This window comes from Ranitomeya variabilis, chromosome 2, assembly GCF_051348905.1.
Source record: "Ranitomeya variabilis isolate aRanVar5 chromosome 2, aRanVar5.hap1, whole genome shotgun sequence".
In the NCBI taxonomy this organism is placed as follows: domain Eukaryota; kingdom Metazoa; phylum Chordata; class Amphibia; order Anura; family Dendrobatidae; genus Ranitomeya; species Ranitomeya variabilis.
The window spans coordinates 841,272,672-841,344,760 of record NC_135233.1 but is presented as its reverse complement, the minus strand read 5'-3'; the positions used below and the strand labels follow the sequence as shown (position 1 = coordinate 841,344,760).

Genomic DNA, 72,089 nt, shown 5'->3' with positions numbered 1-72,089 from the left:
CAGCGCGGCCTTCTATTATGGAATCTTCTTTATCACACTTGTTTATGACCTCATAACAGTTGTCATGGTTACTGCAGGGGCTATTACTGATGCAGGACCCAAGTATTAACCCTTTCATCATTGGTAATTCACTTCATTATAGAGGCAAATAACTGCACTTGTTACCAAGCAGGCGCCTATCATTATGTTTTTCAGAAGTGTTTTGCTCTTTTTAAATCCACAGATTGGATTTATAGCTAGCACTTTACACAGAAAAAATATGGGGGAAATTACTTGTAAAATAATATTATAGGGAATTACATTTCAAGCATATTGTACATTCTACTTAGTTACATAGTTATATAGGTTGAAAAAATACCTAGGACCATCAAGTTCATACATTTTATATTGCTAGATTATTTATAACTCACAATGTCATGTTTTGTTAAAAAAAGCATCCAGACCTTTTTAAAATGTTGTTATAGTAACTGCCATTACTAGCTATTGTGGTCGACATTCCAGTCTGATTGCTCTTACTGTAAAGAACCCTTTCCTATTTAGCTGCCAAAATTGTCTTTCCTCCATGTGTAACGAACAGGCTCGGACTAGCCCACAGGGTAACAGGGGAATCCCCCGGTGGGCCCCTGTGTAGATCTGGGCCCCCGACCCCACTGTATGGGCAATACTCGGCATGATTCACTCTGTACAGAAAAAAAGCAGCATCTCAACACTCATTAACGACGCTACCCAGTTTATTATTATATAGAGATATAGGTACATTTGTGAACGAAGGTAGTATAATATTTGCATGCAGGTCCAGAAAAATCCAGAAACATAGGAGGCAGCACACCATTTTGTAGTGAAAAGGCGCTATTTAATCAGCCCAGAAAGCGACGTTTCGGTCCCAACAGGAACCTTTCTCAAGCAGTGAACATGTGAAAGTGCCAGGTATATAAAGAGTATACATGATTATAATCATTTGCATTAATCATCATTGTAAGAGCATGTATTTACATTATAATTGACATGCCAAACCGCTCATGCTGAAGGATGTTGCAGGCAGCAGATCGCTCTCCATGGCGTCTCCAGACTCTGTCACATTTGTCACATGTGCTCAGTGTGAACCTGCTTTCATCTGTGAAGAGCACAGAGCGCCAGTGGCGAATTTGCCAATCCTGGTGTTCTGTGGCAAATGCCAAGCATCCTGCACGGTGTTGGGCTGTGAGCACAAGCCCCATCTGTAGACGTCGGGCACTCAGACCATCCTCATGGACTTGGTTTCTAACCATTAGTGCAGACACATGCACATTTGTGGCCTGCTGGAGCTCATTTTGCAGGGCTCTGGCAGTGCTCCTCCTGTTCCTCCTTGCACAAAGGCTGAGGTAGCAGTCCTGCTGCAGGGTTGTTGCCCTCCTACTGCCCCCTCCACATCTCCTGGTGTACTGGCATGTCTCCTGGTAGCACCTCCAGCCTTTGGACACTACTGTTATGATCCTAGTGGCTGAGGATCACAAAACGGACTAGCTAAGTTTATGAACATAGACACGAGCTCTAGGGAGGTGGTAACTGAACTGACCGCAAACCTGATCCTAACCAACACACTAAAGGTAGCTGGTGAACGTGCCTAAAATCCTGGACGTCTCGACGCAGCCTGAGAAACTATCTACTCCTGGAGGGAAAGTAAGACCTCACTTGCCTCAAGAGAAATCACCCCAAAGATATAGGAAGCCCCCAACAAATAATAACGGTGAGGTAAGGGGAAAACACAAACGTAGAAATGAAAACAGATTCAGCAAATGAGGCCCGCTAATACTAGATAGCAGAAGACAGATAGTGAACTGTGCGGTCAGTAAAAAACCCTATGCAAAATATCCACGCTGAGAATACAAGAACCCCCACACCAACTAATGGTGTGAGGGGAGAAACTCAGCCCCCTAGAGCTACCAGCAAGCAAGGAAATCACATATTAGCAAGCTGGATAAGAAAACAAAAATAAACCAAGAAACATATGACCACTGATGGTCAAAAAATGAATCAAGCAAAACTTAGCTTCTCTTGAAGAGACTGATAACAGACTGTAGGAGAGCTCCAAAATAGCACTGAAGACATTGACAGCAGGCAACAACTGAGAGTCCAGGTGAACTAAATAGGAAACCAGCTAACAGATAACGAGACAGCTGATAAGCCTCAGACCTGCAGAATGACACAAAGAACCACCAGAGGGAGCCCAAAGACAGCACTACACAGTACCAGTTGTGACCACAAGAGGGAGCCCAAAAACAGAGTTCACAACAGACTACGCTGACAGACACAGCAGACTTGCCACAGCTCGCATTGATGTGCCATCCTGGATGAGCTGTACTACCTGAGCCACTTGTGTGGGTTGTAGAGTCCGTCTCATGCTACCATGAGTGTGAAAGCACAACCAACATTCAAAAGTGACCAAAACATCAGCCAGAAAGCATTGGTACTAAGATATGGTCTGTGGTCCCCACCTGCAGGACCACTCGTTTATTGAGTGTGTCTTGATAATTGCCAATAATTTCCACCTGTTGTCTATTCCATTTGCTCAACAGCATGTGAAATAGATTGTCAAACAATGTTGCTTCCTAAGTGGACAGTTTGATCTCACAGAAGTTTGATTTACTCTGAGTTATATTCTGTTGTTTAAGTGTTACCTTTATTTTTTGAGCAGTATATATATATATATATATATATATATATATATATATATATATATATATATACAGTATATGTATGTATATATATGTATATACACATACAGGTCCTTCTCAAAAAATTAGCATATAGTGTTAAATTTCATTATTTACCATAATGTAATGATTACAATTAAACTTTCATATATTATAGATTCATTATCCACCAACTGAAATTTGTCACGTCTTTTATTGTTTTAATACTGATGATTTTGGCATACAACTCCTGATAACCCAAAAAACCTGTCTCAATAAATTAGCATATTTCACCCGGCCAATCAAATAAAAGTGTTTTTTAATAACAAACAAAAAAACCATCAAATAATAATGTTCAGTTATGCACTCAATACTTGGTCGGGAATCCTTTGGCAGAAATGACTGCTTCAATGCGGCGTGGCATGGAGGCAATCAGCCTGTGACACTGCTGAGATGTTATGGAGGCCCAGGATGCTTCAATAGCGGCCTTAAGCTCATCCAGAGTGTTGGGTCTTGCGTCTCTCAACTTTCTCTTCACAATATCCCACAGATTCTCTATGGGGTTCAGGTCAGGAGAGTTGGCAGGCCAATTGAGCACAGTAATACCATGGTCAGTAAACCATTTACCAGTGGTTTTGGCACTGTGAGCAGGTGCCAGGTCGTGCTGAAAAATGAAATCTTCATCTCCATAAAGCATTTCAGCCGATGGAAGCATGAAGTGCTCCAAAATCTCCTGATAGCTAGCTGCATTGACCCTGCCCTTGATGAAACACAGTGGACCAACACCAGCAGCTGACATGGCACCCCACACCATCACTGACTGTGGGTACTTGACACTGGACTTCAGGCATTTTGGCATTTCCTTCTCCCCAGTCTTCCTCCAGACTCTGGCACCTTGATTTCCGAATGACATGCAAAATTTGCTTTCATCAGAAAAAAGTACTTGGGACCACTTAGCAACAGTACAGTGCTGCTTCTCTGTAGCCCAGGTCAGGCGCTTCTGCCGCTGTTTATGGTTCAAAAGTGGCTTTACCTGGGGAATGCCGCACCTGTAGCCCATTTCCTGCACACGCCTGTGCACGGTGGCTCTGGATGTTTCCTGTTGTGATTTTGCTTTTTGCTCCCTCTAGTGGTCATTAGTGATTATACTCTGGAGCGTCTGTCTTTTCTTATATCCTCACCTGGGCCGTTAGTTCAGGGGCGTTGCTATATAAGCTCCCTGGACCTTCAGTTCAATGCCTGGCATCGTTGAAATCAGAGCTAATCTGTTGTGCTCTTGTCCTCTGATCCTGGTTCCTGTTTTTCAAGCTAAGTCTGCTTCTTTGCTTTTTGCTTTTGTTTTGTTTGGTATTTTTGTCCAGTTTGTTCCTATCTTTATCCTGACCTTTGCTGGAAGCTCTAGGGGGCTGGTGTTCTCCCCCCGGACCGTTAGACGGTTCGGGGGTTCTTGAATCTCCAGCGTGGATTTTTATAGGGTTTTTGTTGACCAGATAAGTTATCTTGCTTTATTCTGCTATTAGTAAGCTGGCCTCTCTTTGCTGAACCTGGTTCATTTCTGTGTTTGTCATTTCCTCTTACCTCACCGTTATTATTTGTGGGGGGCTTGTATCTTGCTTTGGGGTCCCTTTCTCTGGAGGCAAGAGAGGTCTTTGTTTTCTTCTCCTAGGGGTAGTTAGATTCTCCGGCTGGCGCGAGTCATCTAGCGATCACCGTAGGCATGATCCCCGGCTACTTCTAGTGTTGGCGTTAGGAGTAGCTATTTGGTCAACCCAGTTACCACAGCCCTATGAGCTGGATTTTTGTATCTTGCAGACTTACACGTTCCTCTGAGACCCTGTCCACTGGGGTCATAACAGTATGCCAGGCCAGTATTAAATGTTTAATGCATTGCAGAAGTGGGATTATAAGAAAGAAAATTTTGAGTTTTTTTTTCCCTCTCTCATTTTTTTTTTTTTTTTTCTTTTCCCCTTTACCTCAGAGTGGCTTAAGCTTGCTGCAGACATGAATGTCCAGACCTTGATTACAAGTGTGGACCAGCTTGCCGCTCGTGTGCAGGGTATACAAGATTATGTTACCAGAAATCCTAGGTCTGAACCCAAGATTCCGATTCCTGAACTGTTTTCAGGAGACCGATTTAAGTTTAGGAATTTCAGGAATAATTGTAAATTATTTTTGTCCCTGAAACCTTGTTCGTCTGGAGACTCTGCTCAACAAGTAAAAATTGTTATTTCATTCTTACGGGGTGACCCTCAGGATTGGGCTTTTTCGTTGGCGCCAGGAGATCCGGCATTGGCTGATATTGATGCGTTTTTTCTGGCGCTCGGTTTACTTTATGAGGAACCCAATCTTGAGATTCAGGCAGAGAAAGCCTTGCTGGCTATGTCTCAGGGCCAGGACGAGGCAGAGGTGTATTGCCAAAAATTTCGGAAATGGTCCGTGCTGACACATTGGAACGAGTGTGCACTGGCCGCTAATTTTAGAAATGGCCTTTCTGAGGCCATTAAGAATGTTATGGTGGGTTTTCCCATTCCCACAGGTCTGAATGATACCATGTCCCTGGCTATTCAAATTGACCGGCGGTTGCGGGAGCGCAAAACCGCAAATTCCCTCATGTTGTTGTCTGAACAGACACCTGATGTGATGCAATGTGATAGAAAAACCGCAAATTCCCTCATGGTGTTGTCTGAACGGACACCTGATTTGATGCAATGTGATAGAATCCTGACTAGAAATGAGCGGAAAATTCATAGACGCCGGAATGGCTTGTGCTACTACTGTGGTGATTCTACACATGTTATCTCAGCATGCTCTAAACGTATATCTAAGGTTGTTAGTACTGTCACCGTTGGTAATTTGCATCCTAAGTTTATTCTGTCTGTAACTTTGATTTGCTCACTGTCATCTTATCCTGTCATGGCGTTTGTAGATTCAGGTGCTGCCCTGAGTCTTATGGATCTCTCATTTGCTAAGCGCTGTGGTTTTATTCTTGAACCATTAGAAAATCCTATCCCTCTTAGGGGTATTGATGCTACGCCATTGGCAGAAAATAAGCCGCAGTATTGGACACAGGTTACCATGTGCATGACTCCTGAACACCGCGAGGTGATACGTTTTCTCGTTCTACATAAAATGCATGATTTGGTTGTTTTGGGGCTGCCATGGTTACAGACCCATAATCCAGTCCTTGACTGGAAGGCTATGTCAGTGTCTAGTTGGGGCTGTCGTGGTATTCATGAGGATTCCCTGCCTGTGTCTATTGCTTTTTCTACGCCTTCGGAAGTTCCGGAGTACTTGTCTGATTATCAGGATGTCTTTAGCGAGTCCAGGTCCAGTGCATTGCCTCCTCATAGGGAATGTGACTGTGCTATAGATTTGATTCCAGGCAGTAAGTTTCCTAAGGGAAGACTGTTTAATCTGTCGATACCTGAACATACCGCTATGCGTTCATATATCAAGGAGTCTCTGGAGAAAGGACACATCCGTCCGTCTTCTTCCCCTCTTGGTGCGGGATTCTTTTTTGTGGCTAAAAAGGACGGATCTTTGAGGCCTTGTATTGACTATCGGCTTTTAAATAAGATCACTGTCAAATTTCAGTATCCTTTGCCGCTGTTGTCAGATTTGTTTGCCCGGATTAAAGGTGCCAAGTGGTTCACCAAGATAGACCTTCGTGGTGCGTACAACCTTGTGCGCATTAGGCAGGGCGATGAATGGAAAACCGCATTCAATACGCCCGAAGGTCATTTTGAGTACTTGGTGATGCCATTTGGGCTCTCTAATGCACCTTCAGTTTTTCAGTCCTTCATGCATGACATTTTCCGGAAGTATCTGGATAAATTTTTGATTGTTTATCTGGATGATATTCTGGTTTTTTCTGATGATTGGGACTCGCATGTGGAGCAGGTCAGGATGGTTTTTGAGATTCTGCGTGAAAATTCTTTGTTTGTAAAAGGCTCAAAGTGTCTCTTTGGTGTACAGAAGGTTCCCTTTTTGGGGTTCATTTTTTCCCCTTCTGCTGTGGAGATGGATCCAGTCAAGGTCCGAGCTATTCATGATTGGACTCAACCCTCGTCAGTTAAGAGTCTTCAGAAGTTCTTGGGTTTTGCTAACTTCTACCGTCGTTTTATCGCAAATTTCTCTAGCGTTGTTAAACCGCTGACGGATATGACCAAGAAAGGCTCTGATGTAGCTAACTGGGCTCCTGCTGCCGTGGAGGCTTTCCAGGAGTTGAAACGCCGGTTTACTTCGGCGCCTGTTTTGTGCCAGCCTGACGTCTCATTTCCCTTTCAGGTTGAGGTGGATGCGTCGGAGATTGGGGCAGGGGCCGTTTTGTCGCAGAGAGGCCCTGGTTGCTCTGTTATGAGACCTTGCGCCTTTTTCTCTAGGAAGTTTTCGCCTGCGGAGCGAAATTATGATGTGGGCAATCGGGAGTTGTTGGCCATGAAATGGGCATTTGAGGAGTGGCGTCATTGGCTCGAGGGTGCTAAGCATCGTGTGGTGGTCTTGACTGATCACAAAAATCTGATGTATCTCGAGTCTGCTAAACGCCTGAATCCTAGACAGGCCCGCTGGTCATTGTTTTTCTCCCGTTTTGACTTTGTTGTCTCGTATTTACCAGGTTCAAAGAATGTGAAGGCCGATGCTCTTTCCAGGAGCTTTGTGCCTGATGCTCCTGGAGTCGCTGAACCTGTTGGTATTCTTAAGGATGGTATTATCTTGTCAGCTATTTCTCCAGATCTGCGACGTGTGTTGCAGAGATTTCAGGCTGATAGGCCTGATTCTTGTCCACCTGACAGACTGTTTGTGCCTGATAAGTGGACCAGCAGAGTCATTTCCGAGGTTCATTCCTCGGTGTTGGCAGGTCACCCAGGAATTTTTGGCACCAGAGATCTGGTGGCCAGATCCTTTTGGTGGCCTTCCTTGTCTAGGGATGTGCGGTCATTTGTACAGTCCTGTGAGACTTGTGCTCGAGCTAAGCCTTGCTGTTCTCGTGCCAGCGGGTTGCTCTTGCCCTTGCCTGTCCCTAAGAGACCTTGGACACATATCTCCATGGATTTCATTTCTGATCTTCCGGTGTCTCAGGGCATGTCTGTTATCTGGGTGATATGTGATCGCTTCTCCAAGATGGTCCATTTGGTTCCTTTGCCTAAACTGCCTTCCTCTTCCGATCTGGTTCCTGTGTTTTTCCAGAACGTGGTTCGTTTGCACGGCATCCCTGAGAATATTGTGTCAGACAGAGGATCCCAGTTCGTTTCCAGATTCTGGCGATCCTTTTGTAGTAGGATGGGCATTGACTTGTCGTTTTCGTCTGCTTTCCATCCTCAGACTAATGGACAGACGGAGCGAACTAATCAGACTTTGGAGGCTTATTTGAGGTGTTTTGTCTCTGCTGATCAGGACGATTGGGTGACCTTCTTGCCGTTAGCTGAGTTTGCCCTTAATAATCGGGCTAGTTCCGCCACCTTGGTTTCGCCGTTTTTCTGCAACTCTGGTTTCCACCCTCGTTTTTCTTCGGGTCATGTGGAACCTTCTGACTGCCCTGGGGTGGATTCTGTGGTGGATAGGTTGCAGCGGATCTGGAATCTTGTGGTGGACAACTTGAAGTTGTCACAGGAGAGGGCTCAGCGCTTTGCCAACCGCCGCCGCGGTGTGGGTCCCCGACTACGTGTTGGGGATTTGGTGTGGCTTTCTTCCCGCTTTGTTCCTATGAAGGTTTCCTCTCCCAAATTTAAACCTCGTTTTATTGGTCCTTACAAGATATTGGAAATTCTTAATCCTGTGTCCTTTCGCCTGGATCTTCCTGTGTCGTTTGCTATCCACAACGTGTTTCATAGGTCCTTGTTGCGGCGGTACGTTGTGCCTGTGGTTCCTTCTGCTGAGCCTCCTGCTCCGGTGTTGGTTGAGGGCGAGTTGGAGTACGTGGTGGAGAAGATCTTGGATTCTCGTCTCTCCAGGCGGAGGCTTCAGTACCTGGTCAAGTGGAAGGGCTATGGTCAGGAAGATAATTCCTGGGTGGTCGCCTCTGATGTTCATGCGGCCGATTTAGTTCGTGCCTTTCACGCCGCTCATCCTGATCGCCCTGGTGGTCGTGGTGAGGGTTCGGTGACCCCTCACTAAGGGGGGGGTACTGTTGTGATTTTGCTTTTTGCTCCCTCTAGTGGTCATTAGTGATTATACTCTGGAGCGTCTGTCTTTTCTTATATCCTCACCTGGGCCGTTAGTTCAGGGGCGTTGCTATATAAGCTCCCTGGACCTTCAGTTCAATGCCTGGCATCGTTGAAATCAGAGCTAATCTGTTGTGCTCTTGTCCTCTGATCCTGGTTCCTGTTTTTCAAGCTAAGTCTGCTTCTTTGCTTTTTGCTTTTGTTTTGTTTGGTATTTTTGTCCAGTTTGTTCCTATCTTTATCCTGACCTTTGCTGGAAGCTCTAGGGGGCTGGTGTTCTCCCCCCGGACCATTAGACGGTTCGGGGGTTCTTGAATCTCCAGCGTGGATTTTTATAGGGTTTTTGTTGACCAGATAAGTTATCTTGCTTTATTCTGCTATTAGTAAGCTGGCCTCTCTTTGCTGAACCTGGTTTATTTCTGTGTTTGTCATTTCCTCTTACCTCACCGTTATTATTTGTGGGGGGCTTGTATCTTGCTTTGGGGTCCCTTTCTCTGGAGGCAAGAGAGGTCTTTGTTTTCTTCTCCTAGGGGTAGTTAGATTCTCCGGCTGGCGCGAGTCATCTAGCGATCACCGTAGGCATGATCCCCGGCTACTTCTAGTGTTGGCGTTAGGAGTAGCTATTTGGTCAACCCAGTTACCACAGCCCTATGAGCTGGATTTTTGTATCTTGCAGACTTACACGTTCCTCTGAGACCCTGTCCACTGGGGTCATAACAGTTTCCACACCAGACTCAGTCCACTGCTTCCTCAGGTTCCCCAAGGTCTGGAATCGGTCCTTCTCCACAATCTTCCTCAGGGTCCTTTCACCTCTTCTCGTTGTACAGCGTTTTCTGCCACATTGTTTCCTTCCAACAGACTTACCATTGAGGTGCCTTGATACAGCACTCTGGGAACAGCCTATTTGTTGAGAAATTTCTTTCTGGGTCTTACCCTCTTGCTTGAGGGTGTCAATGATGGCCTTCTTGACATCTGTCAGGTCGCTAGTCTTACCCATGATGGGGGTTTTGAGTAATGAACCAGGCAGGGAGTTTTTAAAAGCCTCAGGTATCTTTTGCATGTGTTTAGAGTTAATTAGTTGATTCAGAAGATTAGGGTAATAGGTCGTTTAGAGAACCTTTTCTTGATATGCTAATTTATTGAGACAGGTTTTTTGGGTTATCAGGAGTTGTATGCCAAAATCATCAGTATTAAAACAATAAAAGACGTGACAAATTTCAGTTGGTGGATAATGAATCTATAATATATGAAAGTTTAACCCCTTTCTGTCATTAGACGTACTATTCCGTCCATGTGGGGTGGGCCCTACTTCCCAAGGACGGAATAGTACGTCCAGCACGATCGGCCGCGCTCACGGGGGGAGCGTGGCCGATCGCGGCCGGGTGTCAGCTGACTATCGCAGCTGACATCCGGCACTATGTGCCAGGAGCGGTCTCGGACCGCCCCCGGCACATTAACCCCCGGCACACCGCGATCAAACATGATCACGGTGTACCGGCGGTATAGGGAAGCATCGCGCAGGGAGGGGGCTCCCTGCGTGCTTCCCTGAGACCCCCGGAGCAACGCGATGTGATCGCGTTGCTCTGAGGGTCTCCTACCTCCCTCCTCGCCGCAGGTCCCGGATCCAAGATGGCCGCGGCATCCGGGTCCTGCAGGGAGGGAGGTGGCTTACCAAGTGCCTGCTCAGTGCAAGCGCTAGGTAAGCTTGCTGCACTCTAAGTGAGATCGCCGATTTGACAGAGTGCTGTGCACACTGTCAAATCACCGATCTGTAATGTCCCCCCCTGGGACAAAGTAAAAAAGTAAAAAAAAAAATGTCCACATGTGTAAAAAAAAAATAAAAAAAAAAATCCTAAATAAATAAATAAAATAAAAAAATTATTCCCATAAATACATTTCTTTATCTAAATAAAAAAAATCAAACAATAAAAGTACACATATTTAGTATCGCCGCGTCCATAACGACCCCACCTATAAAACTATATCACTAGTTAACCCCTTCAGTGAACACCGTAAAAAAAAAAAAAAAAAACGAGGCAAAAAACAACGCTTTATTCTCATACCGCCAAACAAAAAGTGGAATAACACGCGATCAAAAAGACGGATATAAATAACCATGGTACCGCTGAAAACGTCATCTTGTCCCGCAGAAAACGAGCCACCATACACCATCATCAGCGAAAAAATAAAAAAGTTATAGTCCTCAGAATAAAGCGATGCCAAAATAATTATTTTTTCTATAAATTAGCTTTTATCGTATAAAAGCGCCAAAACATAAAAAAAAGATATAAATGAGATATCGCTGTAATCGTACTGACCCGAAGAATAAAACTGCTTTATCAATTTTACCAAACGCGGAACGGTATAAAAGCCTCCCCCAAAAGAAATTCATGAATAGCTGGTTTTTGGTCATTCTGCCTCACAAAAATCGGAATAAAAAGCGATCAAAAAAATCTCCCTTGCCCGAACATGTTACCAATAAAAACGTCAACTCGTCCCACAAAAAACAAGACCTCACATGACTCTGTGGACTCAAATATGGAAAAATTATAGCTCTCAAAATGTGGTAACGCAAAAAATATTTTTTGCAATAAAAAGCGTCTTTCAGTGTGTGACGGCTGCCAATCATAAAAATCCGCTAAATAACCCGCTGTAAAAGTAAATCAAAACCCCCTTCATCACCCCCTTAGTTAGGGAAAAATTAAAAAAATTTAAAAAATGTATTTATTTCCATTTTCCCATTAGGGTTAGGGCTAGGGTTGGGGCTAAAGTTAGGGTTAGGGTTTGGATTACATTTACGGTTGGGAATAGGGTTGGGATTAGTGTTAGGGGTGTGTCTGGGTTAGAGATGTGGTTAGGGTTACCGTTGGGATTAGGGTTAGGGGTGTGTTTGGATTAGGGTTTCAGTTATAATTGGGTGGTTTCCACTGTTGAGGCACATCAGGGGCTCTCCAAAGGTGACATGGCGTCCGATTTCAATTCCAGCCAATTCTGCGTTGAAAAAGTAAAACAGTGCTTCTTCCCTTCCAAGCTCTCCCGTGCGCCCAAACAGGGGTTTACCCAACATATGGGGTATCAGCGTACTCGGAACACATTGGAGAACAACTTTTGGGGTCCAATTTCTCCTGTTACCCTTGGGAAAATACAAAACTCGGGGCTAAAAAATAAGTTTTGTGGAAAAAAAATATTTTTTATTTGCACGGCTCTCCGTTATAAACTGTAGTGAAACACTTGGGGGTTCAAAGCTCTCACAACACATCTAGATGAGTTCCTTAGGGGGTCTACTTTCCAAAATGGTGTCACTTGTGGGGGGTTTCTACTGTTTAGGTACATTAGGGGCTCTGCAAACGCAATGTGACGCCTGCAGACCATTCCATCTAAGTCTGCATTCCAAATGGCGCTCCTTCCCTTCCGAGCCCTCCCATGCGCCCAAACGGTGGTTCCCTCCCACATATGGGGTATCAGCGTACTCAAGACAAATTGGACAACAACTTTTGGGGTCCAATTTCTCCTGTTACCATTGGGAAAATACAAAACTGGGGGCTAAAAAATAATTTTGGGGGGAAATTTTTTTTTTTTTTTATCTTCACGGCTCTGCCTTATAAACTGTAGTGAAACACTTGGGGGTTCAAAGTTCTCACAACACAACTAGATAAGTTCCTTGGGGGGTCTAGTTTCCAATATTGGGTCACTTGTGGGGGGTTTCTACTGTTTAGGTACATTAGGGGCTCTGCAAATGCAATGTGACGCCTGCAGACCAATCCATCTAAGTCTGCATTGCAAATGATGATCCTTCCCTTCCGAGCTCTGCCATGCGCTCAAACGGTGGTTCCCCCCCAGATATCAGGTATCAACGTACTCAGGACAAATTGGACAACAATATATAGGGTCCAATTTCTCCTGTTAACCTTGGAAAAATACAAAACTGGGGGCTAAAATATAATTTTTGTGGAAAAAAAATATTTTTTATTTGCACGGCTCTCCGTTATAAACTGTAGTGAAACACTTGGGGGTTCAAAGCTCTCACAACACATCTAGATGAGTTCCTTAGGGGGTCTACTTTCCAAAATGGTGTCACTTGTGGGGGGTTTCTACTGTTTAGGTACATTAGGGGCTCTGCAAACGCAATGTGACGCCTGCAGACCATTCCATCTAAGTCTGCATTCCAAATGGCGCTCCTTCCCTTCCGAGCCCTCCCATGCGCCCAAACGGTGGTTCCCCCCCACATACGGGGTATCAGCGTACTCAAGACAAATTGGACAACAACTTTTGGGGTCCAATTTCTCCTGTTACCTTTGGGAAAATACAAAACTGGGGGCTAAAAAATAATTTTTGTGGGAAAAAATTTTTGTTTTATTTTTACGGCTCTGCATTATAAACTTCTGTGAAGCACTTGGTGGGTCAAAGTGCTCACCACACCTCTAGATAAGTTCTTTAGGGGGTCTATTTTCCAAAATGTTGTCATTTGTGGGGGGTTTCAATGTTTAGGCACATCAGTGGCTCTCCAAACGCAACATGGCGTCCCATCTCAATTCCTGTCAATTTTGCAGTGAAAAGTCAAACGGCGCTCCTTCCCTTCCGAACTCTCCCATGCGCCCAAACAGTGGTTTACCCCCACATATGGGGTATCAGCGTACTCAGGACAAATTGTACAACAACTTTTGGGGTCCAATTTCTTCTCTTACCCTTTGGAAAATAAAAAATTGGGGGCGAAAAGATCATTTTTGTGAAAAAATATGATTTTTTATTTTTACGGTTCTGCATTATAAACTTCTGTGAAGCACTTGGTGGGTCAAAGTGCTCACCACACATCTAGATAAGTTCCTTAGGGGGTCTACTTTCCAAAATGGTGTCACTTGTGGGAGGTTTCAATGTTTAGGCACATCAGGGGCTCTCCAAACGCAACATGGCGTCCCATGTCAATTCCTGTCAATTTTGCAGTGAAAAGTCAAACGGCGCTCCTTCCCTTCCAAGCTCTCCCATGCGCCCAAACAGTGGTTTACCCCCACATATGGGGTATCAGCGTACTCAGGACAAATTGTACAACAACGTTTGAGGTCCAATTTCTTCTCTTACCCTTGGGAAAATAAAAAATTGGGGACGAAAAGATCATTTTTGTGAAAAAATATGATTTTTTATTTTTACGGTTCTGCATTATAAACTTCTGTGAAGCACTTGGTGGGTCAAAGTGCTCACAACACATCTAGATAAGTTCCTTAGGGGGTCTATTTTCCAAAATGTTGTCATTTGTGGGGGGTTTCAATGTTTAGGCACATCAGTGGCTCTCCAAACGCAACATAGCGTCCCATCTCAATTCCTGTCAATTTTGCAGTGAAAAGTAAAACGGCGCTCCTTCCCTTCCGAACTTTCCCATGCGCCCAAACAGTGGTTTACCCCCACATATGGGGTATCAGCGTACTCAGGACAAATTGTACAACAACTTTTGGGGTCCAATTTCTTCTCTTACCCTTTGGAAAATAAAAAATTGGGGGCGAAAAGATCATTTTTGTGAAAAAATATGATTTTTTATTTTTACGGTTCTGCATTATAAACTTCTGTGAAGCACTTGGTGGGTCAAAGTGCTCACCACACATCTAGATAAGTTCCTTAGGGGGTCTACTTTCCAAAATGGTGTCACTTGTGGGGGGTTTCAATGTTTAGGCACATCAGTGGCTCTCCAAACGCAACATGGCGTCCCATCTCAATTCCAGTCAATTTTGCATTGAAAAGTCAAATGGCGCTCCTTCGCTTTCGAGCTCTGTCATGCGCCCAAACAGTGGTTTACCCCTACATATGGGGTATCGGCGTACTCAGGACAAATTGTATAACATCTTTTGGGGTCCATTTTCTCCTGTTACCCTTGGTAAAATAAAACAAATTGGAGCTGAAGTAAATTTTGTGTGAAAAAAAGTTAAATGTTCATTTTTATTTAAACATTCCAAAAATTCCTGTGAAACACCTGAAGGGTTAATAAACTTTTTGAATGTGGTTTTGAGCACCTTGAGGGGTGCAGTTTTTAGAATGGTGTCACACTTGGGTATTTTCTATCATATAGACCCCTCAAAATGACTTCAAATGAGATGTGGTCCCTAAAAAAAAATGGTGTTGTAAAAATGAGAAATTGCTGGTCAACTTTTAACCCTTATAACTCCCTAACAAAAAAAAATTTTGGTTCCAAAATGGTGCTGATGTAAAGTAGACATGTGGGAAATGTTACTTATTAAGTATTTTGTGTGACATATCACTGTGATTTAATTGCATAAAAATTCAAATTTGGAAAATTGCGAAATTTTCAAAATTTTTGCCAAATTTCCATTTTTTTCACAAATAAACGCAGGTAATATCAAAGAAATTTTACCACTATCATGAAGTACAATATGTCACGAGAAAACAATGTCAGAATCACCAGGATCCGTTGTAGCGTTCCAGAGTTATAACCTCATAAAGGGACAGTGGTCAGAATTGTAAAAATTGGCCCGGTCCATAACGTGCAAACCACCCTTGGGGGTGAAGGGGTTAATTGTAATCATTACATTATGGTAAATAATGAAATTTAACACTATATGCTAATTTTTTGAGAAGGACCTGTATATATAGCACAGCTTCTCTAATACATTACAATGTTAAAAATAGACAGCATATAGATGACAATGCACATAGATTTTACAGATTCATAGACTTGTATGAATAATTTTGATCAATGACTTGGATCAAAAACAGAAAAGACTCTAGTATTTTGTTGCTTTCACTTGGTCTGCGAAAAAACAAGACCAGCCCCGTAGACTATAATGGAATGGGTACAGGTTCTATCTATGAAAAACATGCATCTGAATGAGGCCTAAAAGAGGAGTGGATTTTCAGCTGGCCCCAGATAGAGATAATCAATGACATAAGAAAGTTTCAGCTGTTCTTATCGGCCTCTAAATATTTTTTTTTTGCAAATTATATAAGTTCTGAAAGACAATTTGGAATTTTTCACAGGGCTATTATTTTTTTTCTATGATACATTAGGTAACTTATGTTAGACATGAAAAAGGTATTTGTTTATGTTCTCTATGTTATGTTTATGAAAGGAGAAATTTGGAGTCTTCTACCCCATGCACTCTGAGGGTGCTCTCCTAGCTGACTCTCCTTCTGGCACTTTCTGACAATATGTTGATGTAATAGCTATTTGTAAGACATCTACTCACTATGTTTTTAGGACTATGATACCATGACCATTCATTATCTCATAGTGTGTCAGATAGAAACAACATATGTATTTAACTTCCATCCACAATAGCTTATTTACTCTGTATAAAGTAGTATGTTAACATGATCATTATTACTTTTGTGGCTCTGGATCATCAGATTGTTTTGATACCGTGACAGCAGAAATTTTTGTGGGGGCAGCCCCCCCCTGCTTCTTGTAGAGATTATTCAGTGACCTACCTTTTTAAAATTCCACACCGCCATCATTGTGCGAGTTGGCTTGTAGGCAGGACTTGTATAAAATGGTGCCGGATGTGGCGCATGCGCAGATCGAGATTTTGGCTCAGTGTAAAATTTGCTGAGCCAAAATCTTGATCGCCTCTGGAGCCATTTTATTGAAGTCCTGAACACAGGACGCCGACTCACACTGCGTATGCGCTGTCTGCACAATGGAAGGCGCAGAATTTTAAAAAGCAGGCAGGTCACTGAATAATCAGTGACTTGTACAAGAACCAGAAGAGGCTGGTGGGGGAGGAAGAACCAGGAGAAGATCCTGCTCCCATATCTCGCTCTCCAAATCTCCAAAGCACATAATCTTATGAAAACTTCACAAGATGAGTATTCATCAGCCACTAAGCGGATCCCTTTACATCAGGTATCAGATTGATCAGCATCACAGCGTCATTATGACCATGCCTTTAGCTTATAAGACAAAATCCTGCTGACAGGTTCTCTTTAAAGGGGATATAACAACTGTTTGACATTTAACCCCTTTCCAACATCGGGCGTAAGCACGCCGATGTCGGGCTCCCCCTGTTTGGTGCGGGCTCCGGCGCTGAGCCCACATCTTTCTGGGCACTTGACAGCTGATATATACAGCTGACATGTGCCCGCAGCAGCCGCATATGGAATTGTGATCCACCCGTGGCTGTTAACTAGTTAAATGCCACTGTCAATTTCTGAAAGTGGCATTTAATTTGCACTTACCAGAAGCCAATGGGTCGGCATGACAACCAGAGGTCTCTAGCAGACCTCTATGGTTGTCATTGCCAGACTGCTATGAGTGTCGACCACCGATCAGAGCTCATAGCAAGTTAGCATTTCTGCTACACACAGGCGATCTGATCATCGCCTGTGTGTAGCAGATGAGATCAAAGTTGTGCAGCTTCTAGTTTCCCATGGAAAAAGTAAAAAAATGATTTTTAAAAATGTTAAAAAAATACAAAAGTTCAAATGACCCCTCTTTCACCCCATTAAAAATAAAACAATAACAAAAATCAAATATACACATATTTGGTAACGAAGTGTTCAGAAACGCTGATCTATCAATATAAAAAAAGAATAAATCCGATTTCTAAACAACGTAACGAGAAAAAAATTCAAAATTTCAGAATTACGTTTTTTTTATCGCCGCTACATTGCAATAGAATGTAATAACGGGAATTCAAAAGATCACATCTTCACCAAAATGGTATTAATAAAAACAGCAGCTCGACAAGCAGAAAATAAGCCCTCAGCCCCAGATCAAGATAAATGGAGACGCTACAGTTCTCAGAAAATTGAGCCATTTTTTTCCTTTTTTGCCAAACTTTGAATTTTTTTTCACCGTTTAAATAAAAAAAAAAACCTAGACATGTAGACATGTTTGGTGTCTATGAACTCATAATAACCTGGAGAATCATAATGGCAGGTCAGTTTTAGCATTTAGTGAACATGTTAAAAAAAACCAAAATAAACACATCTGTGGAATTGCACTATTTTTGCAATTTTGTTGCACTTGGAATTTTTTTCCCATTTTCCAGTACTCGATATGATAAAGTCAATGATGTTGTTCAAAAGTACAACTTGTGCCGCAAAAAACAAGCCCTCACATGGTCATATTGTGTTAAAAAATAAAAAAACTTATGGCTCTGGGAAGAAGGGAAGCAAAAAATGAAAACACAACCCCCCCCCCAAAAAAAACTCTGGTAGTGAAGGGGTTAACAGCTGAAACCAAATAGAAATAAATTCATTTTTTTTTATTTGTTTTTATTTTCTGAATGTATATTCTAATTTCTTTATATGTTCATAGGAACTGTAATCTTGCCCAAGCTTCTGTTAACAGCAGACACACAAACCACTGGAAAAAAATAGACTGTGAATAACTCATTGACTTCTATGAAAGAATGTACTAGGCATGCTCTGTAATCTGTGCAAAGGTCATAATGCAGGGAGGGGAAGGTGAGCTGTAGCCATCACCTATTGTGATCAGAATAACCCTGTATTATCTATGTATATGCGCGACCAAGTCAGGCTTCAGGGCTTTCTTAGGCCACTGGCTACTATTTCATATCATTTACATCTCATCAAACTTCCTAAATTCCACAGGCTTGATGGAACAGCTACAGCGGCATACCTATAGTAGATGTTCCAGCAGAGGCTGAATATAAACGGATTATGGAGCAGAACACTCACCAATCCAAATCGCTGTGTAGTGGCCACCACTAGGTACCGCAGATCAGCTGCTATTAACATGGTGGGATGAAAAGAGTTTATTTGCAGCACTTGGCAGCAGCCACTAACCAGCTTGATGAACTAGTGGTGTTCTGTTTCATATATTGTTTACATCAGGCTACTGAGAGAGCTGATAACATATGAACGATGAGGGTGTCGGACCAACACGGTTCTGATGGTAATAACTAGTGATGAGCGAATACACTCGTTACTCGAGATTTCCTGAGCACGCTCGGGGGTCCTCCGAGTATTTTTTAGTGCTCGGAGATTTAGTTTTTCTTGCCGCAGCTGAATTATTTACATCTGTCAGCCAGCATAAGTACATGTGGGGATTCCCTAGCAACCAGGCAACCCCCACATGTACTTATGCTGGCTAACAGATGTAAATCATTCAGCTGCGGCAAGGAAAACTAAATCTCTGAGCACTAAAAAATACTCGGAGGTCACCCAAGCGTGCTCGAGAAATCTTGAGTAACGAGTATATTCGCTCATCACTAGTAATAACCTATCCCAGTAATAGGTCATCATGAGTATCATAGAAGTGGAAACCCCATTTACCTTAATTGTTACATTAATTGGGAAAATGACTGAGTGTTGTATAATTTAAAAAATGTTTGACGTGTTTCCTTATATCCTGCTATTTTTTCAGTTGAAAGTGCTGAGTTACAATGTTCTGGTTCTGAAGCTGGACCATCATATGAATCATTGCAGAGTGTGTTTAATACGAACTCATTTCGTCCAACCCTCAATTATAGCCGCCCAACTAGTGTGAACATCTCCTTCACAATCTATGCAGTGCTTGGAGTGGTAAGAATTCTTGTATGTACGTTGTAGTATTTTAAAGAAACCTGCCACCAATATATTATTTATTAGAAAGATGTTAAAAGGTAGGACGTAAAAAAAGATGCATGGTGAAGGTCAGAGAATGGTCAGAGATAATGAGGCACAACAGCTACACACTGATGACACAAATGGTAAAAAAAATGATGCACAGGTACAAAGGTACAAATTTGAAAAAATATACCGTATATATGTCAGTAAAAATGCCCAATAACTGGTGAGTAGATACTAAAAAAGCCAGGGGGAACCAACACATAAATATTAAGAGGTGGTAGGATATCCTAAATAAAGTTTGTGTAGAGCATAATTTACCTTAGATCTGTGGTGCCGCTACCCCAACGCGCTTTTTGGCTGCAGTGCCTTCCCCAGAAGAAGGCACTGCAGAACAAAAATCCAAGGTTAGGCAACTAAAGAGCTATAAAAATGCAAGGCACCGAGATACAAACCATACAGTAGCTGAATGTACGTCTGACAGTGGTCTGGGAGAAACCACTCAGTTTAAGTAGTCCGGCAGCAAGTGTCTCCCAGTCTCAGATTGGATGGCCCAGCTGTCAATCAACACACTGACATCTCAGCATGCCTCTGCACCAAACTGGATCACTGAGCTGTCAATCAAAGTACTGACATCTTCAGCATGCCCCTGTACCAGATTGGATGGCTGAGTTGTCAATAACTGCATCCCAGACACACTGAGGGGTGGTACAGTGACAACACTGATCACCAGTGACATTATACACAGAAGCTCTGTATATAGTGTCAGTGTGCAGGCAATGCAGTGATCACCAGTTACATTATACACAGGAGCTCTGTATATAGTGTATGACATCTCATCCACATGAAGCAAGAAGGAGAATGGCGAATGCGATGAGAAAGGAGGCACCAGATCAAGACCAGAAAAGCCCATCAGACGGGACCACACCTTATGTGGGTATAATAAAAAGTAATTTTTGTGCTATGCAGAGCGGAAACAACCACCTCTTGTTTCTTCTTTTTCAACCTACTATTTCTATATTTCTTCACTTTAGAATGAAAAATCTCAGATCCTAACTACCTTTCTTTGGCTACGGCTGGTAAGTTGCTATAATCATTCTAATGTTTTATGAGATTAGTAATCTGGTGGTCCCGTTTACAAAACACAGTAGTAATTGGAAGCTCCCACTCATGGAAATGCACAAGGGAGGTAAACCCACTTTAGGATGTTTGGAGGAGCACGTGTTTGGTTTCAATCTAAAAAATATATATTGATATGTAAGGGGTTACAAGGACTGTTGTGTGACCTAAACCCGTTCCGGTTAAGTATTAATGTTGTACATAGTATTATTCATATTTGTGTGACTTGTATTTGTACATATGTATAGTATTCTAGCTGCTGCTGCACAATGTATATTGTTGCATTATGGGGAAAGTACAGTTCTCACGTCCGTCCACTAGATGGGGGCACAATAGTACACTGGCACACAGGGGTGTAAATAGTTAATTATAGGAGGGGTTTGCTTTGGGTAATTCGGGATAACTTCCTGAGTAAGTGAGTTGGGGCCAGAGCGCCCATAGAGCCCAATAAACACCAGGTGCTACTTCAGGACAAACCTCGGACACGCGGCAGCTGACCCCCAGGGGACAAGAAGCTGGAAAGGCCCAGTAGGAGAGTACAGCTGATACAAGCTGGCACGGCAGGAACACAGGAACCACGGATGCTGACGGGTATACAGATAGGCACTGGCAAGTACAGGCTAGTCCGGCTGGTCTACAGACAGGCACTGGCAGGTGCAGACTGGTTGTCAGGACTCTGAACATTTTTTATTACCTTTTTGTGCATTACTGCCCTTTTCCAAGATGGCGTCTTTGGTCTCATGTGCACTGTGTCTTCCTGCTGCAAAACTCCACCCCAGCCTTCAGTCTGTGCTAGAGTATTCTGCCTTGCATCCAGCTCCTGACCTCTGGTGACTCCCTGGCTATATACCTGCTCCTGTGAACCTGTGGGGTTATCCTGCTACTCTGCTCTGAGTTCCTGCTGCATACACCAGTTCCAGTAATCCTCCTTCATCTGCTGCTCGTGTTTGCTTCGATCTGCATTTGCTGGACATGTAAGCTGTTTCTGCTCTGCAAGAAACTGAGACTATTACCCAGACCTCCCTGGTTGAGCTAATATATTATTTGAACTGCCTTATAAGCATATCTATCTGTGTTATGGACTAAGCAAGGACTTATTCGTGTCAAGTATCCTCAAGAATAATTGTGCTTCATAGACTTTCTGCGTGATTGCATTTTCCTCTGAAGTTTCCTATAGACTGCTGAGCTGCATTTGATATTTGCACCAAGTGTTGTGGACTTGAGTTTCTCTCTGCACCTGTTTGAATCACCGTGTGATAATATAGACGTTACCACTTATAAAACTGTGTCCTGCAGTTGTCTTGTTCGACGCAAAGAGTCTCCTGAGTTATCCCCTATAGGTATTACAGGATACTCTAGCCTAAAAAAATAAAGGAGACTGCTGGAACAATGACTGCAGAAAGCAGACTAGAGCAGGTGTTTTCCATAATTAGATCACTGCAGAAAGATGTGGAAGGTCTGCAAAAGAAGTTTGGAAGCTTTGAACTCAATCAACAAGTGTTTGGACAGACTTTGCAGGACTTAAGCACCCGCATGGCAGCCCAGGAAAACAAACTTGCTGGCATAGAGTCCCAGTATGGACGGGCTTTTCAGGACATAAGTACGCAAATAGCTTCACAAGCAACTTTTCCCTCTGGGCAACCGCCACCAGCTAGCCCACCTAAGTTGCCCCCATTCAGATTTAATGGTGATCGAGACAAAATTCGTGGCTTTGTGAATCAGTGTATGCTATATTTTGATGTGCATGCTGACCGTTTTCCTAATGATAGATCCAAAGTATTGTGTGTAATAATGCTGCTGACTGCACGAGCGCTCGCCTGGGCGAATCCGATGATTGAGTCTCGTGACCCACGGTTAAATAGCTTGGATGATTTCTTGGCCGATATGGCATTAATGTTTGATGACCCTAATCGCCGTGCAACCGCTGAATCTGCTTTATTGTCTTTACGCCAGGCAAAACGTTCTGTTATTGAGTATGCTACTGAATTCAGGAGAATAGTGGTAGATACCAATTGGGACAGTTATGCAAAATTGCCTATTTTTAAAAGGGGTCTGTCTAGTATTGTAAAAGATGAACTAGCTAGCTCTGAGTCACCACAAGAGCTAGAGACATTTATACAGCATTGTGTGCGCATTGACATTCGCCTTACTGAACGTAGGCAGGAGAAGTTTGCTGCATATAACCATATTTCTAACTTTTCCCCTCCTTCCAAAGAGCCTGCAGGTAAAACATCTCGGGAGGTGGAGGAGGTGCCCATGCAAATTGATTCCGTTGTTTCTACTTCGGCCAGTCTGACCACTTCTTGATCAATTGTCCTAAGTGTCCTAGATGGCCTAGCAAGGTGCTAGCAGCAGTAAGGGAGTATGACAACAGTGATGATGAATCTGACATCTCTGAATGTAGCCTGCCTTTAAACGCTGTATTCGATTCACTTTCTATGACTTCACCCCCCAAGGAGCTTAAGGAAAAGAACTCTCACTGTTCTCTCCCTATTAAGATCCTGTGTTCAGGACAGTGGATTTCCAGTGCAGCTATGATTGACTCTGGTGCAGGTGGCAATTTCATGGATATCGCATTTGCCAAGGAACATGGTATTGAAATTCAGCAAAGAGCCTCTCCAATTACCATGGAAACAGTGGATGGGTCACCTTTAATCTCTGGGGCTGTGGATCAGGAGACCGTACCCCTTGAAATTTTGTTGGAGCCTAATCATCAGGAGCAACTTTCTTTCTTGCTAATTTCTTCTCCTAATTTTCCTGTGATTTTAGGCATTCCTTGGTTGTGTTCTCAGAACCCAATTATCAACTGGGAGACCAAGGAGATTACCTTGCCAACAAGGAGCAACTCAGCGTTAACAGAAGCTGTCCCTGAGTCCACGGCTACGGAACCACATGTACAGGTATTTTCTTTACCTCCAGCATATAAAGAGTTCTCTGACATCTGTGACAAGAAGAATGCAGATCAGCTTCCTCCACACAGGCATTATGACTGTCCCATTGAGCTGCTTCCTGGGGCAGCTATTCCTTTTGGTAACGTATACCCTTTGGCGGCACCTGAGCTTCAAGCCTTAAAGGAGTATATTGATGAAAATCTGGCCAAAGGCTTCATACATCCTTCTTCCTCACCAGCAGGGGCACCTATCTTTTTTGTAAAGAAGAAGGATTGGACCCTGAGACCCTGTGTTGACTATCGGGAACTCAATAAGGTAACTGTACGAAACGTTACCCTTTGCCTCTGATTCCCGAATTACTGGAAAGAGTCCACCATGTTAAGGTGTTCTCTAAACTGGATCTTCGTGGGGCTTATAATTTGGTGCGTATTCGTCCAGGGGATGAGTGGAAGACAGCATTCAGATGCTGGTATGGACACTTTGAATCTCTTGTTATGCCCTTCGGGCTGTGTAACGCCCCTGCAACATTTCAACATTATGCTAATGACATTTTCAGAGATTTGTTGGACCAGTTTGTAGTGATCTATTTGGACGATATACTAATCTTTTCTGACTCTCTACAGGAACATGAAGAACATGTCAAAACTGTTTTAAGACGTCTGAAAGAGAACCATCTGTATATTAAGCCGGAGAAATGTGAGTTCCATCGTTCTGAGATACAGTTCTTAGGTTATATCATCTCTCTCCCCAGGGGCTGAACATGGAATCTGGTAAGATTCAGGCTATCCTTGACTGGCCGGTACCCAAGAACGTTAAGGCGGTCCAACGTTTTATTGGTTTTGCAAATTTCTACAGACGCTTCATTCGAAATTTTTCTGATATTGTCCGTCCCATTACTTCCTTGACAAAGAAGGAAAAGCCCTTTAAGTGGTCATCACAGGCTCAAGAAGCTTTTGATCGGCTTAAGATCTGTTTCACCTCAGCACCGCTGTTGATACACCCAGATCCAACACTTTCTTTCATTGTGGAGGTGGACGCTTCTGATAATGCTTTGGGGGCTATTCTCTCCCAAAGAACTGGAGAGAAGGGTCTGCTACATCCTTGTGCTTTCTTTTCCCGTAGACTAACCTCAGCAGAGAAGAATTACGACGTGGGAGACAAGGAATTGCTGGCTATTATTGCAGCTTTCAAAGAATGGAGGCATCATCTGCAAGGAGCTGCACAACAGATCATAGTGCTAACTGACCATCGCAATTTAGAGTTCCTTAGATCCGCTAGATGTCTTTCTCCTCGTCAGGCTCGTTGGAACTTATTTTTAAATCAATTTAACTTTGTTATCTTGTACCGTCCAGGTTCTCGTAATGGGAAGGCTGATGCTTTATCCCGAATCCATGCTGCGGATTCCGTACCTGGAGCCCCGTCCAAGACCATTCTATCTGATGCCAATTTCATCTGAGTTATCCACGATCAGGACTTGTGGAAGGAGTGCAGGGAGGCCTATGACGGTGATGTATTTCTGGCTAACCCACCTGTGGATATTAATCTTGTCTTTAAGGGTGGCATGTGGTTCAGAGATCGACGTATCTTCGTCCCTGAGGTCGTCCGTCTGCAGATCCTCAAGTTGGTACATGACTCCAAGTTGGCTGGTCACAGGGGGGTACAGAAGACACAAGAGTTCCTGAGCCGATTCTTCTGGTGGCCAACTTGCCTGAAGGATACCAAGGACTATGTTCTCTCTTGCGAGGTATGTGCTCTTTACAAGACTCCTCATGTGGCACCTAAGGGTCTTCTACAACCATTACCTGTTCCGTCCCGCCCTTGGGGGTCTATATCAATGGACTTTATTGTGGAGCTGCCTACATCGGGGGGCATGAATACAATCATGGTGGTAGTTGATCGCCTGACTAAAGCTGCTCATTTTGTTCCGTGCACCGGCCTCCCCTCAGCTAAAGATACAGTGAACTTGGTTATACAGAATGTCTTTCTGTTGCATGGGGTTCCGGGTGAGATCATCTCTGACCGTGGAGTGCAGTTCGCTTCAAGATTCTGGAAGGGGTTTTGCTCTGCACTCAATATTAATGTCTGTCTCTCTTCTGCTTACCATCCCCAGACAAATGGTCAGACTGAGCGTACCAACCAGATGCTGGAACAATATCTAAGATGCTATGTCAGCCATCTCTAGGATGATTGGTTGGAGTTGCTGCCCTTAGCTGAATTTTCATATAACAATTCTCAGAGCGCCTCCACTAAATTTACACCTTTCTTTGCCAATCTGGGTTATCATCCGTGTATCTTACCTAGGTCTCCAATGATTTCTCCGGTTCCGGCAGTGGAGGAAAGGCTGACTGCGATGAGGCAAAATCTGGAGGTTCTGAAGGAATCCCTGACGACAGCTCAAGAACGTTATAAGAGATCAGCTGATAGATTCCGTAAACCTGCACCCATGTTCAAGGTAGGAGATTCCGTGTGGTTAGTAACTAAGAATCTGAAGTTAAACGTTCCTTCACAAAAACTTGGACAGAAATTCATTGGCCCTTTCAAGATCAACGGTATTGTGAGCTCTGTGGCCTGCCGGCTGAAGCTGCCTAGGACTATGAAGGTACACCCAGTTTTTCATGTATCTTTACTAAAGCCTGTATCTCCTAATACCTTCCAGGGACGTGTTGTGCCACCTCCGCAGTCTGTGGTGATTGATGGGCAAGAACAATTTGTGGTGGAGGAAATTGTTGATTCCAGGATTCGCAGGAATCGGCTCCAATATCTCATAAGATGGCAGGGATATCCCCCTGAGGAAGACTCTTGGGAACCTGTGGAAAACATCAATGCCCAACAGAAGGTTTCTCGTTTTCATCAGAGATTCCCTGAGAAACCAGGTCCAGGATCGTCCTGAGGCCGCTTCTAAGGAGGGAGTAATGTCAGGACTCTGAACATTTTTTATTACCTTTTTGTGCATTACTGCCCTTTTCCAAGATGGAGTCTTTGGTCTCATGTGCAATGTGTCTTCCTGCTATAAAACTCCACCCCAGCCTTCAGTCTGTGCTAGAGTATTCTGCCTTGCATCCAGCTCCTGACCTCTGGTGACTCCCTGGCTATATACCTGCTCCTGTGAACCTGTGGGGTTATCCTGCTACTCTGCTCTGAGTTCCTGCTGCATACACCAGTTCCAGTAATCCTCCTTCATCTGCTGCTCATGTTTGCTTCCATCTGCATTTGCTGGACATGTAAGCTGTTTCTGCTCTGCAAGAACCTGAGACTATTACCAAGACCTCCCTGGTTGAGCTAATATATTATTTGAACTGCCTTATAAGCATATCTATCTGTGTTGTGGACTAAGCAAGGACTTATTTGTGTCAAGTATCCTCAAGAATAATTGTGCTTCATAGACTTTCTGTGTGATTGCATTTTCCTCTGAAGTTTCCTATAGACTGCTGAGCTGCATTTGATATTTGCACCAAGTGTTGTGGACTTGAGTTTCTCTCTGCACCTGTTTGAATAACCGTGTGATAATATAGACTTTACCACTTATAAAACTGTGTCCTGTAGTTGTCTTGTTCCATGCAAAGAGTCTCCTGAGTTATCCCCTATAATTATTACACTGGTTTGGCTGGTATACAGATATGCACTGGCAGGTGTGGACTGGTTCATGGCTGAAATACAGAGAGACAAGGCAAGTATGTGCACACAGGCACTGGACAGTAAGACTGACTGGCAGGTACTGGGGACCTGACAAATAGCAAGCATGCAAGGGCTAACACTACACATTGCCCTGGCACCTCAATTCAGGTGGAGGTGCCTTAAATAATAAATGTCTCCCAGTCATTGGCTGGGGACATTATAGGACGGAGTGCGCAGCAACCTTAAAAGCTATGTGCACACGTTGTAGATCACATGCGTTTCTGCCACTTTTTTTTTCGCCTCAAGCGCAGCGAAAACGCATACACAACACAGCCCATTGAATTCAATAGGATTCCGCAATGCTGTGCTAATGCTGCGTATTTTTCCGCGGCAAAAAATACGCAGCATGCTCATTCTTTGTGCGGAATAGCGGCGATTCCGCACATATAGGAATGCATTGATCCGCTTACTTCCCGCATGGGGCTATGCCCACCATGCGGGAAGTAAGTGGATCATCTGCGGATGGTACCCAGGGTGGAGGAAAGGAGACTCTCCTCCAGGCCCTGGGAACCATATACCTGTAAAAAGAAAAAAAGAATTAAAATAATAGTTATATTCTCACCTTCCGGCAGCCCCCACAGCCTTCCTGCTCCTTGCGACCCTCCCGTTCCCAGTGATGCTTTGCAACAATGACCTGTGATCACGTAGCGATCTCGCGTGATGCTACGTCATGTGGGGTCATTGTCGCAAAGCATCACAGGGAATGGGAGCATCGTGAGGAGCGGGAAGGCTGAGAGGGCCACCGGAAGGTGAGAATATCACAATTTTTTATTTTTTTAATTATTTGTAACATTATATCTTTTTACTATTGATGCTGCATAGGCAGCATCAATAGTAAAAAGTTGGTCACACTTGTCAAACACTAAGTTTGACAAGTGTGACCAAACTGTCAATCATTTTTCCAAGCGATGCTACAGATCGCTTGGAAAACGCTAGCATTCTGCAAGCTAATTACCCTTGCAAAACGCTAGTGTTTAGCAGGAATACGCATGCCAATTCTGCATACGTTATACCCGCGGCAGGGAGTTGCAGAATTGCCGTGGAAATTTCAGCTGCAATTTTGCAACGTGTGCACATAGCCTCAGAGGGAGGGAGCGTCAGTGCTCACACCCTAAGCACAGTGTCTGAGGATCTGCACGCCATGCACAGATCTCGGACAGCAGTAGGAACAGGAGAAGTGCGGGACGAGCGCTGTGGCGGTGATTGAGTCGGCATCCCGGCCAGGGGAGGAGAGAAGCCTGCAGGGAGGCCGGCGGTATACGGTTTTAAATACTTTTCATATTATTGTGTTTTACTAATGAAATGTCACCTAGGGTACGGCAAATTTTTTGTCGCAGCTATATAACACAGCCTGCATTTCTTTTTAGAACTATTAAACATCAGCAAGCATAGGGCTAATTTTGAGAAAACAAAAAACAGACCCTCTTTTTCCTCCCATACATCCTCATTAATTTGTCTCTCATGTGAGGGACATTCTCATACATGCATATCATTTTGGGATTTCTTCTTATTAAAAAAGGGAAATAAAAAAAAAATATTTTACTGTTTTAACATTTAATATTTTTTTCTCATTTTGTCCAGTTTTGGCAGCATGAGTTTTTGACCTGGACCCCAGCAAAATGTGGATCAGTTGAGAAAATTTCACTGCCAGTAGAGGACATCTGGACACCTGACATAATTGTCTATGAGTTGTATGTATTGTCAGTTGTGTATTTAATTGTGCTTGTATGTGTACATTCTGCTGCTAATACCAGTATGTATAGCAGGATACCCATTGATATTAAACATGGTAAGTAACATGGCAAAAACTTAGATAAATAGCACTAGAAAGAAGGGAAAAACACCAAAGGAGTATATTTAACTCAATAAAAACATTTGTGATTTTGAACAAAATGTAAATATATAAAACTGAACTAGTACAGAGGCTGCTGTGCTCAAAGCAGGACTTAGGCTACTTTCACACTTCCGTCTTAATAAAGACGTTGCAATGCGTCGTTCTGTGCAAGAAACGCATCCTGCAAAGTTGCCCGCAGGATTCGTTTTTTGCACATAGACTTGTATTACCGATGCATCGCGACGTATGGACACACGTTCCATACGTCGTGCACTGGATGCGTCGGTAATTGGCGGACCGTCATCACAAAAAAAGTTCAATGTAACTTTTTTGTGCGACGGGTCCGCCATTTCTGACCGTGCATGAGCGGCCGGAAATCCGCCCCCTCCTCCCCAGAACTCATAATGGGCAGAGGATGTGCCTGAAAACTTCATCCGCTGCCCACGTTGTGCAATATTTGCACAACCTCCGTCGGTACGTTGGGCTGACAGTTTGCGACGGCCCCTGTATCGACGGAAGTGTGAAAGTAGCCTTACATAGCAGTTTTACCAGTGGTACCATGTCCCCAATGGTAGATAAACAGGTGGCCCTACTATTCTTAAATACTATGGGATACAGTTTTCCCCTTATAAAATACATGTACTGATCACTGGTTCACTTATACATGTAAATCATAACCAATACATAAAGACATAAATGCACACACATTTACACAGAAAACCAGTGATTTTTTTTTTTTTTAAAAGAGCAGAAATGAGGGGAGATGGGGACTAATTTTCACAATTCCCTTCCTGACAGCAGAGGTTGTCATCCTAAGTTGAAATAGTATAGCACCCTCGCTCCTCATGGACTGCCCCTATTTAGCCCGACGACTACTCTGACTGACCAGGCATCCTCCATATGTGATCAGATAATATGTTATGAACATATATAAATATATACAATATAGATACTATTGGGCAGAGGGGTTCTTTATACAGTATAATTATATCATCAATATTTTTCAACAATCTGATCAGAAAAAACCCTAACAAAGTCCAATAAGAAACATATATAATGTCCTTGTCAAACAAAGAAATGCCCTTCAGATCAAAAATGTCAGTCAAGTGGATCCCAGCACAACACAAACAAATTATAATTCCAATTTTATCACATTCACTCAAAATATGGGATTCCCTAAAATATTCCTCAAACTTAATTTCCCCCTTCCTACCTCTCGCCCCACTATGGGGCAATTCGCAGTTCCCTCTGGAAATTAGTCTTTCTGGAGCATTCGTCTTTCGGTTGCTGCAGGGTTTACGAGAGTCCACCATCTATTTAACGTTGATGGTATTATTCCATTCCCAGCCCTCCAAGAAAAGTACAAACTCCCTCCTACAGAAATATTCTGCTATTTACAATTGAAAAGCTTTATTACCGCACTTCTAAAAAGCGATTCCACGCCTTACACGTTCACTCCTTTGGAACAAAGGTGTTGTCAGAATCCACACGCCCCCAGGTACCATCTCACTCCTCTACTCACATATCAAGTACACCTCACACAGGTGTAATTTAACTTATACCTCTCGCTGGGAGTCTGATATCTGCTCTGCCCTTACTGACCCACAATGGTCTCAGATTTGGTCCTCTCCAACCTGCGGAATTCTAAATACGTTAATGCTAGAGACAAACTATAAGGTGTTAACTAGATGGTACTTAACCCCAGCTAGAGTTGCCAAGGCAGTTCCTGGGTACTCTCCCAAGTGTTTTAGAGGTTGTGATTCTGAAGGGGATATGTACCATATTTGGCGGTTGGCCCTGTGGTACGCAGATTTTGGACTAGGGTATATCACCTTACTCTCACAATCACAAACACTAACCTTAAAAAATATCCTTGGGAAGCCTTACTAAACAAAAGTATCCCTACCATCCCTAAACACACCCAAATTCTCATCTCATTTACAGTGGGTACGGAAAGTATTTATAACCCATTAAAATTTCCACTCTCTGTTTCCTTGCAGCCATTTGGTAAATTCAAAAAAGTTCATTTTTTTCACAGTAATGTACACTGTGCACCCCATCTTGACTGAAAAAAAACCTGAATTTTAGAAATTTTTGCAAATTTAATAAAACAGAAAAACGGAAATATTACATGGTCATAAGTATTCAGACCCTTTGCTCAGATACTCTTATTTAAGTCACATGCTGTCCATTTCCTTGTCATCCTCCTTGAGATGGTTCTACTCCTTCATTGGAGTCTGGCTGTGTTTAATTAAACTGATAGGACTTGATTTGGAAAGGCACACAGCTGTCTATATAAGACCTCACAGCTCACAGTGCATGTCAGACCAAATGAGAATCATGAGGTCAAAGGAACTGGCCAAGGAGCTCAGAGACAGAATTGTGGCAAGGCACAGATCTGGCCATGGTTACAACAGAATTTCTGCAGTACTCAAATTTATTCAAAAAGAAAAACTAAACTATCACATGGTCATAAGTATTCAGATCTTTGCTCAGTATTGAGTAGAAGCACCCTTTTGAGCTAGTACAGCCATGATTCGTCTTGGGAATGATGCAACAAGTTTTTCACACCTGGATTTGGGGATCCTCTGCCATTCTTTCTTGCAGATCCTCTCCAGTTCCGTCAGGTTGGATGGTGAACATTGATGGACAGCCATTTTCAGGTCTCTCCAGAGATGCTCAATTGGGTTTAGGTCAGGGTTCTGGCTGGGCCATTCAAGAATTGTCACAGAGTTGTTCTGAAGCCATGCCTTTGTTATTTTATCTGTGTGCTTAGGGTCATTAACAGATTCCCTTTAATTACTCTTTCTATGCTGTCAGAAACATGCAGCTCCATTTCACCTGGTTCTGATCTGGTCATTACCTCTATAAATAAAAACTGGTCAGACCTTCTTGTCCCTCCCGGTGAAAGATTCAACTTCCTGTATTGTGTGCTAAAGCTAAGTCGTTGGAACAGAGATGTTGTAGTAGTATTCTGTGGTTTGCTGTAGTACGTGTGTATTTATGTCCTGGTCCCTGTTCCCATTTATTTTATTCTTCCCTGTCCCTATCTTCCTCCCTATTGTTGGTTAGAACTTTTGTATGTTAGCTGTTTTCTGTGCCTTTGTGTTTTGTTTACCGATATTTTTCTGACTATAAGACACTTTTTTCCTCTAAAATTTTGGAGGAAAGTGGGGTTGCATGTTATAGTCCAGATATACCTTATCTTATAGTCTGGCTGTGGACGGGTTGGTGGCCTGGCAGCGGAGGAGCAGCGGGTCACAGGAGGCAGGAGCAGCTGCCACAGCTAACATGTGTTCCTGCTGCTAAAGGAGATTAATATTCACTGCTGCCCACACCCATAGTCCCTCCCACTACTATGCACTGAAGCCGGTAGGTGAGAGCAACAATGGCCGTGTACAGCAGTGAATATTCATTCTGTTTAATAGCAAGCACAGTGTTAGCCGCTGGCTCCTGCTGCTGCTGGGCGATCACGTGTGCCCGCTATTAGACAGAAAGAATATTCACTGCTCTAAATGTCCATGTGGAATATTAAAGTAGGTGGCTGGTGGCTAGGATGATTTCTTCTGGTAGAGGACCTATTGCTGCTTGTTTATTCAATAGGTCAGATGTATCCTAAATGTAACTGACGATTGGTCTTCCTGGATTTTCAAATTTGTGGATTTTGGGAACCATGAAGACTCTCTGGTATCAGGTCATCGAGTGTTATGGATTTGTCAGGGAGATAAGAGACCAACTTGATCAGTTCCTTGTAATAGTTCTGTATAGGGTCAGACCCCAGTTTTGTGTAGTAACGTGTGTCCATCAGTTGTCTTTGTGTTTCCTTCATGTAATTTGATGTGTTCATGACTATTGCACCACCAGTGTCTGCAGGTTTAATGATGATTTATGTTTGTTGGTTTTCAGAGACTATATGGCCCTTTTCTCCTGGGCACTCATGTTGGATGGTGGTCTCCTGTTTGTGTCTAGTATAGTGGATTTTAGCATATCTAAGAAGCATCATTGTCAGAAGCTCCCTGTCCTCTCCAACAACAACATGAACCTTTGCCTGCAAGCAGAAACAATGTAAAACCTGTCCATTTATTATGACAACAGACAAGATAAAGATTCCCAACTCACATCAGCACTATAAGATCCCAAGTACTTTCAGCTGCATCACAACTAATACAGTGTACTTAATTACCATATTTTTCAGATTATAAGACACGCTTTTTTCCTTCAAATTTGGGAAGAAAATGGGGGTGGGTCTTATAATCCAAAATGAGATTACTGGAGGGCGGCAGCGGCATCACAGGAGGCAGGGTCGCTGCTTCAGGAAGCCGGCAGCTGCACCTTCTGAGATCCCAGGCCCCGCAGCATCAACCCAATCCTCACGGCCTCCTGAAACAGCGACACTGCCTCCTGTGACCCCACTCGACCGCCGCCCCCCCAAGGTAAGCTAATGTTAAAAGGGAATATAAGACGCACAACCATTTTATTGAAAATAAAAAAAGGTTTTCTTGTTTTCCATCCCAAAATTTGGGGTGCGTCTTATGGTTCGGTGCAGCTTATAATCAGCAAAATATGTTATATGCATCAAATGTCCAACTTGAGGTCTGTATGTAGGGGAGACAGGACAAAAACTTAGAACAAGCATGAATTCTCATTGCCACGCAATGAAAGAAAAAATAAATGATCTACCTGTGGCCAAACATAGCCCTGAACACAGCATGGACATGAAATAACTAATATTGAAAGCAAGGGTAAATGTTTTTTCTTGCAGAGAGTGACTTGTCAAGCCTGACATGCTAACGTGAGGAGTTTTTAAGTCTTCCAATGATCCTCTGGGAAATACGCAAATTATCTCTTCAAAGAGGACGAGGACTAGAACTCTAGTGCCACCAATAGGAAGTAGCAATCCAAAAAGTCAATATCGACCCTCTAATTTGCATATTTCCCAGAGGAGCATTGCAAGGCTTAAAAGTTTCCTCAGCTTTACATGTCAGGCTTGACAAGTCATTCTTCGCAAGGAGAAACGTTAACCCTTGGATCCAAGTCAGATGCCTCTCACCCAGCCAAACCAGATCTCACACTTTGCACTGACGAGGGGCAGTAGCCCGAAACACTGTGTCTGCAAATTGAGGTTTTGATTTTGACTTTTATCCCAAGTCATGTACCAAGGCTTGCTAGAGGGTTGATATTGACTTTTAGGATTGCTACTTCCTATAGGTGGCACTAGAGTTCTAGACCTCTTCCTCTCTGAAGAGACAGTTTGGTATTGAAAGGCAACTTCGCATCCCAGAGAGTTAGAAGAATCTGCGAATACAAACTTATGATGACTTTTGACACATTCAGAGAATCAATGAATGTGTCGCATGAATTTATGTCTTCTCACATCAATTAAGGAATGTGCTCCTCAAACCTAGTGGGGGCCATCACAGCTCTGGACCAGACCTCAATCAGAGGACAATAAAACTTTCACACTCCTTAACGATGAACTCCTCAAATATTTATTATCACAACTGTTTGTCCCCTTCCCACATTGATAGTTCTGCTTCACGCCACTTGTCTTGTTTACTGCATTGTTCCATTGCTCTCTTCAGAGTCTGTGACTCTTCACATTTTGTGCTATACTATGCCTGATGAAGAGATTTCAGTAATCTAGAAAGCCTGCTATTTGTTATCATCTTTTCAGTTAGTCATTAAAAGGCATCAGTCAGTGAGGACTCTCAAAGTTTAATATTTTCCTGATTTATTTAGCACTGTGCCCTTTTCAGGAATGTGTCTTATAGTAAGATATAGTGTTTCCTTGACAAATTGGGCAGTGTCCCCAAGCCACTTGGTGCTCAGGGAGGTTCGGGCTCAGGTGCCATGATGGGTAGTAGACAACACTGTTTGATCCAATACCACAAGGGGGCACAATCATGCAGAAGCCCTCTTAACTGATGTGGAGCTATAATAGACCATATTTGAGGGACTACCTATTTGGGTGATATGCTGCTGCAATTTGTCAGAGGGTCTGAAGTGATGCTGTCACAAGTGTGTGTGGGAGATAGTGCTGGAATTAAGCATGTCTCGTCTAGAAAGCTGAAAACGGGAAAAAAGCAGCACCAATTATACATATATATATAAAAAGCAAAAGTAAGTGCAAAGTTAACCTAAATAGTAAAAACAAAAAAATGGAAGCAGAATTCCAAAAATAGTGCAAATTATAGGACTTTAATGACCCCTGTGATATGAGAAAGATTCATACTATGAGCTGAAACCATCATATAATCTAGAAAGCTGATTGCCATAGTTTTGTAGAGCAGCCATGAAGATCCATGGCAAAGATCAGGTTGTGAGGAGCTGCTGCTGAATTTATAGCCCCAGCATCGCTGAAGACAGTGTGAAGTATTGAATTTGAGATACCAGAGGAACCACTAATGATAACTTGCAGTTTGGGTATTCGTATGTTTTACCATGAAGTGACTTTCACCAGGAGAAATGTTATGGTATTGTCCCATTGTGGCTGTTCTTTCTATATATAGCCAATTTCTGAAGTAAAGACCATTTCTATGTTTTATGCAGAACCCTGGGTTCTTACAAGCCTCCCGGCTTATACAGAAAGCTAAAATGGCAAAACACTTTTTGATGAATACAGTCTACAGTTTCTTAAAGTACGGTACTATTTTTGGGAAAAAGATCAGCCAGCTGAAAAAGCTATGTGCGGATTTGATAAATAAGAATGTTTTATATAGAGCTGAAAAATGTTCATACAAGGCAGTAGATAACGAAAATGTAGCGGCACTGATGGGAAGGACGGAAAATAATGGAAATATGTATTGTAAGTAAAACTTCATTGTTTTTATATTATGTTTATATGTACTTGTCCTTTTCTGCAGCATAGATGAGGATAAGTCACAGCGTACTCCCTTTGTATATGTTAATCACACTGGACGTGTGCGATATGACAAAATGCTTCGAGTGGTCAGCTCATGCAACCTAGGCATCTTCAACTTCCCATTTGATGTTCAAAACTGCTCTTTGACTTTTGGTTCATACATGCACACAGGTTTGTATTACAGGATCATATATTCAAATAAGACTTAATGCACAAACCTATGAATGTGGGAAACGGCCCAGGTAATACATACATGGGAAAACGAAAATGTAGCACAAAGTTTAAAAAATAGATAAAAAAGAAAGAACACATCAAGTTAAATAATGTACGGTAGGATAGGTCACCAAATTGACTTTCCTCGGGGGGTGTTAAAAGGGTTACCAGTGCATACCATATTGAGGGTCTATCTACAGGAGAGGTCATAAATATCAGATTGAGGGTAGGGTGAGGAGAAGGGTCAGACACCCTGCACCACCACTAATCAGCTGTTGTTAGTTCCAGGGGACATTGGGTGAATGGTGCTGAAATCACAACTCCATTCAATGTGTAACAGCTACAACTGAGAATGGCAGACCAGCTTCTATTCTTCAGACCCTGGAGCTAAAGCAGTTGATTGTGGGGTTGTCAGAATCCCACTTCCACTAGTTATGGTCAGAGCAATATGACAATCAATCTTATTGTCTCACCACAGGCAACCCCCTTTATGTGGCAACTGGGGGTCCCGCGTTTTACCTATTCTGTTACATTACAACCTGTGCTTAAAAATTTTTGTAATCCCATTTGTGTGTGATGCATCAACCATAAATAGTCTAATTTGGTGAAGTGAGAAAAATATAGGCATAAATCAAATTTATGTGATCAAATAACAATTGGCATGTGCATATGTATTCATCACTTTTGCGTTGAAGCCCCTAAAATTTTCTGGTGCAAGCAATTACCTTTATAAGTAACATGACAGGAAGTCCACCTTTGTGCAATCTATAAGTGTCATGTGGTCTGTCAGCAGGGCCATCGCCAACACCTCCACACAATGGGGCCAGTGAGTTAGGGGAGCCCGGCACCGGCCTCCTCAAATACTCACCTCTCCCCATTCCCTGCAGCTCTGGTATCTTCAGCGTCTTCTGACTCTCTGGGAGGTCTCAAGGCAGACGGCGCAATGATGTCACTACAGAGTGCCCTCTGTTGAGCAGTGCAGAGTGCCTTAAGACGCTAAGAACGGAGCTGCGTGGAACAAGGAGAGGTGAATATTTGATTATCTATTTTCTTATGTATAGAGCACTATATAGGGCCCATTATACTGTATGGAGCACTATATGGGGCAATTATTCTGTATGAAGCAATACTGTATATAGAGCCATTGTACTGTATGGAGCATTATATAGGGCCCATTTGTTATGACCTGGTGGTTAAGAGGCCACACTGATATGACCTGGTGGCTAAAACGCAACATGGGATGAGCTCTGAGGAGGTGGTATCTCTACTGACCGCAGTTCCTAATCCTAACAACAACACTAGTAATAGCCGTGGGATGTTCCTGACTCTCCCTAGACACCTCGTCACAGCCTAAGAGCTAACTACCCCTAAAGTAGGAAATAGAAAGCTATCTTGCCTCAGAGAAAACCCCCAAAGGAAAGACAGCCCCCCACAAATATTGACTGTGAGTGGAGAGGGAAATGATGTACACAGAAATAAAATCAGATTTCAGCAAAGGAGGCCAATACTAAACTTGATAGAGAGAAAAGGATACTGTGCGGTCAGTATTAAAAACTACAAAATCCACACAGAGTTTACAAAAATGAACTCCACACCGACTCACGGTGTGGAGGGGCAAATCTGCTTTCCCAGAGCTTCCAGCTAGCCTGAATATGACATAGTGACAAGCTGGACAAAAAGAGACATATTTGCAGAGCAATAGAGTCCAAACAAATGGACAAACAAAAACTAGCAAAAACTTATCTTTTGCTGACAAGGACAGGCCATATGAGAAATCCAAGGAGAGAACCAAATCCAACCAAGAACATTGACAGCTGGCATGAACTAAAGCCCAGAGCAGGTTTAAATAACAAACCCAGGCAAGGCGATCAGTGGAGGCAGCTGCTACAGCTACCTAAAGGAGCAGCAGTTCCACTCGAAACCACCAGAGGGAGCCCAAGGGCAGAACTCACAAAAATACCATTAGCAACCACAGGAGGGAGCTCCAGAACGGAATTCACAACACCCATTATACTGCATGGAACATTATGTGGGACCATTATATACTATATGGAGCAATATAAGGTGTCAATTATACTGTATGGAGCATTATATGGGACCCATTATATTGTATGGAGCATTATATGGGACCCATTTGTCATGGTTCCCAATGGCAAGGGAACGTAAAAAACACATAAGTAACGAACGAGCTCTCGGGTGATGGAAACTCGAGTTGACCGTGAGCTAAATCTACCACACAACTAACAGTAGCCAGGGAGCATACCTACGGCTTCCTATATGCCACGCGCCAGCCGGAGGACTAACTACACCTGGTAGAGGAAGAAACAGACCTGGCTTACCTCTAGGGAAATACCCCAAAAGATGATAGCAGCCCCCCACATGTAATAACGGTGAATTAAGAGGAAAAGACATACACAGTATGAAAGTAGATTTAGCAAAGAGAGGTCCACTTACTAGATAGCAGAAGGATACAAAAGAGGACTTCACGGTCAACTGAAAACCCTTTCAAAAACCATCCTGAAATTACTTTAAGACTCCTGTGTCAACTCATGACACAGGAGTGGCAATTTCAGCCCGCAAGAGCTTCCAGCTACAGAGAATTACAAAAACTGCAAACTGGACAAAAGGTACAAAACAAAAGGACAAAGTCCACTTAGCTGATCAGCAGACTAGTAGCAGGAACATGCAACCGAAGGCTCTGGTTACAATGATGACCGGCAAGGAAATGACTGGAGAGCAAGGCTAAATAGGAAACTCCCAAACACTGATGGAAGCAGGTGAACAGAAGAAGCAAAGTGCAAACAAGTCACCAGTACCACCAGCAACCACCAGGGGAGACCAAAAAGCGGATACACAACAGTACCCTCCCCTTAAGGAGGGGGCACCGAACCCTCACAAGAACCGCCAGGGCGATCTGGATGAGCCCTATGAAAGGCACGAACCAAATCCGAGGCATGAACATCAGAGGCAGTTACCCAAGAATTATCTTCCTGACCATAGCCTTTCCATTTAACCAGATATTGAAGTCTCCGTCTGGAAATACGGGAGTCCAAGATCTTCTCCACAACGTACTCCAATTCACCCTCCACCAGCACAGGAGGAGGAGGTTCAGTAGAAGGAACCACCGGTACCTCATATCTCCGCAACAACGACCGATGGAACACATTATGGATAGCGAAAGATGCCGGGAGGTCCAAACGAAAGGAAACAGGGTTAAGAATCTCCAAAATCCTATAAGGACCGATGAACCGAGGCTTAAATTTGGGAGAAGAAACTCTCATAGGGACAAAACGGGAAGACAACCACACCAAGTCCCCAACGCGAAGGTGGGGACCAACACGACGACGACGGTTAGCAAACTGCTGAGTCCTCTCCTGGGACAATTCCAAATTATCCACCACTTGTCCCCAAATCCGATGCAACCGATCCACCACCGCATCCACTCCAGGACAATCCGAAGATTCAACCTGACCAGATGAAAAACGCGGATGAAACCCTGAATTGCAAAAGAAAGGAGAAACCAAAGTGGCAGAACTAGCCCGATTATTAAGAGCAAACTCCGCCAACGGCAGAAAGGCAACCCAATCATCCTGATCCGCAGACACAAAACACCTCAAATAAGTCTCCAAAGTTTGATTAGTTCGCTCCGTCTGGCCATTGGTCTGAGGATGGAATGCAGACGAAAAGGACAAATCAATGCCCAACCTGGCACAGACTGCCCGCCAAAATCTAGACACGAACTGGGTACCCCTGTCAGAAACGATGTTTTCCGGAATACCATGCAAGCGAACCACATTTTGAAAAAACAGAGGGACCAACTCAGATGAGGAAGGCAACTTAGGCAATGGCACCAAATGAACCATTTTAGAAAAACGGTCACACACCACCCAGATGACAGACATCTTCTGAGAAACAGGGAGATCCGAGATAAAGTCTGTTGTGATCCGCTTTTTGGGCTCCCCTGGTGGTGGCTGGTGGTACTGGAGACTTGTGTGTGCTTTTCTGCCTCGGCTCACCTGCTTCCATCAGTTTTGGGAGTTCCCTATTTAGCCTTGCTCTCCAGTCACTTCCTTGCCGGTCATCATTGTAAACTGAGTCATTCAGTTGCATGTTCCTGCTACTAGTCTGCTGATCAGCTAAGTGGACTCTTGTCCTTATTGTTTTGTATTTCTTGTCCAGTTTACAGTTTTGTCATTTCCTGTTACTGGAAGCTCTTGTGGACTGAAATTGCCACTCCTGTGTCATGAGTTGACACAGGAGTCTTAAAGTAATTTCAGGATGGGTTTTTGAAAGGGTTTTTCAGCTGACCGTGAAGTCCTCTTTTGTATCCTTCCTCTATCTAGTAAGTGGACCTCGCTTTGCTAAATCTACCTTCATACTGTGTATGTCTTTTCCTCTGAACTCACCGTTAATATATGTGGAGGCTACTATCATCTTTGGGGAATTTCTCTAGAGGTAAGCCAGGTCTGTTCCTTCCTCTTCCAGGCGTAGTTAGTTCTCCGGCTGGCGCGTGGCATTTAAGCAGCCGTAGGAATGCTCCCTGGCTACTGTTAGTTGTGTGGTAGATTTAGGTCACGGTTAGCTTGAGTTTCCATCACCCGAGAGCTAGTCTGTTATTTTTGTGTTTCTGATGTTCCCATGCCATTGGGGAATCATGACAGTATGACCGGCCACTGTTAAAGTAATTGGCAGAAGAAAGGAGAGTAAAGAAGTCTGTAGATTTTTTTTTTTTTTTTTCCTTTTCATGTTTGCCACTTAGTTGGCTCAGTTGTATTTCTGCTCTATTTACAGCCTTGCTTTTCTCTCCTTCTAATCCTTGAATGGCTCTGATCTCTCCGGTTTAAGGATGGACCCTCAGAGTTTGGCTGCAGGTTTAAATAATCTTGCTACGAAGGTTCAGAATTTACAAGATTATGTTATACGTACTCCTATTTCTGAACCTAAGATTCCTACACCAGAGGTATTTTCCGGAGATAGATCTCGGTTTCTGAATTTCAAATGTAATTGTAAATTATTCCTTTCACTCAGACCTCACTCCTCTGGAGATCCTGTTCAGCAGGTTAAGATTGTGATTTCTTTGCTGCGAGGTGACCCTCAAAATTGGGCATTTTCATTGACACCTTCTTAATCAGCAGGAAGAGTATGACCCATAACATAAAACATAACTTTTACTAATATAGTTAAAATAGACAATATTTAAACAATTAAACGTGCTCACGCCGAAAACTGTGCAGGATAAAAACTGGTTCGATCTCACCGATTTGTAGACGTGGTATACCCACACGGATGAAAGCAGGTCCCACGGGGGGGTCCAGTGTAGCACAAAAGATACTGGGGTAGGGGACAGGTTCCCTGATCCCCTGTCGTGCCCCAGCAAATAACTCCTGTCCTGACAAGGACAGGCCCAAGTAAGCCCTGCTATGGACACCCCCCACCAATAACTAGTAACCAACGCCTCCCAACGCGTTTCTTCTCCGGTCACGGAAATTCATCAGGGGAGTTTGAGAGAAATAGATGAATGAGGTATGCTCAAATGTCCATCATGGTCCAGGTATCAGCAGTGGCTGTATACCATTAAGATAAGTGTATAGATGTAGCCACTCGCCAGGCGTTGGTTACTAGTTATTGGTGGGGGGTGTCCATAGCAGGGCTTACTTGGGCCTGTCCTTGTCAGGACAGGAGTTATTTGCTGGGGCACGACAGGGGATCAGGGAACCTGTCCCCTACCCCAGTATCTTTTGTGCTACACTGGACCCCCCCGTGGGACCTGCTTTCATCCGTGTGGGTATACCACGTCTACAAATCGGTGAGATCGAACCAGTTTTTATCCTGCACAGTTTTCGGCGTGAGCACATTTAATTGTTTAAATATTGTCTATTTTAACTATATTAGTAAAAGTTATGTTTTATGTTATGGGTCATACTCTTCCTGCTGATTAAGATATACTTACCCTAAGAGTTGTGCAACAGTCTGGTATATCCAAACTGCAGCTGCTAATTTCATTTTCATTGACACCAGGGGATCCTGCGTTGCTCAATGTGGATGCGTTTTTTCTGGCTTTAGGGTTGCTGTATGAGGAACCTAATTTGGAGATTCAAGCTGAAAAAGCTTTAATAGCCCTGTCTCAAGGGCAAGATGAAGCTGAGATATACTGCCAAAAATTTCGTAAATGGTCTGTGCTTACTCAGTGGAATGAGTGTGCCCTAGCGGCAAATTTCAGAGAGGGCCTTTCTGATGCCGTTAAGGATGTCATGGTGGGGTTTCCTACGCCCACAGGTCTGAATGAGTCCATGACAATGGCGATTCAGATTGATCGGCGTTTGCGGGAGCGCAAACCCGTGCACCATTTGGCGGTATCTTCTGAAGGGACGCCAGAGAAAATGCAATGTGACAGAATTCTGTCAAGAAGCGAGCGGCAGAATTATAGGCGCAAAAATGGCTTGTGCTTCTACTGTGGTGATTCCGCGAATGTTATATCAGCATGCTCTAAACGTACTAGAAAGGTTGACAAGTCTGTTTCTATTGGCACTTTACAGTCTAAATTTCTTCTGTCTGTAACTCTGATTTGTTCATTATCAGTTATTACCGTGGATGCCTATGTGGACTCTGGCGCCGCTCTGAGTCTCATGGATTGGTCCTTCGGCAGGCGCTGTGGGTTTGATTTGGAGCCTCTGGAAGTTCCTATACCTCTGAAGGGTATTGATTCTACACCTCTGGCTTGTAATAGACCACAGTTCTGGACGCAAGTGACTATGCGTATGACTCCAGACCATCAGGAGAAGATTCGCTTCCTCGTGCTGCATAATTTACATGATGTTTTAGTGCTTGGATTACCATGGTTACAATCTCATAACCCAGTACTGGACTGGAAAACTATGTCTGTGTTAAGCTGGGGATGTCGGGGGGCTCATGGGGACATACCTTTGGTTCCTATCTCGTCATCTATTCCCTCTGAGATTCCGGTATTTTTGTCGGATTTTGGGGATATTTTTGAAGAGCCTAAAATTGGTTCTCTCCCTCCCCACAGAGAGTGTGATTGCGCCATAGATCTGATTCCAGGCAGTAAATTTCCAAAGGGTCGTTTGTTTAACCTATCTGTACCTGAGCATGCTGCCATGCGAGAGTATGTTAAGGAGTCCCTGGAAAAGGGACATATTCGTCCTTCTTCATCACCTTTAGGAGCTGGGTTTTTCTTTGTCTCTAAAAAGGATGGCTCGCTGAGGCCTTGTATTGATTATCGACTCCTGAATAAAATTACTGTCAAATATCAGTATCCGTTGCCGCTGCTTACTGATTTGTTTGCTCGCATAAGGGGGGCTAAGTGGTTCTCCAAGATTGATCTCCGTGGGGCGTATAATTTGGTGCGAATTAAGCAAGGGGATGAGTGGAAAACCGCATTTAATACGCCTGAGGGCCACTTTGAGTATTTAGTAATGCCTTTCGGCCTTTCTAATGCACCTTCAGTTTTTCAGTCCTTTATGCATGATATTTTCCGTGAATATCTGGATAAATTTATGATTGTGTATTTGGACGATATTTTGATTTTTTCTGAGGACTGGGAGTCTCATGTTCAGCAGGTCAGGAGGGTTTTTCAGGTCTTGCGGGAGAATTCTCTGTGTGTAAAGGGTTCTAAGTGTGTTTTTGGGGTTCAGAAAATTTCCTTTTTGGGGTACATTTTTTCCCCTTCTTCTGTTGAGATGGACCCTGTCAAGGTTCGGGCTATTTGTGACTGGACGCAGCCTACTTCTCTAAAGGGTCTTCAGAAGTTCTTGGGCTTTGCTAATTTTTATCGTCGATTTATAACTGGTTTTTCTGGTGTTGCTAAGCCTCTTACGGATTTGACTAAGAAGGGTGCTGATGTTGCCAATTGGTCCTCTGCCGCTGTGGAGGCCTTTCGGGAACTTAAGCGCCGCTTTTCGTCTGCCCCTGTGTTGCGCCAGCCCGATGTCTCTCTCCCCTTTCAGGTTGAGGTCGATGCTTCCGAGATCGGAGCGGGGGCGGTTTTGTCGCAGAAAAGTTCCGATTGCTCAGTGATGAAACCTTGTGCGTTCTTTTCTCGAAAATTTTCTGCCGCCGAAAGAAATTATGATGTCGGTAATCGGGAGCTTTTGGCCATGAAGTGGGCATTTGAGGAGTGGCGTCATTGGCTTGAGGGTGCTAGACATCAGGTGGTGGTTTTGACTGATCACAAGAATCTGATTTATCTTGAGTCTGCCAGGCGCCTGAATCCTAGACAGGCGCGCTGGTCGTTGTTTTTCTCTCGGTTTAATTTTGTGGTCTCATATCTACCAGGTTCTAAGAATGTGAAGGCGGATGCCCTTTCTAGGAGTTTTGAGCCTGATTCCCCTGGTGATTCGGAACCTACAGGTATCCTTAAGGATGGGGTGATATTATCCGCTATTTCCCCAGATCTGCGACGTGCTTTGCAAGAGTTTCAGGCGGATAGACCTGATCGCTGTCCACCTGGTAGACTGTTTGTTCCTGATGATTGGACCAGTAGAGTCATCTCGGAGGTTCATTCTTCTACGCTGGCGGGTCATCCTGGAATTTTTGGTACCAGGGATTTGGTGGCTAGATCCTTCTGGTGGCCATCTCTGTCTCGAGATGTGCGTGTTTTTGTGCAGTCTTGTGATGTGTGTGCTCGGGCCAAGCCTTGTTGTTCTAGGGCTAGCGGGTTGTTGTTGCCCTTGCCTATTCCGAAGAGGCCTTGGACGCACATCTCGATGGACTTTATTTCTGATCTTCCTGTCTCTCAGAGGATGTCTGTTATCTGGGTGGTGTGTGACCGTTTTTCTAAGATGGTTCATTTGGTGCCATTGCCTAAGTTGCCTTCCTCGTCTGAGTTGGTTCCTTTGTTTTTTCAAAATGTGGTTCGCTTGCATGCATGGTATTCCTGAAAATATCGTTTCTGATAGGGGTACCCAGTTCGTTTCTAGATTTTGGCGGGCATTCTGTGCCAGGTTGGGCATTGATTTGTCTTTTTCGTCTGCCTTCCATCCTCAGACTAATGGCCAGACGGAGCGAACTAATCAAACTTTGGAGACGTATTTGAGGTGTTTTGTGTCTGCGGATCAGGATGATTGGGTTGCCTTTTTGCCGTTGGCGGAGTTTGCTCTTAATAATCGGGCTAGTTCGGCCACTTTGGTTTCCCCTTTCTTTTGCAATTCGGGGTTTCATCCCCGTTTTTCTTCTGGTCAGGTGGAGTCTTCGGATTGTCCTGGAGTAGATGCTGTGGTGAATCGGTTGTATCGGATTTGGGAACAAGTGGTGGACAATTTGAATTTGTCCCAGGAGAGGACTCAGCGGTTTGCTAACGGCCAGCGTCGGGTTGGTCCTCGCCTTCGTGTTGGGGACTTCGTGTTGGTGTGGTTGTCTTCCCGTTTTGTCCCAATGAGGGTTTCTTCTCCTAAATTTAAGCCTCGGTTCATCGGTCCCTATAGGATTTTGGAGATTATTAACCCTGTTTCCTTTCGTTTGGACCTTCCGGCATCTTTCGCTATCCATAATGTGTTCCATCGGTCATTGTTGCGGAGATACGAGGTGCCGGTGGTTCCTTCTGCTGAGCCTCCTGCTCCTGTGCTGGTTGAGGGTGAATTGGAGTACGTTATAGAGAAGATCTTGGACTCCCGTATTTCCAGGCGGAGACTCCAGTATCTGGTTAAATGGAAGGGCTATGGTCAGGAAGATAATTCTTGGGTAACTGCCTCTGATGTTCATGCCTCGGATTTGGTTCGTGCCTTTCATAGGGCTCATCCAGGTCGCCCTGGCGGTACTTGTGAGGGTTCGGTGCCCCCTCCTTAAGGGGGGGGTACTGTTGTGATCCGCTTTTTGGGCTCCCCTGGTGGTGGCTGGTGGTACTGGAGACTTGTGTGTGCTTTTCTGCCTCGGCTCACCTGCTTCCATCAGTTTTGGGAGTTCCCTATTTAGCCTTGCTCTCCAGTCACTTCCTGGCCGGTCATCATTGTAACCTGAGTCATTCAATTGCATGTTCCTGCTACTAGTCTGCTGATCAGCTAAGTGGACTCTTGTCCTTATTGTTTTGTATTTCTTGTCCAGTTTACAGTTTTGTCATTTCCTGTTACTGGAAGCTCTTGTGGACTGAAATTGCCACTCCTGTGTCATGAGTTGACACAGGAGTCTTAAAGTAATTTCAGGATGGGTTTTTGAAAGGGTTTTTCAGCTGACCGTGAAGTCCTCTTTTGTATCCTTCCTCTATCTAGTAAGTGGACCTCGCTTTGCTAAATCTACCTTCATACTGTGTATGTCTTTTCCTCTGAACTCACCGTTAATATATGTGGAGGCTACTATCATCTTTGGGGAATTTCTCTAGAGGTAAGCCAGGTCTGTTCCTTCCTCTTCTAGGCGTAGTTAGTTCTCCGGCTGGCGCGTGGCATTTAGGCAGCCGTAGGAATGCTCCCTGGCTACTGTTAGTTGTGTGGTAGATTTAGGTCACGGTTAGCTTGAGTTTCCATCACCCGAGAGCTAGTCTGTTATTTTTGTGTTTCTGATGTTCCCATGCCATTGGGGAATCATGACAAAAGTCCATAGAGATGTGCGTCCAAGGCCTCTTCGGAATAGGCAAGGGCAACAACAACCCACTAGCCCTAGAACAACAAGGCTTGGCCCGAGCACACACATCGCAAGACTGCACAAAAACACGCACATCTCGAGACAGGGAAGGCCACCAGAAGGATCTAGCCACCAAATCTCTGGTGCCAAAAATTCCCGGATGACCTGCCAGAGTAGAAGAATGAACTTCCGAGATGACTCTAGTGGTCCACTCGTCAGGAACAAACAGTCTACCAGACGGACAACGATCAGGTCTATCCGCCTGAAATTCTTGCAAAGCACGTCGCAAATCTGGAGAGACAGCAGACAAAACCACTCCATCCTTAAGGACACCAGCAGGTTCAGAATTCCCAGGAGAGTCAGGCTCAAAACTCCTAGAAAGAGCATCTGCTTTCACATTCCTAGAACCCGGTAAGTACGAGACCACAAAATTAAACCGGGAAAAGAACAACGACCAACGTGCCTGTCTAGGATTCAGGCGCCTGGCAGACTCCAAATAAATTAAATTCTTGTGATCAGTCAAAACTACCACCTGATGTCTGGCACCCTCAAGCCAATGACGCCACTCCTCAAATGCCCACTTCATGGCCAAAAGCTCCCGATTACCAACATCATAGTTTCGCTCGGCGGCCGAAAATTTTTGCGAAAAGAACGCACAAGGTCTCATCACTGAGCAGTCGGAACTTTTCTGCGACAAAACCGCCCCCGCTCCGATCTCGGAAGCATCGACCTCAACCTGAAAGGGAAGAGAAACATCAGGCTGGCGCAACACAGGGGCAGACAAAAAGCGGCGCTTAAGCTCCCGAAAGGCCTCCACGGCAGCAGGGGACCAATTGGCAACATCAGCACCCTTTTTAGTCAAATCCGTCAGAGGTTTAGCAACGCCAGAAAAACCAGCTATAAATCGACGATAAAAATTAGCAAAGCCCAAGAATTTCTGGAGACTCTTCAGAGAAGTAGGCTGCGTCCAGTCGTAAATAGCCCGAACCTTGACAGGGTCCATCTCAATAGAAGAAGGGGAAAAAATATACCCCAAAAATGAAATTTTTTGAACCCCAAAAACACACTTTGAACCCTTTACACACAAAGAATTCTCCCGCAAAACCTGAAAAACCCTCCTGACCTGCTGAACATGAGACTCCCAGTCATCAGAAAAAATCAAAATATCATCCAAGTACACAATCATAAATTTATCCAAATATTCCCGGAAAATATCATGCATTAAGGACTGAAAGACAGAAGGTGCATTAGAAAGGCCGAAAGGCATTACCAAATACTCAAAATGGCCCTCAGGCGTATTAAATGCGGTCTTCCACTCATCCCCCTGCTTAATTCGCACCAAATTATACGCCCCACGAAGATCAATCTTAGAGAACCACTTAGCCCCCCTTATGCGAGCAAACAAATCAGTCAGCAAAGGCAACGGATACTGATATTTGACTGTAATTTTATTCAGGAGACGATAATCAATACAAGGCCTCAGAGAGCCATCCTTTTTAGAGACAAAGAAAAAACCGGCTCCTAAAGGTGATGAAGAAGGACGAATATGTCCCTTTTCCAGGGACTCCTTAATATACTCGCGCATAGCAGCATGTTCAGGTACAGATAGGTTAAACAAACGACCCTTTGGAAATTTACTGCCAGGAATCAGATCTATGGCGCAATCACAATCCCTGTGAGGAGGGAGTGAACCAATCTTAGGCTCTTCAAAAATATCACGATAATCAGACAAAAATGCCGGAATCTCAGATGGAATAGATGACGAAATGGACACCATAGGAGTGTCCCCATGAGCCCCCCGACATCCCCAGCTTAACACAGACATAGCCTTCCAGTCAAGGACTGGGTTATGAGACTGTAACCATGGTAATCTAAGCACCAAAACATCATGTAAATTGTACAACACAAGGAAGCGAATCACCTCCTGATGGTCTGGAGTCATACGCATAGTCACTTGCGTCCAGAACTGTGGTTTATTACAAGCCAAAGGTGTAGAATCAATACCCTTCAGAGGTATAGGGACTTCCAGAGGCTCTAAATCAAACCCACAGCACCTGGCAAAGGACCAGTCCATAAGACTCAGAGCGGCGCCCGAGTCCACATAGGCATCCACGGTAATAACTGATAATGAACAAATCAAGGTTACAGACAAAATAAATTTGGACTGTAAAGTGCCAATTGAAATGGACTTGTCAACCTTCCTAGTACGCTTAGAGCATGCCGATATAACATGAGCAGAATCACCACAATAGAAGCATAACCCATTTTTACGCCTATAATTCTGCCGCTCGCTTCTGGACATAACTCTGTCACATTGCATTTTCTCTGGCGTCTCTTCAGAAGATACCGCCAAATGGTGCACGGGTTTGCGCTCCCGCAAACGCCGATCAATCTGAATTGCCATTGTCATGGACTCATTCAGACCTGTAGGCACAGGGAACCCAACCATAACATCTTTAACGGCATCAGAAAGGCCCTCTCTGAAATTTGCCGCTAAGGCGCACTCATTCCACTGAGTAAGCACAGACCACCTACGAAATTTTTGGCAGTATATCTCCGCTTCATCTTGCCCTTGAGATAGGGCTATCAAAGCTTTTTCAGCTTGAATCTCCAAATTAGGTTCCTCATAAAGCAACCCTAAAGCCAGGAAAAACGCATCCACATTGAGCAACGCAGGATCCCCTGGTGCCAATGAAAATGCCCAATTTTGAGGGTCACCTCGCAGCAAAGAGATTACAATCTTAACCTGCTGGACAGGATCTCCTGAGGAGTGAGGTCTGTTATGGTTACCCCAATGACCATGGGAAAAAAATACAAAACGGACTAGCTCTCGGGTGATGGAAACTAAGGTCGACCGTGACCTGAACCTGACCCAACACTTACAGTAGCCGGGGGATGTACCTACGATGCCCTAGACACCACGCGCCAGCCGGAGATCTAACTACCCCTATAAGAGGAATATACAGGCCTACCTTACCTCCAGTGAGGAACCCCAAAAGATGATAGTAGGCCCCCACAGATATTGACGGTGAGTTCAGAGGAAATGACATACGTAGGATGAACAGCAGATTTAGCACAGTGAGGTCCGCTTACTAGATAGCAGAAGGACAGGAAAGAGTTACTTCACGGTCGACCTAAAAATCACTATTCAAAAACACCATCCAGAAATTACTTTAAACTCCAGTGACAACTCATGCCACTGGAGTAGTAATTTTCTGTCCACAAGAGCTTCCAGCACTGAAGAGTCACATTGCAGATAGCTGGACAAAAATAGCAAAACAAGAAACAAAATACAACTTAGCTGAACTGGAACTTGAGGCAGGTGAATGCAACAGAATGCTACTAGCACATTGTTGGCCGGCATGTGACTAACAGCCAAGCAGCCTTAAATAGGAAACTCCCCAAGAGGGTGGCGACAGGTAATCAGAGATGGAGGAAGGCACATAAGAGACACTACCATAACAGACCACCGGGGGAGCCCACAAACCGAATTCACAACAGTACCCCCCCCTTAAGGAGGGGGCACCGAACCCTCACCAGAACCACCAGGGCGACCTGGATGAGCACTATGAAATGCACGAACCAAATCGGGAGCATGAACATCGGATGCTGTCACCCAAGAATTATCCTCCTGGCCATAACCTTTCCACTTAACCAGATACTGAAGTTTCCGTCTGGAAACACGGGAGTCCAAGATCTTTTCCACCACATACTCCAATTCACCCTCAACCAACACAGGAGCAGGTGGATCAGCAGAAGGAACAACCGGTACCTCATACCTCCGCAATAATGACCGATGGAAAACATTATGGATATTAAAAGATGCTGGGAGGTCCAAACGAAAGGACACAGGATTAAGAACCTCCAGAATCCTATAAGGGCCGATAAACCGAGGCTTAAACTTAGGAGACGAGACCTTCATAGGAACAAATCGAGAAGACAGCCACACCAGGTCCCCAACACAAAGACGAGGACCAATACGCCGATGACGATTAGTGAACTGTTGAGTCTTCTCCTGGGACAACTTCAGATTGTCCACAACCTGTCCCCAAATCTGATGCATCCTATCAACCACAGCATCCACTCCAGGACAATCCGAAGACTCCAATTGACCGGACGAAAACCGAGGGTGAAACCCTGAATTACAAAAAAATGGAGAAACCAAAGTGGCAGAACTAGCCCGATTGTTAAGGGCAAACTCTGCCAATGGCAAAAAGTCAAGCCAATCATCCTGATCAGCGGACACAAAACACCTCAAGTAAGTCTCCAAGGTCTGATTAGTACGCTCAGTCTGGCCATTAGTCTGAGGATGGAATGCAGACGAAAAAGACAAATCGATACCCATCCTGGCACAGAACGTCCGCCAAAATCTAGACACAAACTGAGTACCCCTGTCAGACACTATATTCTCAGGAATACCATGCAAACGCACCACATTCTGAAAAAATAGAGGAACCAACTCAGAGGAGGAGGGCAATTTGGGTAAAGGTACCAAATGAACCATCTTGGAAAAACGGTCACAAATCACCCAGATGACAGACATCCTACGAGAAACCGGAAGGTCAGAAATAAAGTCCATAGAGATGTGCGTCCAAGGCCTCTTAGGAATAGGCAAGGGCAACAACAACCCACTGGCCCTAGAACAGCAGGGCTTGGCCCGAGCACAAACATCACAAGACTGCACAAACATGCGCACATCTCGAGACAAAGAAGGCCACCAGAAGGACCTAGACACCAAATCCCTGGTGCCAAAAATTCCAGGATGACCTGTCAACGCGGAAGAATGAACCTCCGAGATAACTCTACTGGTCCAATCATCAGGGACAAACAGTCTACCAGGCGGACAGCGATCAGGCCTATCCACCTGAAACTCCTGCAAAGAACGCCGCAGGTCTGGGGAGACAGCTGACAATATCACCCCATCCTTCAGGATGCCGGTAGGTTCGGAATCACCAGGCGAGTCAGGCTCAAAACTCCTAGAGAGGGCATCCGCCTTCACATTCTTGGACCCAGGCAGATATGACACCACAAAGTTAAATCGGGAGAAAAACAACGACCAGCGCGCCTGTCTAGGATTCAGACGCCTGGCCGACTCAAGATAAATTAGATTCTTGTGGTCAGTGAGGACCACCACCTGGTGTCTAGCACCCTCAAGCCAATGACGCCACTCCTCAAACGCCCACTTCATGGCCAGAAGTTCCCGATTTCCCACATCATAATTTCGCTCAGCGGGCGAAAACTTTCGGGAGAAAAACGCACATGGTCTCATTACTGAGCAGTCAGGATCTTTCTGCGACAAAACTGCACCTGCTCCGATCTCCGAAGCATCCACCTCAACCTGGAACGGAAGTAACACATCAGGTTGGCGCAACACAGGAGCGGAAGAAAAGCGGCGCTTAAGCTCTTGAAAGGCCTCCACAGCCGCAGAGGACCAATTAGCAACATCAGCACCCTTTTTGGTCAAATCAGTCAAAGGTTTAGCAATGGCAGAAAAACCCGCTATAAATCGGCGATAGAAATTAGCAAAACCCAAGAACTTTTGCAGACTCTTCAAAGAAGTAGGTTGCATCCAATCACAAATAGCCTGGACCTTGACAGGGTCCATCTCCATAGATGAAGGGGAAAAAATATATCCCAAAAAGGAAATTCTCTGAACTCCAAAACTACACTTTGAGCCCTTTACAAAAAGAGAATTAGCTCGCAAAACCTGAAAAACTCTCCTGACCTGTTGAACGTGAGATTCCCAGTCCTCCGAAAAAACAAGAATATCATCCAAATACACAATCATAAACTTATCCAGATATTCACGGAAAATATCGTGCATAAAGGACTGAAAAACGGAAGGAGCATTTGCGAGACCGAAAGGCATTACCAAATACTCAAAATGGCCTTCAGGCGTATTAAATGCGGTCTTCCACTCATCCCCCTGCTTAATCCGCACCAAATTATACGCACCACGTAGATCGATCTTAGTGAACCACTTAGCCCCCTTTATACGAGCAAACAGATCAGTCAGTAAAGGTAACGGGTACTGGTATTTAACTGTAATCTTATTCAAAAGTCGATAGTCGATACAAGGTCTCAATGAACCATCCTTTTTACCTACAAAGAAAAATCCTGCCCCTAGTGGAGACAACGAGGGGCGAATATGACCCTTTTCCAAGGATTCTCTGATATACTCCCGCATAGCAGTATGTTCAGGTACAGACAAATTAAACAAGCGACCCTTAGGAAACTTACTACCGGGGATCAATTCAATAGCGCAGTCACACTCTCTGTGGGGAGGGAGAGAATCAACTTTAGGCTCTTGAAAGACATCATAAAAATCTGACAGAAATGCTGGGATCTCAGAGGGAGTAGATGAAGAAATAGGAACCAAAGGTGCATCCCCATGAATACCCCGACATCCCCAGCTCAACACAGACATAGATTTCCAGTCCAAGACGGGATTATGAATCTGTAACCATGGTAATCCAAGCACTAAGACATCATGTAGGTTATATAATACAAGGAAACGAATAATCTCCTGATGGTCTGGGGTAAGACGCATAGTCACTTGTGTCCAATATTGTGGTTTATTGCTAGCCAAAGGTGTAGAATCAATACCCTTCAGGGGAATAGAAACTTCCAACGGCTCCAAATCAAACCCACAACGCTTGGCAAAGGACCAATCCATGAGACTCAGAGCGGCGCCAGAATCCACATAAGCATTCACAGTCACAGATGATAAGGTACAAATCAATGTCACGGACAAAAGAAATTTTGACTGCAAGGTACCTGTAGAAAAAGATTTATCAACCTTTTTATCAACCTTATTTATACGTTTAGAGCATGCTGATATAACATGAGCTGGATCTCCACAGTAGAAGCACAATCCATTTTTGCGCCTGTAATTTTGACGTTCGCCTCTAGACAAAACACGATCGCATTGCATATGCTCCAATGCCTTTTCAGAGGTCACCGCCAAATGGTGCACAGGTCTTTGCTCAGAAGACACCGCCATATGGTGCACAGGTTTTTGCTCAGAAGATACCACCATATGGTGCACAGATTCTTCCTCAGAAGACCCCGCCATATGGTGCACAGATTTGCGCTCCCGCAAACGCCGATCAATCTGGATGGCCAATTTCATGGCATCATTCAGACCTGTAGGCACAGGGAACCCCACCATGACATCCTTCACGGCATCAGAGAGACCTTCTCTGAAATTAGCTGCTAAAGCGCACTCATTCCATTTAGTAAGCACCGACCATTTACGGAATTTCTGGCAGTATATCTCAGCTTCATCTTGCCCTTGGGAAAGAGCTATCAAGGCTTTCTCAGCCAAAATCTCCAAATTAGGTTCTTCATAAAGCAACCCCAAAGCCTGAAAAAACGCATCTACATTTAACAACGCAGGATCCCCTGGCGATAATGCAAATGCCCAACTTTGTGGGTCGCCGCGCAGTAGAGAGATAACAATTTTAACTTGTTGAGTCTGATCACCAGCAGAGTGAGATCTCAGAGACAAAAACAATTTGCAATTTTCTCTGAAACTCAAAAACCGGGATCTGTCTCCGGTAAAGTATTCAGGCAGAGGAATCTTAGGTTCAGACATTGGAGCACGTATAACAAAATCTTGTAGGTTCTGTACTTTTGTCGCAAGGTTATTCAAACCCGCAACTAAACTCTGTGGATCCATGTTTCAAATGGGTGTAACCCAAGCATTCAGAGGTTAAGAGGAGAGGAGAAAAAAAAAAGGCTGAAGACTGCAGTTTAAGCAAGGAATACAAATGATCAAACTAAGGTGCACTTTCAAACACAGAAAAAAAACAAAAAAACCTTTTCTTCTCCTTCCTACTTTAGTGCATATTTTAACACATAGATTTTTTACAGGCCGGCCAAACTGTTATGGTTACCCCAATGACCATGGGAAAAAAATACAAAACGGACTAGCTCTCGGGTGATGGAAACTAAGGTCGACCGTGACCTGAACCTGACCCAACACTTACAGTAGCCGGGGGATGTACCTACGATGCCCTAGACACCACGCGCCAGCCGGAGATCTAACTACCCCTATAAGAGGAATATACAGGCCTACCTTACCTCCAGTGAGGAACCCCAAAAGATGATAGTAGGCCCCCACAGATATTGACGGTGAGTTCAGAGGAAATGACATACGTAGGATGAACAGCAGATTTAGCACAGTGAGGTCCGCTTACTAGATAGCAGAAGGACAGGAAAGAGTTACTTCACGGTCGACCTAAAAATCACTATTCAAAAACACCATCCAGAAATTACTTTAAACTCCAGTGACAACTCATGCCACTGGAGTAGTAATTTTCTGTCCACAAGAGCTTCCAGCACTGAAGAGTCACATTGCAGATAGCTGGACAAAAATAGCAAAACAAGAAACAAAATACAACTTAGCTGAACTGGAACTTGAGGCAGGTGAATGCAACAGAATGCTACTAGCACATTGTTGGCCGGCATGTGACTAACAGCCAAGCAGCCTTAAATAGGAAACTCCCCAAGAGGGTGGCGACAGGTAATCAGAGATGGAGGAAGGCACATAAGAGACACTACCATAACAGACCACCGGGGGAGCCCACAAACCGAATTCACAACAGAGGTCTGAGAGAAAGGAATAATTTACAATTATATTTGAAATTCAAAAACCGAGGTCTATCTCCGGAAAACACCTCTGGTGTAGGGATTTTAGGTTCAGAAATAGGAGCATGTATAACAAAATCTTGTAAATTTTGAACCTTCGTAGCAAGATTATTTAAACCTGCAGCCAAACTCTGGACATCCATGTTAAACATCTAAGGTCAGAACCATTCAAGGGTTAAGAGGAGGTAAGAAGCAGCTACACAGCAATTAAGGGCTAGGCAGCAAAACTCTGAGGGAAAGAAAAAAAAAAAAATTCCCTTCAACACTTCTTTTTCTCCTGCTTCAGCCCAAACAATTAACACTTTGTGGGCCGGTCATACTGTCATGGTTCCCAATGGCAAGGGAACGTAAAAAACACATAAGTAACGAACGAGCTCTCGGGTGATGGAAACTCGAGTTGACCGTGAGCTAAATCTACCACACAACTAACAGTAGCCAGGGAGCATACCTACGGCTTCCTATATGCCACGCGCCAGCCGGAGGACTAACTACGCCTGGTAGAGGAAGAAACAGACCTGGCTTACCTCTAGGGAAATACCCCAAAAGATGATAGCAGCCCCCCACATGTAATAACGGTGAATTAAGAGGAAAAGACATACACAGTATGAAAGTAGATTTAGCAAAGAGAGGTCCACTTACTAGATAGCAGAAGGATACAAAAGAGGACTTCACGGTCAACTGAAAACCCTTTCAAAAACCATCCTGAAATTACTTTAAGACTCCTGTGTCAACTCATGACACAGGAGTGGCAATTTCAGCCCGCAAGAGCTTCCAGCTACAGAGAATTACAAAAACTGCAAACTGGACAAAAGGTACAAAACAAAAGGACAAAGTCCACTTAGCTGATCAGCAGACTAGTAGCAGGAACATGCAACCGAAGGCTCTGGTTACAATGATGACCGGCAAGGAAATGACTGGAGAGCAAGGCTAAATAGGAAACTCCCAAACACTGATGGAAGCAGGTGAACAGAAGAAGCAAAGTGCAAACAAGTCACCAGTACCACCAGCAACCACCAGGGGAGCCCAAAAAGCGGATACACAACACCCATTATACTGATGGAGTATTATATGTGTAACGCCAGTGGGTTTGTACCTTGTTTCTCCGGCGTTACTGATATTAGATGGGTCAATAGTTATGCACACTGAAGTTTTCAGTTATGTTGTCCTATTTTTTGTTTTCTTCATGATAAAAAGAAAACCAAGTGTTCACAGTTGTAGGCATGTTCTTCACATGAACTGATGCAAACCCTAAAAAAAAAGTTGGAAGACAATAGTCTGGGATGGTGTATAGCAATTTAACTACCGTGTGATCCAAAAAGCCATGGGAAATCACAACTCAATCATAAATGTGTAAAGGTGGAGAAGATGTCTGAACACCATCTATGAAGACTTCTGACTGTATAAAGTTAATGTGACCTGTGGTTTTATGTGTTTTACCCTTATGTAGGCTGCAATTTTCCTGTGTACAGGTGTGCATATGGTTAGTAAGGAGGAGTGAGTGGGCAGTAGGAGTTAGTTCCTGTTTTTATAGTTAGTCTAAGTAGAGCTACAGAGAAGAAAGGACACCCTCAGTCAGTTTTGGCGATAATTGGATGTGTGCGAAAAGCAGACCTGCAAGGCACCACGTTTCAGCATTCAAGTAACAGTGGCGGCAGTTCTCCATATCACAGGCAAGTTGGGGCACCTACTGAAAAGAGAATTTTTAAGCAAGTCTCAGTATTAGCCAGACCTGAAGGTCTTTGTGAAGAAATTCAGTTTCAGCCAGGTTGGGGCACGTCCGTTAGGTTTGGTAGCTGGGAGAGCTCCTTTACATAATCCACAGAGTCTAGGTACAGTGGTTATAGCACAAGATGGAGGCTCTCAGCATAGTCAGTTGATCGTTTGCAAATTTCTACACAAGTAATGTGCCGTCAGCAAGCGTCAAGTGTTCTCCTGTACAGATGAAAATCTTACGCATTATTCCTGCTACCCATTGCACATTTGTTTCAAACCCAGTAAACGAGAGCTTCGTAAATTTTTGTCTTCTTCATCAAACGAGAGTTTAGTTTTGTAAACCTGTCTTCTTCATCACAGAGTTAAAGGGAACCTGTCACCAGCAAAAACGCTAGCAAAAAAAAATGATGCGTGTGCATGAGTTTAAATGCATTTGACATGTGTTTGCGTAGTTTATGCGCATGTTTGAGGTGGTGAAATCATTTCCTGGACATGCGCAGTCTGAAGTACGCATGCGTATCGAACGCATGCGTACACATGTCCTAGCGTACCAATGCGTTCCCATAGACAGTAATGCGTTGTTTTGACTCACTCATCCGCATGCGCAATCCTGCGCATATTTGACACCTCAAAAAATACATGTTGCGTTTGCCGCACACCGCAAAACGACGCATGTATACGCAAATGCATGTGAACTGATGCAAACGCATGTCACTGCGTACACAATGTTAAATTTATGTACGCAAGATGCATGCGGATCGGTACGCAGGTATACTCTGCACAAACATACGCTAATGTGAACCCGGCCTAGCAGGGTGGTAAGTTCACTATTAGAGCTTGGCATACTAATGGAGTAGGAATGAGCCTAACTGTCCATAGTCCAACAGACAGACCTTTCCATACCTCTCCGTATTACAGATAAATATAACCAACAAGCTGAGAAATAATGTTTATTTCAGGAAGCATCCCGATGTAGAAGCTTGGATGTGTGCTTGAATTTTTATATTCCAGCTCGATACTTATCTGTACATGAGAGATAATTACATGGCCATCTTTATTGTAATGCAATGCAAATGTGTTCTTTGTTCATCTTGCAGTACGGGATGTGCGCCTAGGTTTGGCCCTTCCTGTGGAACAGATCCTTCAGAACTCTCTACAATACTTGGAGACAAGCGGAGAGTGGGAGCTTCTTAGAATTGAAGGCGGCCCTGATATTCTGAAATTTGGCATTGATGAATGGGATATAATTACATTCTGGGTGAGCATGCTTTTTAAACAAGATGACTGTTTAGACAGAAGGAAGGTTTCTTGGAATATAAAAATGCCAATGTTTACAGGCTTCCAAAAAAGCCTGCCTGTCTGCTAAATTTAACACTGTGACTGCTTGGGTCATACAGTACTTTATATATGCCTCCTGCTCAGTGGTCTAACTTGAAACTCATGGCCCCGATGCGAAAGCTCCAACGGGGCCCCCAAATATTTTAAATCTTTAATAGCAATAGTCTTTTTCTATAGGCCAAAGGGACTTTTAGGGCCCCCTGGGCTCCAGGGCCCGGATGCGATTGCAACCCCTGCACCTGTTGTAGTGACGCCCCAGCTGCAGTGCTCTATTCTATTTATCTATCAGTACCTACATTTCTGTCTGTGCAAACAGATTATCTGCTTTTAAAAATACATACCTATTTCCCAAAAATAAAATATTACAGGGGTTATTTGGTAAGCAAAATTAAAATACTATATTAAAAAGCTATTTCCATCTCATGCATTTATGGCATGTCGAAATGGTGATGGGAATTGTGACCTCCTCTCTCTCCCTTTCTACTGATGTCAAAGAAATCGGTCAGCAAAATTTCACACACACCCCAACACTAATTATATATTCATGTAGCATTTTCAAAGACAAGTCCAGCAATACCTTTACATGGCCAGTCCATTCCTCAGTCATTGAAAAATCAGCATTTGAATTGATATGCATATAAGGCTGAGGAACTGTTTGTAGATCTGAAACCCCTGTCACTCCAGCTCTATTCCGTGCCGAGTGCTGCTTCCTTCTGCTTGCCTGACAGGCTGTATGCTGTGACTTCAGGCAAAGGAGTTAACAGGCAAGCAAGAGGAGACTGTGCTCTACAGAGAATAGAGCTGGAGTGATAGTGGCTTTAGATCTACAAATAGATCTTTAGCCTCATTTGCATATAATTCAAGTAATTGGATTTAATGTGTATTTGCAATCTGATAAATTGCACAAATAAATAACAGGAAACGGGCAACCAGCACATCTAGATTAATGGTACATTGGATAACAGGACAGTATATATTATCATTGATCACCATGGAAGAAGGTTGCAGTGGAGTCCAAAGTGATTATTCATGTTTTTTTCATAATGGAAATATCAGATGTGAATCCTGACGTTTAATCCCCTAAAATCCAATACTTAAAAAAAATACTCAGCAGCCTGTGATTACATTAGAATGAGATACAAATGGGATGTAAAAAATCTGCAGGGTGAAGAAGTTATGTATTGTCATGATCCGTTCCAGGGTTTAATCCTTTCTGCCCTTTTTCTGGGCGGATCATGTCAAGGGTTAACTTTGCTGTGCCTCATTCTGGGTTCAGGTTTGCTATTTAGCTCCTATGCATCCTGCTGGCGGTGTCAGCTATAGTTCTGTCTTCGGTGTGTGAACCTGACTCTGGTAGCCCTTCATTTGTCCTGCTGTGATCCCTGACTTGCCCGTGTCTGTTGATTACCTCTGTCTGCCCTTTTCCCAGCGTTTCCCTGTTTGTCGGTTTGATTCTCTGGTTTCTGACTTGGCTTGTATTTGGACTTGCTTCTGCCTTTGTCTTATCTGCTCCTGACCGTTGCTGAACCCCTGGCTTGTTCCTGACCACGTGTACTTCCGATCCCATTAGTACTTCTACCTCTGTTTTTTGACTCGGCTTGTCTGACCACTCTCTCGCCACTTGGTGGCACCTGTGCTGCTGCTCTGTGGTGCTTCTCTGTGTACGCAGTCTCACTTCTCCTCTCAAGCTCCCTCTGGTGGAGGTTGCGCTATACTGCACCGCAGGAGCATGACATGTACAGTATATTATTATTAATAAATGTTGTCCTGTAAATTTCAACAAAACTTTCAAGCTCAAATTTTGCCCCCTTCTATTTCTTGCAGGTGGTGATTAGACGTCGTCCTGTCCTCTATGTGGTGAATCTTATTATCCCTAGTTCCTTCCTTATGCTGATTGACATACTGAGCTTCTTCCTTCCACCACACAGCACTGACCGTGCCTCCTTCAAGATGACCTTGCTCTTAGGATACACAGTGTTCCTACTTATTATGAATGACTTACTCCCTAGTACAGCCAATGGGACTCCTCTGATTGGTAAGACTCTTCTTACAATTTTGTGTATATACTGGTAGTCACTTCGTAGGACTTCATATTATTGTTTGACACCACAAGTATTACATTTCTGCTTTTCTTTACCTGTTGTTATTACATAAAGACAATTTCTACAATTCTCTTTATATCCCTGTCCTCTGTGAAATTCACAGTCCCATTTTCATATCTCCTATGTATGCACACATGGTACATTCTTTTTCTAAGGAACCATATTGATCTAAGCAAATATATCAGGAGGAAGGATATTGATCTAAATCATAAGTTTCTTTGTGCTTTGTAACTAGTTAACTGATACTTCATTACTTATACTTTTGCTTGACTTATATACGTATGTGTTATTTAGAGTATGGTATATTTATTTTACCATCTACAGGTATTTACTTCTCTGTCTGCCTTGCGTTACTTGTGCTCAGTTTATTGGAGACGGTAATAATCACCCATGTGCTACATAGAGGGACTCTGCAGAACGGCTCAGTGCCTTACTGGGTCCGAAAATTTGTCCTGTGTTTTCTAGCCCAGCTGATATGTTACAGTGATCCAAATGTCAATCATGATAGCACATCCTCCAATAATAATGTTACTGTGCCTCCAACCACTGAAGATGCATCAAGATTGCCACCACCAAGCCCCACTCATGACAAAGCTGGCATCACAGGTAATATCCATGTTTCCAGACACATAACCTTCAGTTGATATGACAGAATGATAGCGTTACAATCATTTTGTTATCATGGACAATAACAAGCACATTTTACAATCCGTTTTGGGGGCTTTAATTCAAACATGTCAACCAATATACCAGCAATTCCTTTTGTTAATTTTGCAAAAATGGCTGCCACACCTGAACACAGAAATGATGAAAAGTAAAGTATAATGGCACCCAAAAATGTGGCTACTCCCTGAACATCTGATTATATATCAAACATTTTGCATTTTGGTTAGAAATCCACTTTATGGCTAAGAAGAGGTAGAGACTTAAGTAGGTAAATATTTTTTTTTATTATTTAGATATCCTCCAAGCATTGCAAATTAATGGATATTTGTATTACCATATTATGCTTCTTTCTCTCTAACAAACTGTGCTGTAGTGCTGTTTCACATGGCCAATTCATGCTTCTTTAAAAGCTGCTTTCAACTACAGCTCAGCCAAGATCCCTTCTCTATGTACAAACAATTAGTAAGGGAAATCCCTTCCTGAGAATTCCCCAACTCATTGTTTATAAGTAGAGATGGGTCATGGCTGTGCGATAATTTACGGCCCTATTCAGATGTCCGTTTTTCATGTACATGTTCTATCTATGGTTTTCATTGCTAGAACATATACCCTTAAAAGTGTATGGGATATTTACATGTCTGTGTTTTATGTGGACTGCGTGTGTGTGTGCAAAAAATCATGGAGTTATGTCAGTTGTGTCAGTTGCGTGACAGATGAAAATCAAACATTCAAGTCTATGGGTCAGTGTAACTCACGGACAACACACGGATGACATCGGTGTGCAGTATTTGTGCTTTCTGTGATTAAACGAACAATGGAGAGGAGATGCCTTGAAATGTATTTGTTTTCCTATACGTGAAGTTTACTGATGAAACTCTGATGGTACTCAGACCATTTTTTGGCGTATGTGAAAAAATCACTGACATCTGAATGAGGACTAAGCAGCTTCATTTTTTTTCTTTCTTTCTTTATTAAATTGTATAAGAAACAACAAAGACCTAAGGCAGTGTTCCCCAACTCTGGTCCTCAAGAGCCACCAACAGGTCATGTTTTGAGGATATCCTTAGTATTGCACAGGTAATTGAATGCTTGCCTGTCCATGTGATGCAATTATCACCTGGGCAATACTAAGGAAATCCTGTAAAGTTTCTTCATAACATGAACCAAATGTAATATCTAAGCAAAGAGAGAAGCAGATAGAGGAAAGAGAAGGTGAGAAAAGTGGAGGAGACACAAGGGAAGTAGGGCAGGGAGGGGAATATTAATCAGACTTAGGGTATGTGCACACGTTGCCGATTCGTGTGCGGATTTTTCAGCACAGATTCTGAAAAATCCACAGGTAAAACGCCCTTTCACCTGTGCTTTTACACCTGCAGATTCCAATTATGGAACAGGTGTAAAACGCTGCGGAATCCGCACAAAGAATTGACATGCTGCAGAAAATAAACCACAGCGTTTCCGTGCGGTATTTTCCGCAGCATGTGCACTGCGGATTTTGTTTTCCATACATTTACGTGGTACTGTACACCGCATGGAAAACTGCTGCGAATTCGCAGCGTCAAACGCACTGCGGATCCGCAGCCAAATCCGCAACGTGTGCACATACCCTAAGGGTCCTATGTTCAGTGATCCTCGATATGTGCCCAATATTTGACAGAAGGTCTAAAATCGAGCCACTAAAACCAAGTTTTATAAAAATGGTCAAAAGAGTTATTAGCTGTAGCAGTCAGTTCCTGCATCAACATCATTTCATTTATTTTAGAGAACCAAAGAGCAATTGTCAGAGCAGTATCTTTCTTCCAGAGAAGGGGGGTGCACACCTGAACCGTCACAACTACTTGCCTCAGTATAGAATGCCTATATATTTTTAGTGGGATGTTGCAGTGATGGAGAATGACAAAAGCAGGTGACAGGTTAAGCACGAGATCTGTGAACCTTCATATTACTGATTGTACTTTGTCCCAAAAAGGAGTGATTAACTTACATGACCATAAAATGTGTAGTAGATCACCTTCCTCATCACCACATCTCCAAGACATAGAGTTAGCCTCAGGAAAAATAGAGTATAGTCGAGTTGGGACTTTATTCCATCAAGAGCGGCACTTTACAGTATGTGTTAGGGACAAAATTTGCCTCCGTTGACCTTTCGATAGGGAGAAGCCCAAATCCCTCTCCTACTACATCTGTAACCTGGGGGCAGGAAGGTCTGGAGGGTCAATCAACAGAAAGTAGGTGAAAGGCAAAGTGTGCCTCAGAAGTCCTGCACTTGAGCAAGCTATCTCAAAAGTTGTTTTATCATTATTATAGAAGGATCTAGGAGGGAGAGACTGGGAAAAATGCAACAGCTGACCTATTCTCCCGATGTCCAGTGTGGATGGTGAAGAATTGCCAAGCAGAAGGGACTTTGAAGGCCAGAGGTGTCCTGCTCCAAAATGACAAATTCTAAAGTAACCCCTGTTACTTTACTAAGCATCTAAAGGTGCATGAACTGGCAATGTGAGACAGCACTGGAGCATAGTTTTTGAGATAGAACAAAGCAATATATGATAATGAAGTACTGTATAATACAAAAATATATAGCTTTGTTGCATCTGAATTGATAACTAAACAAAAAAAATTTTTTTCATCCTGGTTTTTTATTTCACATTAATCTTTGGCCTTGCATGGAGTATATACAGTATACCATAGTTGTTAATGAGACAATAAAACACTTATATTCATTTATTTCTTAGTATAAATAATAATAATCTTTATTTTTATATAGCGCTAACATATTCTGCAGCGCTTTACAGTTTGCCCACATTATCATCGTTGTCCCCGATGGGGCTCACAATCTAAGTTCCCTATCAGTATGTCTTTGGAATGTGGGAGGAAACCAGAGAACCCAGGAGAAACCCACCCAAACACGGGGAGAACATACAAACTCTTTGCAGATATTGTCCTTGGTGGGATTTGAACCCAGGACTCCATCACGGCAGTACTAACTACTGAGCCACTGTGCTGCCCTGATAAAAGTTCCGTCTACTAGTATACATTTCTCCAACACATAAAAAAGCTCCAGTGATCACACGGCAAACAAAAGGGTAACTTTAGAATACATATTTGATAGACCAATTACATCCATAATTCATATTAGAACACATTTATAGTTTTGTTTATCCCCATTTTAATTCCATGCATGTAGTTTAATAAAGAGATAAAGCTATATATTAATGACAAAGCATTTGTTATATATATTCTCTTAGATCGAAAGGAGTTTGCCCCGTCAGTCCTGGAGCTTCTTCCCCCAGAGGCCTTGTGTCCAGGGGCAGAGCGACAACTCGCCCTTATCAGTCAAAACCTGCGTATGGTGCGGGAAATGCTGGAGAGTAGGAAGCATCTGCAGGCACAAGAAGAAGAGTGGGTTCAAGTTGGCTACATCCTGGACTCATTGTTGTATCGTCTGTACTTGATTTTCATTGGATCCTATGCCATTATAATCATTAGTGTGTGGTGCGTTTGGTACAACATATAGACTTGTGATGGTAACATTGCATTGTGGTTACTTGAGCTAAAATAAAACAAGTTAATTGTGAAAGAAATTATTCAGCTTTCATCTATAGAGAAATTGTGCAAATCAGTTTAATTGCGCTGTAATCTTTGATGTCGCAAATAGAGCACATATCATCAAAAGGATTTTATAGGTTATTAGTGAGTGAATCTACAAGAAATAGACCCAGATTTAGACTCGCTCAAACGGGCGTAGATTCTCTCATGTTACAGAATCGGATCGATCATGTTAATGATGCTCAGATCAAACTTTGTGCTGAGTTTGCTCAAATGTCAGCTTACTGTGATCTGATTCTCTCCGAATAGAGAATAATAGCATCGGTGAAGAGAATTTGGAGAGCAAAATTTGTCCATCTTCTCCATTGAGTGACCGCAGAAATCCGAATGGGTGTGTGACATCCAATTTGCGCTGCAAACGATAGCATGCTGCAATTTTTTTTTTATGCCAAATCGGTATGAGAATAAAACGCAGATCTGCACTGCCCCATAGTATAACATTGGTCCTAGTGCTATCCGATAAAACATTGGATACCACTCGTCTGATGTATACATTCGTGTGCGTGAGCCCTTAATCTCAATCACTTAAACCCAAATGATTGAGCTTAAATTGAGTTCCAAATATGCTTGCCTCTTCTCCGTAACTTTTGGGGGCCTTGTTGCGTTGGGCCTCATTCACATGTCCGTGAAAAAAAAGAGACCGGCGTCATCAGTGTACAGTCCGTGTGTCCGTTTTTACCATCAGTGTTCTTCACCAATGGATAAAGAAAAAGCTTCTCCTATACTTTGCAATGTTAAGTACGGACGGCATCCATGTTCTGCACATTTTTTTCACAGACCCACAGACTTACATTGGCCCATGTCATCCGTGCTGCCGGAAAAAGCAGTCATGTCTCCATGTGTTTTGCACAGTCAGACGGTCCATGAAAAAACATGGCTATGTGAGCAGCACCATAGATTATAATGGATAAGTGTTGTATCCGTGAAAAATAAAGAAACAATACATACGTGCAATACAGACATCTAAATGAGGTTTTAGATGTATCAGAGTCTGGGTCTTTTGAAGTGCGAAAAACCTTCGATTTTCTAAGGAATGCATTGTCTTTCACATAAAAACATAAAAAAACTCTGTCCTTAAAGTTTCTAAAATACTAGTTTATATTTTGAATGTGTAACATATGAAAAAAAGCAAAGATACATATGAATTTATCTTCTTTTATTTACGGTACATTGAATAGCCAAATATATGTTTCTGCTGAGCCTATGATGAAAACACATCTGATTATCATTAGCATGCATGCACAACACATGTGATGTATACTGTGGAGACTACTAATGAGAAGCAGCACAGCTGTACCTTAACTTGGTGTGAGCTCAGGGACAACGCTACACACTGACTTTGACATAGCGTGACACATAGTGACAATTGATTCATTATCACATTATACTAACTTTTCTAGAAGAGCTAAAAGAGTAACTGTTATTTTCATTTATATTTCACAAATCAACAGTACACATGAAAATAAGTGACTTTGTACTATATCTTATCACAGGAATAAGCATCTTTCACCTCCGGGACTGATCATTCACTCTTAATTTATAGATAAAATTTGCATATAGGAAGACTTACCCATTACTGAGATAGGAAATGACAGTTGATGCGTCTAAAATTGTATGGTAAAGGGAGGTGGGAGCTAAAGGCAGACCCAGAGATCCTGATGCAAGTTCTCCTGAAACGACAGTTACAGGTCTCCATAGAACTTTACGATCACCAGCTGTTATATCCTACCTCAATAATGGGGAAATCTATATTCACTGAAGACAGATTGTACTCATGAATTGTGATTTTTCAGAATAAATTATCACTCCAGGAAAAAAAGGCATCAATGCAAAATCTGTAACAAGGCCCCTTTGTATCATATGCTTTATATCACATTGGTGTCTTTAGATGTTATTAAGGGCCTTTGGGCACCCATGGCACTATGGCTTTTTCAATATAAATCTGGAAGCAATAGGACAAAAATGAAAGTCAGAGATTGTGTAGTAATTCTTAAAGCTAACCCAGTTTTACAAGGAGTCACCGTTTTCAGCCTCCCTTACCAGGCCACACTGTTTATGGGGTCTCATGAATCCGCAGGGTGCTCACAATGCAGGAAGAGACCCTCACTATACACCCATGGCTCAGGTGATGATGCAGTGCAGCAGTGCCAGTCAATGCACGATGGAACCATTCTGTCATGGATCCTTATTTGCAGGTTGCGGGTCAGAATGACACCATAATCATGGAGATCTCACTTCAGTAGTAAAAACCTGTCAAGACATGGACAATATGCTGCGGACACTGAGTGGGGAAGAGGAAATGTCAAGGGTGAGGATTCCAACTGTTCAATAAACCTTGATGCAGGGTGCTGTAGTATTAATTACCTAGCATGCTGCATAATATAATGTAGAAATGGTAATATAATTGCATTTTATTACATAAAGGATTGAGGCTATATGGTTTGGCCTTAGTTTTAAAACTATTCAATTATATTGTCACAAAGGAAGCAGAAGATGTTAGCTATGCTATTCTTACCATAAAGCACCACAAATTAATGGGAGTGACTAAAGTTAACCAAAAGGATTTGCAGGACTCTGGTACAACAGTCACATTGGTACTCTGTGGCAGTTGGGTCAGAACACTGCAAATTTTCCACTACCAGCCAGCATCCTGGGCGCCTCCTCTCATTAGGAGGCTACCAAGACGTCATGATGTCATCAAGAACCCTGCTGCAGACTTACAGCAGGAGTCTGTGCACGAGATACAGAAGGACAGGGGGGTGAGAGGGGAGTGCTGCGGTGAGCCTACCTGCAGGAGCGCAGGACCTCAAGCATGTGACCACCGGGGGGAGGGGCCGGAGGCAGAACCAGACGCTGAGTAGCGGCGGAGACCGGTGAAAATGGAGAGTAGTCTGAACGTGCTAGGAGGTCAATGAAGTACTAAAGGATGAGACGCTGAGAGTGGTCAGGACGTAGCAAAAGGTCAGATAGCTGGAGATAGCAGACAGGAGATTAGTAAGAGTACCAATCCGAAGGTCAGAGCCAGAAACAGACAGTAAGCACGGAATCACAAAGCAATGCACAGAACGAGAACACAGAGTGGATCATACACGAGAAGTCCAGGCCCGCAAGGAAGTAAAGCCGCCAGCGTGCACGTCGCCGGCGTATGACGTCATTGTCATTCGCCAGCGAGTCCGTGCTGAAATACCTGGGATGGACGTCGGCGTTGGACAGTGGCCAGGTAAAAAGAAAGTTTTTTCTTTTAATTTTACTGAATGCGGCAAGCCTGAGGCATAATGAAGACACGAGGGCAGGATGGGAGACACAGGGGCTTGATGGAGACACGGGGGCAGGAATGAAAACACGAGGCAGGAATGGAAACAACATAGTGGGCAGGAATGAAAACAACAGAGGGGGCAGGAATGAAAACAACACGGGGCAGGAATGGAAACAACACAAGGTGGCAGGAATGGAAACAACACAAGGGGGCAGGAATGGAAACAACACAAGGGGGCAGAAATAGAAACAACACAGGGGACAGGAATGGAAACAACACGGGGCAGAATGTGTGACACAGGGGGTAGAATGTGAGACAGGGGCAGAATGTGAGACACAGGCTGCAGAATGTGAGACACAGGGGGCAGAATGTGAGATGGGGCAGAATGTGAGGCAGGTGTTATGACCTGGTGGTTATGGAGAAGCACTGATATGATCTGGTGGGTAAAATAAATCATGGACAAGCTCTGAGGAGGTGGTAGCTTTACTGACCGCAGTTCCTAATCCTAACACAAACACTAGAAATAGCCGTGGAGTGTTCCTGACTCTCCCTAGACACCTCGTCACAGCCTAAGAACTAACTACCCCTAAAGATGGAAACAGAAAACTATCTTGCCTCAGAGAAATTCCCAAAAGGAAAGATAGCCCCCCACAAATATTAACTGTGAGTAGAGAGGGAAATGACATACACAGAGATGAAAACAGATTTTAGCAAAGGAGGCCCATTTCTAATCTAGATAGACAGAAATAGAAAAGAATACTGTGCGGTCAGTATTAAAAACTAAAAATCCACGCAGAGTTTACAAAAATGATCTCCACACCGACTCACGGTGGGGAGGGGCAAATCTGCTTCCCCAGAGCTTCCAGCTAGCCTGAATAATTCATAATGACAAGCTGGACAAAAGGAACATAACTTAAACTGAGCAGTAAGTCCAAAGCAAATGGACAACCAAAGAACTAGCAAGAACTTATCTTATTCTGAAATGGACAGGCCATCAGAGAAATCCAAGGAGAGATCTGAATCCAACCCAGAGAACATTGACAGCTGGCATGGACTACAGACCAGAGCCAAGTTAAATAGCAAGGCCAGGGGAGCCGATTAGTGAAAGCAGCTGCTGCGGCTAAACTCAAAGAGCAGCAGTTCCACTCGAAACCACCAGAGGGAGCCCAAGGGCAGAACTCACAAAAGTACCATTCATATCCACAGGAGGGAGCCCAAGAACGGAATTCACAACAGTACCCCCCCTTGAGGAGGGGTCACCGAACCCTCACCAAAGCCCCCAGGCCGATCAGGACGAGCCAAATGAAAAGCACGAACCAAATTGGCAGCATGGACATCGGAGGCAAAAACCCAAGAATTATCCTCCTGGCCATAACCCTTCCACTTGACCAGATACTGAAGCTTCCGCCTCGAAAGACGAGAATCCAAAATCTTCTCCACCACATATTCCAACTCCCCCTCAACCAACACCGGAGCAGGAGGGTCAACGGAGGGGACCATGGGCACCACATATCTCCGCAACAAAGATCTATGGAACACATTATGAATGGAAAAAGAAGCTGGAAGGGCCAAACGAAAAGACACCGGATTGATAATTTCAGAAATCTTATAAGGACCAATAAAGCGAGGCTTGAACTTAGGGGAACAAACCTTCATAGGAACATTACGAGAAGACAACCAGACCAAATCCCCAACACGAAGCTGGGGACCAACGCACCGACGACGGTTAGCAAAATGCTGAGCCTTTTCCTGAGACAACGTTAAATTGTCCACCACATGAGTCCAAATCCGCTGCAACCTGTCCACCACAGAATCCACACCAGGACAGTCCGAAGGCTCAACCTGCCCCGAAGAAAAACGAGGATGAAAACCGAAGTTACAAAAGAAAGGCAAAACCAAGGTAGCCGAACTAGCCCAATTATTAAAGGGAACCTGTCAGCACGTTTTTGGAAGATGGGATAAAAATAGCGTTAAATAGGGGCAGAGGTGGGCATTACATTAGTGTGTTTGTTATGCGTTTATTACCCACCTAAGTTGCCGAAATACCTTTGCAAAGTCTCCGTTTTCGCCTGTCAATCAGGCTGGTCTGGTCAAAAGGGCGTTGTCTTCCCCCAGATTTTGCGTAGTTTTCCGTTGGTGGCGTAGTGGTGTGCGCATGCCCAAGGTCCCGAATCCTCTGCCAGGGGATTTAAAAGAGCGCGCTGTTCGTTTTCATTGGTGATCGGTGGGCGCGGCCATCTTCCTTTGGCCGCGCGTGCGCAGAAGCGGCGCTCTGCTGGCCGCGGCTTCAGGAAAATGGCCGCCGCGATATCCATCTGCGCACGCGCGGCATCCCGCGGCCATTTTCCTGAAGCCGCGGCCAGCAGAGCGCCGCTTCTGCGCACGCGCGGCCAAAGGAAGATGGCCGCGCCCACCGATCACCAATGAAAACGAACAGCGCGCTCTTTTAAATCCCCTGGCAGAGGATTCAGGACTTTGGGCATGCGCACACCACTACGCCGCCAACGGAAAACTACGCAAAATCTGGGGGAAGACAAGACGCCCTTTTGACCAGACCAGCCTGATTGACAGGCGAAAACGGAGACTTTGCAAAGGTATTTCGGCAACTTAGGTGGGTAATAAACGCATAACAAACACACTAATGTAACGCCCACCTCTGCCCCTATTTAACGCTATTTTTATCCCATCTTCCAAAAACGTGCTGACAGGTTCCCTTTAAGGGCAAACTCGGCCAACGGCAAGAAGGTCACCCAATCATCCTGATCAGCAGACACAAAGCATCTCAAATAGGTTTCCAAGGTCTGATTGGTTCGCTCAGTTTGGCCATTTGTCTGAGGATGAAATGCTGACGAAAAAGACAAATCAATGCCCATTCTAGCACAAAAGGACCACCAAAACCTAGAAACAAACGAGGAGGAAGGCAACTTAGGCAAAGGTACCAAATGGACCATCTTAGAAAACCGGTCACAAACCACCCAGATGACAGACATCTTCTGAGAAACAGGAAGATCAGAAATAAAATCCATGGAAATATGCGTCCAGGGCCTCCCAGGGACCGACAAAGGCAAAAGCAACCCACTAGCAGGGGAACAGCAGGGCTTGGCCCGGGCACAGGTCCCACAGGACTGCACGAAAGAACGCACATCCCGCGACAAGGAAGGCCACCAAAAGGACCTGGCAACCAAATCTCTGGTACCAAAAATCCCAGGATGACCAGCCAATACGGAACAATGAATCTCAGAAATTACCTTATTAGTCCATCTATCAGGAACAAACAGTTTCCCCACTGGACAGCGGTCAGGTTTATCAGCCTGAAACTCCTGAAGCACCCGCCGCAAATCAGGGGAGATGGCAGAAAGAATCACCCCCTCCTTGAGAATACCAGCCGGCTCAAGGACTCCCGGAGAATCAGGCAAAAAACTCCTAGAAAGGGCATCAGCCTTCACATTCTTAGATCCCGGAAGATACAAGACCACAAAATCAAAACGGGAGAAAAACAGAGACCATCGAGCTTGTCTAGGATTTAACCGCTTGGCAGACTCGAGGTAGATCAGATTCTTATGGTCGGTCAAGACCACAACGCGATGCTTAGCTCCCTCAAGCCAATGTCGCCACTCCTCAAATGCCCACTTCATAGCCAACAATTCCCGATTGCCGACATCATAATTACGCTCAGCAGGCAAAAACTTTCTGGAGAAGAAAGCACACGGTTTCATCAAAGAGCCATCAGAACTTCTCTGAGACAAAACGGCCCCTGCCCCAATCTCAGAAGCGTCAACCTCAACCTGAAAAGGGAGAGAAACATCTGGCTGACGCAGCACAGGGGCAGAAGTAAAACGACGTTTAAGCTCTTGAAAGGCCTCCACAGCCGCAGAGGACCAATTCACCACATCAGCACCTTTCTTCGTCAAATCGGTCAGAGGTTTAACCACAATAGAAAAATTAGCAATGAAGCGGCGATAAAAATTAGCAAAGCCCAAAAATTTCTGAAGACTCTTCACAGATGTGGGTTGAGTCCAATTGTCGGGGCCGTAATAACGACAATTAATCCTCATTCACCAGTCATTCCAAATTGTAATGTGAGCGCAGAACTTCTGGTACCGGAAAAAGAAATGATTCAGACACGTAGCTGATTCAATCTTTGCTGATGCTCTTGCGATCACCTCAGTGAGGAGCTGAGCAGCAACTGTGTTTTATTCTTCAATACATAGTACTAAAAAGGGAATGCAATGGGTGGGGTTTAAG

General features: G+C 43.8%; 1 protein-coding gene across 1 annotated transcript; it reads left to right on the top strand.

Annotated features, from left to right (window-relative positions):
* Positions 1–18,664: 18,664 nt before the first annotated feature.
* Positions 18,665–64,556, top strand: LOC143803964 (5-hydroxytryptamine receptor 3A-like). Its single transcript, XM_077281714.1, has 9 exons — positions 18,665–18,695; positions 19,167–19,324; positions 20,383–20,427; positions 28,615–28,724; positions 35,731–35,900; positions 57,974–58,134; positions 60,039–60,249; positions 60,641–60,922; positions 64,228–64,556. Exons 1-9 carry the CDS (start codon positions 18,665–18,667, stop codon positions 64,494–64,496), a joined length of 1,437 nt encoding a protein of 478 aa, XP_077137829.1. The 3' UTR covers positions 64,497–64,556.
* Positions 64,557–72,089: the final 7,533 nt, after the last annotated feature.

Excerpts from the sequence above, each read along its gene's own strand:
- LOC143803964 (XM_077281714.1), top strand. The coding sequence starts at position 18,665 with ATGAGGGTGTCGGACCAACACGGTTCTGATG. Across the intron at positions 18,696-19,166 it reads GGACCAACACGGTTCTGATG|TTGAAAGTGCTGAGTTACAA; the intron begins GTAATAACTAGT and ends CTATTTTTTCAG. Across the intron at positions 19,325-20,382 it reads TCTATGCAGTGCTTGGAGTG|AATGAAAAATCTCAGATCCT; the intron begins GTAAGAATTCTT and ends TCTTCACTTTAG.